Here is a 72089-nt window from a genome sequence, read left to right as displayed (position 1 = left end):
AATGATTTGAATGCTCGCTTCACTGCCATTTGCCTGTCGCTGGGCAGACACCTATTCTCATGAAAGAGTGCAACAAACTGCTGGACTCGGCTCTGGGCCATCAGAACAGGTTCAGGTCATATTAGTCTGTCTACTTTCCTGACATCTCCCTCCGCACTGCTGATTCAAATTAATGAGCAATGGCTCTTGACACTTGCTCTTAGCTGTAGCCTAATTCCTGTCAGATTCCTGTTAATTGCCAGATTTTGTATGAGAAACAAGCGGCTAGGTCTATGAAAACAAGCCCAAAAGAAGCAACTAGGCTAAGTTTTACCACTTTACATCGGCTATTTGAAAATAGCAGATCTACAAGCTCATAATGCTCGCATCGCGACACGTTGTGTTGTGACATATTTTGAATATTTTTGAAACATTTTAACAACACAAATCTTGTATGGCTGTCCCTTTCACAAAAATGGAAACCAGGGGGAGACCTGAATCTCTGCATGGGGATTAAATGGTGCTTGTTATGTGATGTGAGCTGTGTGGAGGGGGTTCTTGTAGGGTAAGTAGGCAGTAGTGATGTGCGGGTCAGGTTTTTTCATGACCCGCCCCGCCCCAACCCGCGACGGAACCCAACCCGCCTCAACCCGCGACCCCATATAAATCTATGTCTCAACCCGCCCCGCGACCCGCGGTGGGAATATGAATATATATTATATAGCGCTCTTTTAAGTACCCAAAGTCCCTTTAAATGTCTACAGTAGCACAACATTGTCATGGGCTGAATAAACAAGCATGTTGTTCAAAATATGTTTTTTTTTTTTTTTTTGCGTGTGAGAGCGGCTGACCCGCTCACCCGTAGCCCGCATAATTTCCTCTGAAATCCTGACTCGACCCACCCGCGCCGCGGGTTGACCCGCGGGTCCCGCGGGTTACGGGTCGACCCGCTCATCACTAGTAGGCAGACTAATATGACCCTTTTTGATTTCTGTCAGGTTGTGTTCCCACATTATTGTTGACTGATTTGATCCCTCAAATGAATTGAATGACTGACAACAGGAAGTGATGCCCATAATTGACACACCCCCATTTCCCCAGTAAGCTCCTTGGGACATTTGTGGTACAAAGGCCCTTCAGCTGGGTTGCTCAGGTGGAAGCAGTCTCTCAATCAGGGCCGCACAGAGAGGGGAGGGGGTGAGCAGAACAAGGGGAACAACACACTGGCCAAAGTCTCAACAGGGCCCTCTGGACAGGGAAGGGGGGTAAGGAGGTAGCTCTTATCCATAGCCTAGAAGGAGTTCTCCTTAAGGCTATGGGACTTTCGGAAAAAAAAATGTAGTTACTCCGCTGCGCCCTCTACAGTTCTTGTCAATAGAAAAATTCCATTGACCGGATCTGTAGAGGGCGCAGCGGAGTAACTAAATAATGTTTTCTTTCGGGTGAAATATTTAACATTTTGGCCCAAAAAAAATATTTTAGACGTGAGGTGGGGGGCTCAGAGTGTTCCCACTTAGTAGAGTTGGCTTTCAACTCCATAAAACCGCCTTTGTTTTGGTGAGTAGAGAAAGTGTTTTTTTTTATTTTTACTCCAGACGAGAGGCTAGGCAGCCTGTGGTGCGTGCGCAAAGACTCGAAAGTCCCATAGCCTTAAGGAGAACTCCTTCTAGGCTATGGACCAGAGCTAGGGCAGAGGCTAAGATTGTGACATAACCATTATACTACTACTATGCATTGTGTATAATGTACATACGTGCATAATATGCATATGAGTGTGTATACTGTACATGCACACAGGGAGGGAAGAGCTGTGCCAATAAATGAGTATAAAGTAAATCTTTGTATGCTGCGTCTGCAGAAATGAAATAAAAGTGACAATTGCCTCCAATTCTCGTTCAACAGGAGGCGTTTTTTTGAGGAAAATGAGATTGCTGTGAGGGTTCCCTCTGTGTTCATACTCCTAATAAAAGAGGTGGGTTTGTAAGATTGAAACAATGTCAAGTTTGAGTCCATTCAACTGGATGTGATCAAATAGCCTTCTAAAAAAGTTACCATATAACCAAATGCACAGTCAAGAATCTGACTGACTGTCTAACTATGTAGAGTCTGTACGCATGTAACCAAATAGATCAGAGTTAAAGGGATAGTTCACCCCCAAAATATTTTTTTCCTATCGATTACTCACCCCATGGAGACTTGGATTAATGGATATATTTTTTTTTTGTCGCATTCCTAAGCCAATCATTTGATGACCGGCAGCGGTTCCATATGGAGATACAAAGGAGACTCAGTGTCTCCATACGGAACCGCTGCCGGTCAACAAATTATTGGCTTAGGAATGCGACAAAAAAAAAAGAATTCAAGTCTCCATGGGGTGAGTAATTGAAAAAAAGTCATTTTGGGGGTGAACTATCCCTTTAAATTAACACTAAGGACTTTTCTGTGTAGCATTAGCAATGTTCAATATGAAAACAAGGAATCCTCAATCTTCTCTCTCTCTTTCTCTCTTTCTCTCTCACTGTCTGTCTGTCTGTCTGTCTGTCTGTCTGTCTGTCTGTCTGTCTGTCTGTCTGTCTGTCTGTCTGTCTGTCTGTCTGTCTGTCTGTCTGTCTGTCTGTCTGTCTGTACGTATCTCTCTCTCTCTTTATCTCTGTCTATCAGGTCTTGAATCCCTTCTACATCTTCCAGCTGTTCAGTGTCATACTGTGGAGTGCAGAGGATTATTACTACTATGCTACAGCCATAGTTTTCATGTCTTTCATATCAATCGCTACCTCGTTGTATACCATCAAAAAGGTGGGTGGTGATATATTTCTTCTGCTTACATCGTCTCAAAACTGGACCGAAACCATTACTTAGATATGATGAAAACACAAAAAGACATGTTTGAGCACAGCTACAGTAGGTTATTCAACTGCATGCATCATGTAATTCCTTGCTCCAGGCTTATTTATTTTTTGTTATTTGTTTGTTATTATTTTCCTTCATCATTTTTCTGATCTTTCTTTTGTTGATTAAGGTTGTCTCATGACTTTTTTCTTTTTACATTGTAACCATCTCTTCTTCATTGCAGCAATATGTAATGTTACACGACATGGTCTCTACTCACAGTGTTGTCCGTGTTTCACTTTGCAGAGGGAACAAAGGTATGCATTGGTAAAGTAACTAATATTTTAACGAATTACTTTACTTGAGTATTTCCCCTTTTATACTTTATACTTCTACTTCACTACACACCTCAGAGGCAAATATTGTACTTTGAACTGCATTACAGTTATTTGACAGCTTTAGTTATTAATACAAAAGGATGTAGATTATTAATACAAAATTAATTAATTAACTAATACATTATTATGTATTATTGTAGGTTAATCTACACAAAGTAATTAAAATTAGCACCATATTTACCAGCTGCAACATTAAAGTGATGAACACATTAATGCATTACTAATTACAGTCCAATAATATGATTTATTGGACTTATATCATGAATTAACCACTTATGCCCTATTGCTCTTTTGAGCAATTTTCTGTTACTGTTAGAAAGAAAAAATGCAGGAAAGATGCAAACAAACTTGCAAACCATAAAAACCCATGAGAAACAAAAAAACTTCTAGTTCGATACTGTAGCAGCAGAAGCGTGTGTGATGTCACTGTGAGTGACCTACTTATTTGTTGACGTCTGTTGATCACAGATATGGAGGAAGCCATGTCCACGGACCTTGTCCCCGGTGATGTCATCGTTATTCCAGCCAATGGGATGATCATGCCGTGTGACGCTGTGCTGATCCATGGAACCTGCATTGTGAACGAGAGCATGCTGACAGGTTCACTTCCTCATACATGATTACAACACTGGTTCTCAACAGGCGGTCCAGGGACCCCGACAGGTCCCTGAAGGGTCTCCAGGGGGTCCCCAGCCAAATGATTGATAGTTAGGTTCCATTTGTACACTTCTCAGAGTTAAATTGATGCTGGGGATTTGACGGTGTAGATTGAGGTCCCAGAGATAAAAAATTGCAGTCCGTGGCCTAATGCATATCAAACTGGGGGACCTTGTAATTAAAACAGTTGTGGATCACTGGACTAATTAACCACTTTTTATACTTCATACGATGCTGTCGCACGGTGACAATAGCCGGTCTATAAGCTCACAACTCTTCGCAGTGCCACACATTGTATAGCATAAAGTGACATCGCAGTGAGCTTAAAGATCGAGGAAAAAAGAATGATGATTGATTTTTGTATTTTTACGCCTCGTTTATGTTCTTTTGAACTCCAGGCGAGAGTGTGCCGGTCACTAAGACCAGCCTGCCGGGCTCGGGCCAGGACGGGACCAGAACCTACAACCTGGAGGAGCACAAGAGGCACACACTGTTCTGTGGAACCCATGTTATCCAGACACGCTTCTACACCGGAGAGCTAGTCAAGGCTGTGGTAGTCCGAACCGGTGAGAAGGACTATCCATATGAGCGATACAGTATGTTCTTTCCAGGCTCTGCAACGACACAGCTCTCCTGGCCAAGTGGTGAATGTGTCTTGGAATGAGCGGTAGAAATCTGGTCTCAAGTGGGAGTCCAGGGTTCGAATACAGGGTAGGATATAAAAGATACGGATTGCAACTTCAACTTTATTGTCACAGCACAAGTTTAGGGGTGAACAAAGAGCGGGTGAAATAATTGTTTTGTACAAGCTCCCAACATTTTGCAGTTTAAAAAATATAGAATATAGATATAGAGAAAGAAACACAGGCAAGAAAGTCAGATAAGACCCAATGCCAAATATACATGGTCAAAATAGAAAATAAAATCAAGGCTCTAGAATCATCTTTAGAATCAACTTTATTATCGGTTTACAGGTGTAAAGAAGTGGGTGAAATTTGTTTTCCAGAAAGGGAGAAAAAGAAAAAAGACAGGGAGGCAGGGAAAAAAAAAAAACACAAACATTAAATAAGAAAACATAAAAAGATCAAGATATCTACATACACATAGCATAAGACCGGCAGATACAGTACATGATGTTAAGCATTAGGTGCGAAAGTGGTAACACATTGGTAGGTCCAGGTAGCGGCAGGTGTGCATGATTAGACATAAGGTCAAAAAAAAACACAGATGGCAGAAACTGTAGGCTACAGGTAAACCACATGGGAGGTCCACAGGGAAAGTAAAGTCCTAACTAGTCTTGTTCCCTTCAGGCTTCAGTACAGAGAAAGGCCAGCTGGTTCGTTCCATTCTCTACCCGAAACCCACCGACTTCAAGCTTTACCGCGACGCCTACCTGTTCCTGCTGTGTCTGGTGGGCGTGGCGGGGATCGGCTTCATCTACACCATTGTACTCAGCGTCATGTACAAGGTACCACCACTCGTCCTATCAAAAGGAACCTGGCCATGGCGTGCTAGCCTGTGGCAGTGGTTCTCTAACTTTTTCCATGTCAAGGACCCCCAAATTAATATGTATTTGGGCCCTGGTGTTAGGTAGGACACCTACTGGTTGACAAGTAATACTACTGGCTGAAGCTCAAAAGTGGCCAAGTGAGAGATTCAGTCTTTGCTGAGCGGTAGATGTTTGGTGTCTCCGTTAATATCAATGCATTGGCTGTATTGAAATTTACAGTACAGTACCCCCCCCCCCCCGCTATTTTCACTATATTTGAAATAAGGTTAATTACTTCATAATTAATTGTTGTGAGTTTGGGTCCCAAGAGTCCCATTCTGAGAAATGGTTGAGTCAAAGGTGCAATATCGAATTGTAGCAGAGTGAAAGTCATGTGCTAAAAGAAAAAGAGAAAACTCTTAAGTACAGTACTCAAGTCAATGTACATTGTTACTGTCCACCACTGGGCAAGACATAACACGTTCAGATTGCAGCTTTAAACATCTTTATTTGTAGTTTCATTCTCTGCGTCAACCAGGTTCCAACGAAAACCATCATCATTGAATCTTTGGACATCATTACCATCACTGTGCCACCGGCGTTGCCAGCGGCCATGACAGCCGGCATTGTCTATGCCCAGAGGCGTCTGAAGCGTGTTGGCATTTTCTGCATTAGTCCCCAGAGGATTAACATGTGTGGCCAACTCAACCTGGTCTGCTTTGACAAGGTAGGTTAATCACTTCCAACCTGGTGTCCCTATTTTTAGTCTATAGTCATTATAGGTGAAAATAGCAGATCACAACGCTTAAATGTCTTCCATTTTAGTTCAAGGTTTATGGTTGTTGGTCATTGTCTTGTCTTCTGCATCAGACTGGCACACTAACAGAAGATGGCTTGGACCTGTGGGGCATTCAGAGAGTTGAAGATGGAAGGTAGGCACAAGTTCTCTCTGACACTCTGATTGTGCTATTTGTCTGTGTGTGTGTTGCTTGTTTGCTTGATTAGCTGTGATACAGTATTATCACATTTAGAGATGCATCGGAGGCATTTCCATTACTGACATTGGTATCGGTGCCAACTCTAATCTTATTTTTAGCCTTATAATTGCATGGCTACAGTTAACATGGGAATGATAGTGTTAATTTAACTCAGAGAGTGTAAAAATGGGCAACACTTTCAACCTGATTTCAACCTCGGACTGCGACAAAAGCAAAAATTCCATGAATTTGAACACGTATTTCTTTGGGTGAACTACTCCTTTTAATGAATTGTATGAAGATGAGGTTGAAAATGGGTGAAGTGCTCCTTTAAGTTGTTAAATGATCTCCAGATTTTGCTGTGTGTCGTAGCTTCTCTCCCCCAGAGGTTGACGCGGCTAAAGAGACTCTGGTTAACACAACGTTCGTGGCCTGCATGGCTACCTGCCACTCACTGACCAAGATAGAGGGAGAGCTCTCGGGAGACCCTCTGGATCTCAAGATGTTCAGTGCTACAGGCTGGGTATGGCAGTGGTTCTTTTTCATGTCAAGGACCCCCCAAATGAATATGTATTTGGCCACGGACCCCCATCTGAAAATGTTTTGTGCCAGGGACTCCCATTGAAGACTTAAGAATATTTTTCAGGATCTTTTTGAAAATAGCAGATCTACAAGCTCGCAACGTGTCTTGCGTGTAATAGATCATATATTTTTCAAATAGCCAATGTATCAAGGTTTGAAGATGCTATGCTTACTCATTTTGCTGGGGACCCCCGGCAAACCCTTCAAGGACCCCTGGGGATCCCTGGAGCCCACTTTGTTGAGAACCACTGGGCAAGGAACCTACTGTAACAAGCCTGGCTGTAAGCTGACATTCCTCTTGTCACGCTCCTGGTTACTAATCTGCTCTTGAATTTATGCTGTTCTCAAACTCACTGCCTTGGCATTGGGCTAAGCATTGCTTGACCTGGAATGGCTACAGTCAGGTACCATGGAGACCTCATAGCTCAGTGATTCTCAACCGTTTGAATTCCAAGGATCCCCCAGGTTGATTAGTGGCGTTAAGCCATTAAGACCTGAGGCCGATTATACAAAATGCCTTCTAAATCAGTAGTTCTCAAACTTTTTCGTGCCAAGGACCCCCAATGTATTTGGCCGCGGACCCACATCTGAAAATGTTGTGTGCCATTTTTCAAACACTTTCAAGATTTTTCAAAAAATTATCAAAAATAGCAGATGTACAAGCTTGTGAGCTGGTACATCTGCAAAGTTTTCTGAAAAAAACGTAAGTTCGCTATACATATAGCTAAAATCTAAAATGACACAGATGCTTTCCCGTTTTTAATGGGTTAAGCCACGGACCCCCATTTGATCACAATCTTTATCTCTGGGACCCCCAATCTACACTGTGAAATCCTCAGTGTTAATTTAACTATGAGATTTTACAAATGAAACCAAATGGTCAGATAAACATCCATTTGGTTCCTAACACTCAATTATTTATCTGGGGACCCCCCCCCCCCCCCCCCCAAGGAACCCTGGTGGTCCCTAGTTGACACGCCTTACCTTACTGAAGTAGAGAAGTTAATTTGACTGTACTGTATATGTGATATTCTACAGTAAATTACATAAAACCTTTAACTGAGTGTACAGTGCATGCCTAACATTATCCAATAATAATTAAATTTAGGTAGTGGTACTGATGTTTTTTTTGTTTGTTTTTGTATAGATCCTAGAGGAATCCACAGAGGAGGAGACTGCTCTGCATAATCCCATAATGCCTACAGTTGTGCGTCCCCCAAAGCAGGTCCTCCCTGAAGCCCACCAAAACGTCAGACAATCGCAGAACATGGTAATAGCTTTCTGTGTCACATTATTTTGTGATGGTCTTTTTTTAAATTCTTCAAGTCTGTAACAACGATTGCATTATTCATTGTGTATAAGATACTGGACCTGTGGTAGGGAACCTTTTCGGGCAAGTAGTCATTTGGTTAGCTCACTTGATCACCTCACTTGATCACCTCAATTGCCCAATCTGATCACCTGGTTGATCAAATGAGGTGGTTGCCCAAACCCTGCTGTAGACACTGCATTGAATTACAATAATATGGTCCCCTCCCTATTTCTTTTCAGGAGCTGTCTGAATTATCAGTAAGTAACATCTTTTGCTTTTTTTCTCTTCACAGAGAATGTCCCCATTGTAGTTGTGAAGGACACAGTGATACAATAATGTCTTAACTTTGTATCACAGGTAGTTGACCATGTATGTATGTAACGCCTTCTTGCTCCTCAGTTGTTTGAGATCGGTATCGTGCGTCAGTTCCCGTTCTCCTCGGCCCTCCAGAGGATGAGTGTTGTGGTCAGGAGGCTGGGGGAGAAACGCATGAACGCCTACCTCAAGGGGGCACCAGAGGTTGTGGCCAGCCTCTGCAGAGAAGACACAGGTCAGAGCTTGAATAAACAGTGTGATGTTTAGTTTGGAAAATCTCCTCCTTCATTTGGTACATTAAAATGGCCAAAAACACATACATTTTTACAAAATAAATGAAAATTAGTTTTGAATGTGGTTCATGTCAATCGTTATCTCTTCCCTTCTAGGTTGATCAGACCATATTGATAATTAACCTAGGTTTTAGTACCTTTCTACCACCCTGCAACCCTTTCTCTATCTGACTCTTTGCAGTCCCAGACAGTTTTGCCGAGACTCTGGAACACTACACAGGCCAGGGCTTCAGGGTCATTGCCCTGGCACATCGACAGCTGGAATCCAAACTCTCCTGGCACAAAGTCCAGAGCCTTAACAGGTACATTGGCCACTGATATCGCTCTGCAGTCTTTCACTGGAGAATGCACCTCTTTACCCCTCACATCAGACACTGATCAACACACTTGGAACCTGAAACCCCCTCAAGGACCTTTGGGGGTCCTTGAGGGGGTCCTTTGAGAACCAATGAATTAAATGACAAAATATAAGTTGTGTTTTGTGAATGGTAAATTGACTTCAACAGCACCTTTATCCAAAGCACTTTGGATAAATGTTACACCCACTTTCAATGGGTGGAACATTCACTCTCTCACACACACACACACACACACACACACACACACACACACACACACACACACACACACACACACAACACACACACACACACACACACACACACACACACACACACACACACACACACACACACACACACACACACACACACACACACACACACACACACACACACACACACATACACACACAGTGGTAGGAAACCATGCAATGCTGCATACTAAAGGACACTTAGACACGGTACTAGGAGGAGCCAGGGATCGAACGGAGAATCTTGCAGCTCCCAAACAGTCGCTGTGCCTCCTGAGCCACCATTACCCCATTACAAACAATGTCCAATTTAATTAGTTCCTGTATTTTACAGGGATACGTTCATATTCAAAATGTACCCTTTGTCTCTACCTTGGTTCAGATTGTGTATTTTCTTCTGTGTGTGACGTGATGCTGATGAAACCTTTGGTTTGTTCCTCGCAGAGACGTATTAGAGACCAACATGGAGTTCCTCGGCCTGATCATCATGCAAAACAAACTGAAAGAAGAGACTGCTGGGGTTTTACAGGAACTACGACAAGCTAACATCCGTACCTTGATGGTTACAGGTAGCTTGGACCTAGAGGACTCTTATCAACTGTGTATCAGGGTCTATAGAGTATACAATAACACTTTACAATTTAGACTTGCAAGATCAGAGTAAATGGTATGAACCCTAGTCAACAAACGACCAAGAAAAACAATGAAGTGCTACAAAGTTTCTAGGACACCAGGTAAACATCAAACCTATCTATCTCAACAGCATGCTATCTGATTAACATAATATGTGAACAATAACCAACATACACTGCATAGTATAACTAACATCTATCAAAGAAAATGCCAATAAGAAGGGACAAAAGGAACGAGGAGTGCTGGGGGTGAGGTAGAGTATGAAGAAGAGGTGAATGTTCAAACTGTGGTGAAAAATGGGGAGTTAAGCGCGGTCCATACTCCTTCCGAATTCCAACATTTTCTTCAGAAAGGGCAATAACTACAAATGTGTGTGTGTGTGTGCGTGTGCATGTGCATGCGTGTGTAAGCCATGCAATCCAGCAAATAACGCTTTTCCCTGTTTTGCACCCTCTTTCCTCATTTCTCCGCTAGGTGACAATATGTTGACAGCTATATCAGTAGCTAGAGATTGCGGGATGATTTGTCCACATGAGAGGGTCATCATGGCAGACGCGTTTCTCCCCAAAGACATGCAGCCTGCTGGCATCACCTGGCATTACAACGAGAACCCTGCCCACCTCCCTGATAAGAACAGTCAGGTGAGCCGGAAACAGCATGGAGGCAAATAGACCTGGTCTGCTCTTGGACATTTTAAAAGGCGGTGGATATTCAGATAAATATCCACTAACAATGATGTCATTACGAGCGGTCTGCTTCTGACCAGTTGTGATGTCATTGTAAGTTGTCTGCTTCATTAGTAGGAATATATACTGTAGAACAGGCATAGCCCTGACCTTATTTGCTAAATGTTTGTAAAAAGTTAAATGTTTGTACATTGTCAGAAACATACATTTTGTCTGTAACTTCCTGGGTTAATAAAGAATTTAATGATAATAATTTTGTTAGGCCGACCATTCAGAGACTACAGGGTTATTTCAGAACCCACACCTATGACCCAGTTTACTATTTCTCCACCTCGCATTCTTTTAACACACCGCCTCCCAAACAGTGGGTCGCAAGTCCATTTTTATGGGTCGCGAGTAAATATCAACGTACAATAATATCCGCACCAGAATGCTGCTCCCATCGTGGGTTTTTTCTTTATTGGTGGTAACGTTTCGAGCCGGGAGGCTCTTCCTAAGACCGTACCAGACCTGAGTAAGGTCTGAGGAAGAGCCTCCCGGCTTGAAACGTTACACACGATGGGAGGGAGCAGCATTCTGGTGTCCGGATTTTAGTGTTATTTTTATTTTTCATTTCTTATATTTAGTTTTTAATAATTTCAATTCTTCCCCAAAATAATCTAAAATCTTCCTGAATTAAAAACAAATTCAGACATTTTTCTAAACTAATTTCATAAATAAATACCAAAAATCTAAGAAATTTAATTTCTCTTTTGGGTCTCGAGCTAAAAGGTTTGGGAACCACTGTTTTAACACACAGATGTTGATGTGACTTTGTCTCTCCGCTCTTCCTCCAGACGGTGGAGTTGGACCTTGAGGATGGTTTCCATGGGAATGGACAAGACCAGAGTTACCACTTTGCTGTCACCGGCAAGGCCTTCGCTGTCATCACTGAGCACCTCCCACAACTGTTACAGAAGGTAGTGGTTTTGTCTGTATTTTTACGGCAACACTCCTACGACCGGGCTCTGTGTGTGTGTGTGTGTGTGTGTGTGTGTCTGCATGTGCAGCTAATCTTGCAAACCACTGCACTGATCATATTTTCATATAATGCTGTATACCTTTTGAAATATTACACTTTTTAAAACTTAAATGTTATACTGGAAGTCAAAGGAGGTCCGATTGGGCTGAAACTTTGCCCAAATATGGAGGTGACTGACATCAGAGTACTGATGTTATAAACTGGCCACTGAAGTCAAAGATCCACATGGAAGCCATGCCTTTATTATTAGAAAAACAAATAGATAGATAAATAAATAAATACATTTACTTAGCTATCTACACAGATAAATACATTTAAAGGTAATATTGATACTGTAGCTTAAGCAAGGGTTTATGTTTTGGAGATGGCCCTTGTCATGCAACATACTGTACACATTCCAACACTACCATAATGTATACAATGAATTTATTTCCTCCATAGGACATGCTGAAGTTTGGTGAGTTTGTCTTCTGATCTAGTATTCCTTACCAGGATATGGTATGTTGTTGTTGTGATTCTGTCCACATGGGGGCGGTGTAGCTGGTGCTGAGAGCCACAGTGTTTGCCCGCATGGCTCCGGACCAGAAGACTCAACTGGTGGAGATCCTGCAGAATGTGGAGTGAGTCTCTCAACATCTTGATGGTTTTGCAGATTGTATAAATCGTCCTACTAAAATGACTGAAAGCTTGTAGATAGGTTATAGCTATTTTTCAAACTTTTGACATTTTAGAAATGTATAATAGGGATGTCAGGATGAAAGTGGTTAAATAATGTTATCTGTGTGTTATTTTAAGTGTGAAAATGTCACAGATTATATAATTAAAGATTGTATATTAAATGTTTGACACACTTTCTTCACATTATAGCTACACTGTTGGAATGTGTGGTGATGGTGCTAATGACTGTGGCGTAAGTATCGATTGGCTTGTAATAATAATATAATATATATGTAAACATTATCACATCACATCCCTCATACATGTAAGTCTATCATCCTAGATGGTTGGCTTTGATATTGGCTTTGTTTAATCTCTGTCCCTGCACTGCTGTCTGTCTGTCTGTCTGTCTGTCTGTCTGTCTGTCTGTCTTGTCTCTCTGTCTGTCTCTCCCTCTCTCTCTCTCTCTCTATCTTTGTCTCGCTCTGTCTCTCTATCGCTCTACCTGTCTCTCTGTCATTCTCTGTGTCTCCCTCTCCCTCTCTCGCTCCTCTCAGGCCCTGAAGAGAGCCCACAGTGGAATTTCTCTGTCAGAGCTCGAGGCATCGGTGGCCTCACCCTTCACCTCCACCACCCCAAACATCTCCTGTGTCCCCAACCTCATCAGGTAGCTCAGTACAGTGGATTATAAATCGGATCGCTCAAATCCCCCAATGTGTTTTGTTGATAGTGGTATACTATCCATGGTAATATGGTAATACATTTCCACCATACAATAACAAACTTGTGGGTCCACAGGGAGGGTCGAGCGGCTCTCATCACGTCATTCTGCGTGTTCAAGTTCATGGCTCTCTACAGCATTATCCAGTACCTCTCAGTGACGCTGCTCTACTCTGTAAGTCCAGCACCGTTTCTGCTTATTTGTCACTGTCACTGAGACATGCCGTTTCACTCAACACATATTTGGTAGCAATGTGTTTGAGAGGGAGTTGGAGGCAGTAAGATGTTATAGTATGTGTGAGATAATATTTGTGACTACATGTGTAACTAGCAAAGGAGCATAATGTCTGTGTCACAAAGTGGGAGTGTAGATTGACACAAAGTCAGTAAAACGGCAAAAACAAACCAGAAATTGGCAAGCTGGCAGAGAAAATATGTTTTTTTTAAATTTGATCCAGCAGGCCAGGACAAAAAAGTGGTATTTGCTTTTGCAACTGGATAAAATACAACTCAAAAACCAAACCAACAACATAAATCAATGGAGAGGCAAAGTGTCAACCTCTCCCCATTCCATTTGAATCAACCAACCACAGTATAATAGCAATTAACCCAAGATGCTCCCCATGTCCTAATCAATCAGCTAACAGGATTAACAGGCATCTCTCAATCAGATCTTCAACAGTATGATGGTAGCCCAATTTCCTTAATTATTTTATTTAATTGTCACTGATAGTATAATAATAACTGTGTGTGTCCCCTTTATATGTTACAGTATATGGCGTATTTGCTACAGTACATTTGCACATACGTAGAATTTGTCCTTTCCCCATTCTAACTACCGTATTAGGAGCAGTGGCTGCCATTATAGTGGCAGTTAATGGTTAAGTCTCTTGCTCAGGGACACTTTAACACTTCAACTGGGTGGACGGGGGGGGGGGGCAAACCAGTGACCTTATGATTCCCAGACGGCCTCTCTACCCACTCAGCTATGACCACCAGATCGTAGGGACACTGGTAGGGTTTAAGTGGTTAAGGGTGTCCCTACATTGATTCACAATGCATGCACTCACTGTGTTGTTTAAATGTCTTGCTACTGCCACAGATCCTCAGCAACCTGGGAGATTTCCAGTTCCTTTTCATCGACATTGCCATCATTCTCATCATTGCCTTTACAAGTGAGTGGACACCTTCCCTGGGCCTGACAAACTGTTTTATTATCTATGGCATTTCAGTTCAGTCCTCAGAGACTTGGGGTCATTTAAGTGATTCGCAACGCAACCACTTGCAACAGAATCCTAAAACTGTGGTTTGCAAATGGACAGTCCACACCCAGGCGCCGAGCTGGGTGTGGGTTGTGAGTTGCAGTTTCCACAGCAATATTTGATAAACAACAGATGGGGCTGTCCCTAAACTGGACAGTGACAGACACATCAAGTCATCGTTCCATTTGTACACTCTTGTTAGAGTTACAGACCTGTAAGAGTTCATTGGGGTAGCTGGGGACCTCCTGGAACCCCTTCAAGGACCCCTGGGGGTACCCGGACCCCAATGTAGAGAACCACTGCTCTCTGTCCCTCAATTGTGACCTTGACCTTCTCGACCCAAACTTAATCTTCTCTTCAGGGCATCCTACTGATTCTGGAAGATTATCTGCTATTTTTTCGGAATGTTTGCCCGTTTTTGCCTTATGTTTGGCTATTGTGACATGAAATAGGGACGCTAGGGTTCATGTGGTTAAAGGTAGGGTAAGTGATATTTTTGGGTTAAAACAAAAAGTATTTTGTTAAAAGGTTAAAGCACTATATTCTGGTAGTAATCATTGCTATAGAGTGTTCGTTCAGTAACAGGAGTCTCCATGTCTCTCCAGCTCTTTAATAAACAGAACATACATTTTCCGGTAGGTGTCAAAATCTCAGCCAATCAGGAGAAAGTACCCATTTTTAAGCTTCATTTTTATAGTGTTCCAGTTCCAATTTTGCCTGCTCATTTCTTGGTGTCATCACTTCCAATTTCACTTGTTTAATCTATATCCTGATTGAGTTCTCTATCCTGATTGGATAAAATTGGAAATGAAACTGAAACTGAAACGAAAATGCATTTTCTGTTTTATAAAGAGCTGGAGAGACAAGGAGACTCCTTTTACTGAACAAACACTCTATAGCAATGAGTACTATCAGAATATAGAGCTATTTAACACTTATTGTAACCAAAGAAAATCACTTACCCTACCTTTAATATTGATTCATTTATTGATTGATTGAATACTTTATTAGTCAAAACATTTAAACAGCACAGGAGTACAGTAAAACATTTTGGCTAAAAGGATAGCACTGAGGACCACCATTGTTCCATTGTGGTCCTATGCAGGCCTGGAATTTCGTCATTTTAGGGTCAAGGCCACTTGGCCTTTGGTTTTGTCAAATTTTTTAGGGCACAAAATCCAAATACCAGGGCACTAACAGGGTCTCGTCTCTTTCTCTCTCTTTCTCTCTCTCTCACTCTCTCCCCAAAAGCAGCTTCCGCTGCATTTTATGCTGCGCGTCATTCATATCAGCCTCGAAATCAAACCTACCGCCGATTATTTCCGCAGCGACGTTTCACTTGATGTTGTCCAACAAGAATTTAAAATCTCATCCTCAACCACAGACAGTGCTGAGAAGAAAATGGTGAAATCAGGTGGGGCAGTGCAGGCAGGGCATCTATTTATTTAAGGGGCACACGGCCAAACAGAGGGACAACGAGTACCATGGCCGTCGCGGCCGCTGTGAAATTCCTGCCATGGTCCTATGTATTCAATTCATCAACAACAGAGCATAGAATATTAACACAACAATACATGTCACCAACAAATACATATAGTTATATTTACAGAGGCGAAAAGGGAAAAATGGCGACAGTGTATGATCTGACTCCACTCGTAGTTTTCTGATTGATGCTTTTTCAGGCCTGTTTTGAAAGAAACCAGTGATTCATTCCATATTCAATATAGCAACTGTTTGTCTGTGTGTTTAGTGAGTCTGAACCCGGCCTGGAAGGAGCTGGTGCGTCGTCAGCCTCCGTCCAGTCTGATCTCTGGACCGCTCCTCTTCTCAGTTCTGACCCAGATCATCACCTGTCTGGTCTTCCAGGTGCTGGCTTACCTCCTGGTCCGACGCCAGAGCTGGTATGAGATATGGACGTCCCAGTCAGAGTGAGTGATGTTTATTGTGATGTATTTTCAACTTTGAGAGAGAGAAGAATTTGGACTGAAGGAAGTGGTTTATATACAGTACAGCTACATCCATGTCCGTACGCAGTGAAAACTTGTTTCTATGTATGTGGTCATTCTAATTACATTTCTCTCCACTATTTCTCCATTTCTCTCCTCATCTATCCATCTCCCTGCCTCACTCTATCTCTTTCTCTCACCCTCCCTCTCTCTCTATCTCTTCTGTCTCCCCTCCTTCCTCCCTCCCCTCTCTCTCTCTCTCTCTCTCTCTCTCTCTCTCTCTCTCTCTCTCTCTCTCTCTCTCTCTCTCTCTCTCCCCCTTCCTCTCCCCCCTCTCTGTCTATGTCTCCCTCTTTCCCTTCCTCTCTCTCCCTCTCTCTATGTCTCCCTCTCTCTGTCTCTCTCCACTCCCCCCTCACTTTCTCTCTTTCAAACACACAGTGCTTGTAACGTCTCTCACACTAGCCTGTCCCACCACAACATCAACGTGACCTCCCCCCATGACCACAAGAACATCAGGAACTACGAGAACACCACTCTGTTCTACGTCTCCTCCTTCCAGTATCTGGCAGTGGCCATTATCTTCTCCAAGGGGAAGCCCTTCCGACAGCCAAGCTATAAGAACTGTAAGTCTTTACGAAGATAAGACTGCACATTGCTGGCTTTCTGAGCGCCCCCAGTTTGATAGGCATTAGGCCACGGACCCTGATTTTTATCCCTGGGATCCTCGTATACCCTGTGAAATCCTTTTAATTTAACTCTGTTCCATTTGAGTGTACAAATGGAACCAAATGGACCCTTACAGAACCCATATGTGTCATATTTATATATACAGCATTTGACATGCTAAGACAAAGACACAGGCCACTTTCACAGCATTTGACAAGCTGACAAAATGTTTACAGTTACTGTAGGTGTGGAGTCAGTTTCTTTTTGGCTCTATTTGCTGCTACTATACACTGACCGCCATTATATGTACTGTACAAGATGCCTGCTTCTTCTTTTGTTTTCTTTCCTGTCATGATTGTTGTTGTAATGTTACTATGCTGCTGCAATGTCCGAGGAGACGAACAAAAGCAATGTTGGCGTACCTGTACACAAGATGTAGCAATAAAGAACCTTGAACCTTGATTTGGTTCCTAACAATCATCATTAAATCATAATATAGCTGGAGATGCCCTGGAACCCCCTCATGGAGAACTGGGGAGGTCCCTGGACCCCACGTGGAGAACCAGTGATCTACTTATACAGTGGAAAGATAGCAGTAATACCAAGTTCAACTCTTTTTTTTTTTTCATTTCACAAGGGCCATTTATGCTGGCTTGTCTGTGTCTCTACGTCTTCCTCTTCCTCATCATGCTGTTTCCTGTTCCTGCTATCGACAACTTCCTGGAGGTAAACTGGCACTGCATTGCACTCATACGTTCCTTTGTGCAGTTTACTAACTGCACCCCCAGTAGCAGTATAATCTTAGTGAGAATTTGAGATATCCCCCACACTACCAGTGAATACATTGATGTCTGTGAGAAATCACATGAAGTGAACAGTGTGACATTGCTTGGTACCATCATCCCCTCAACCCACTGCTCTGCCTCCCCTCAGATCGTGTGTGTTCCCCATGACTGGCGCGTCACGCTGGTCATCATTGTCATAGTGAATGCGGTCGTGTGCTTCATGTTGGAGGTATGCTGTAAGCCTAATTTCCACACTGTAGTCTGACGGTATCGCTTGCGAAAATAGCTGATCTACAAGCTAACAACGCGTCGCAACGCAACATATTGTTAGCTCGTAGTCGATCAGTTCTTTTTGGCAAGCGACACCCTCGTGAGGCTTTACGCTGTGCTGCGTCATTGACCGCTCTCTCCTCTTCAATCAGTTCAATCATCATTCGTTCATTTACAATCAATCAATGGTCAATCTTTCATTTACAGAATGTGATCGCTCATACCTTTTCAGTGCCAATCACCTTTGAATAGCCAATCAAACCGAATTGTTGTTTTATTTTTATGTTTTCTGTTTGTTTCTGGCCGGTGGCGGTTCATGTCTGTTTGCCTGCAACTGCAATCCGATCATCTGCTGCTGTTTTATGACGGACCGCCGTCTTCTCTCTCTTGACTTCTGCTGAAATCAGACGTTGGTCCTTGACATCATCTTATGGAGGCTGGTGTTCAGCCGAGACAAGCAGGGTGCCGGGCGGGGCACTCCTGACACACCTCCTCAGGTCGGGAAGCCCCTACACTTTAACTCTATTGTTGTTTTCGTGTCACTCCCTAGACTGATCCATTTGAAATCTAATCACACTGTCCTGCAAATCATTCAGAAGAGCCATTTGTCATCTCTAGCGTCCCAATGTTTTCCTCATGCCTGTTTTCGAGGGTCTAAATGTCATATTGTTCATCAATAATAACAGTTAAACATAGTGATCCTTAGAAGTAATCTGTTATAAAGAAACTGTACTCAATGATGCTATTTAATCATGCCATCATTGAGCTTAATTTATACTCCGTAGTACGATTGCATCGCTTGCCCGAAAGAAGTAATCTTATTTGACAAGTGACACCATCGTGCTGTAGAAAATTAATGAGGCTTTAGTCATCATGTTGCAGTAGTTTTGAATACTGAACTCTGTTTTTTTTGCTACCTGAGGCCATATCCGAATTGTTTTTGGCATTGTGCTGCCATTAAAGCTATAGTTCATCTTCTCCAGGATTATTTTGATTTATGACATTACTTTTGCAGAATTAAAAGATTGCAGGGACCATCAGTTGTTAACATACTTAAACACAGCTCATCCAAGTAATATATTAAGTCACAAGTAAACATCAGTACAGTAAACAATAATGACTTCATCATCATAACATTAATTCATAATAATTGTCACACCAAAAAGTGGAAAATACTGCAGAGAACTTTGCTCTTAAGACAAAATCCAGTGTTTTGCAGACAGTAATCACATCAAATGTAATTGAATTGATATTTGATCATCTCAAATCATCTCTCATGTTCCCAGTCAGCTAATGATCGCTGGGGCTCAACCTTCTTGTCCTGGCTGTTCTGCCAGAGAAACAAAGCCCCAAGGACGCGCTACATGCACCTGGCCCTGGAGCTGCAGGACGACCCCGACTGGCCACCCAAACCTTCCACTGTCACCTATGCCAGCACACCCCACTCCAATGCCACCGTCCCCATGTGACCCCAGAGCAGACAAGGCTGCTCATAGAGCCGCAGAACTGACCACATTTAACCGAATGTAGACATTGTCTACCAACCTCATAACGCGGAGCCATCAGCACAGGGATCTTAACAAACTGTGGCCTTGGCAACTAACTTCAGATGAGACTAGTAACTTGATCTTGCGTAGATGTTCCTGGGACCATGAGCCAACCAGACCCCAAGCACCAAATAAGAACTTTGACCAAGTCAGGGCCTCAAACAAAGCTCCAGATTTATTCTACGTGGATAACTGCACAAGCTGTCTTCCGTTTTCTGAACTTCCATTTACAGAATTGCTGTACTTAATTTCCCATGATGCAATTCATGAGCAGCAGTGTTCAAGTCACAACACGATCACTCAGCGTTCGTATCAATAACTAGATCTTAAAGATACTAGCATCACACTACTGAAACTTTGACTGCTTGGCTGTGTTCACACTCGACTGGTTGAGTGTTTGTACACTTTGCTTGTATGTAAACGGTATTCGACGAATGGAAACGCTATACTTTAAACATTCACTGTATGTCAATTGTGAAAGAAAATATATGTCCTGGAGTGATTTCACTTTGTGACCACAAGAACAACATGCAGGTTTTGCTGCCTGAGCCAATTTATACTTTGTCAAACGACACTGTCACTCTACACTTTTTTTCAGTTGACTATCAGACTTTTCCATCGAGCAACAAAGCATTAATTAGACCTTGGAACAGATCCTGACATTATGATGCCATCAGACCCGGGCATAGTGATTGTAATAAGATTTTAAATGTTTGAAGTATTTGTATCATATCTTTATTATTGTTAGACTAACCTCAAAATGAACACTGTTTGTGAGGGATTGATGAACTGTTTAACCACTTAATCCCTATTTTATACTTAATGTACAGTGGTGTTGCACGGCAAACATTTTGTATTTTCACTACTTTTGGACTGATAGTCTGAACGAGTTTGACCAGGTTCAAAGTGGTCGGGCTGATAGTCTAAACAGGTTTGACCAGTATTCCACTAACAGTGTTTCACAGTGTCTTAATTACTGCTGCTAAAAATTATTCAGAGAAAGGAAAGGGAAGGTTCTCTTGTTCAGGACGATATAGGAGCAAAACAAATGTGTTTTTATCTGTGAGCAGGATGGAATTGTACCTTTTTGTATTTCTTTGTTGTTGTTGTTGTTTTTTAACATGACTGGTACTGTTTATAGTTTCCAGCAACTGCAAACGTTCCATTTTAATCTCGATTCATACGCCATTTTGCACGATGATGAAAATTATGCTTGAATCAAAGAACTGCTTGATTCAGGCTCTGTTGTCAACAAGCGACGCCATCGTGCAATGGTGTATAAATAAGGCATTATTCTTGTACTTGTCTATTAGAACTGGCCTAGCATTCTGATGACTGAGCTTCTTCCCATGGAAGAGAAAATGATGAATTTCCGCAATTACCTTTTGTAATCTCAAAACTGGTGTGTGCGTGTGTGTGTGTGTGTGTGTGTGTGTGTGTGTGTGTGTGTGTGTGTGTGTGATCGCATGAGTGTGAATAAGAAAGAATGTTCCAACAAACCATATTCCCAGTGAAAATAATATTTAAAGAAAACGGCAAAATGTTCTTTCTTTGCATAAAAATGTGAATCAGTATCAACTAAACATGTGTATTGATTGCTAAACTGAAATCATGCCAATTAACACCATTAAACTATTGCACATGACCTGTAATGCTGCTTTGATTAAAGGCAATCATTTTCAAAAGATTTATCTTATACTGTGTCTTTATAACAGTTGATTGAACAGAATTTTATGTTCGGTTTCAACTTCATCTCATTATTATAATGTGTATTTTTCCTCGGAAATCTTACAGACAGAAGCAACTGTAATAATATGCAGTGGAATGTTAGTGCAAAAACATTACAGAACTTTGTTTCATGAGGGTACTTTGTAATACGGTATCTCTTTCAAGTTTCCTTACCATCCAACAGACTCAAATCCACCACTATTTCAACAAACTTCCCTGTGTTTGCTCTGTACAACTTCCATTACATTTCTCAATAAATCAGTGTAATTTCCATTACATTTCTCAATAAATCTGTAATAAGCCACTCTTGCGTTCTTCGTGGGGGGCTGACCCTGGTCACACTTTTTCAGTCTACACTCACTGATCAATTATGGGCTCTCCCAGCCTCCTCGCTGCCTGGCATATGGGCGCTTAAAGGCACGAGAGTGGAGGAGAAAGAGGGGTATCATTTCATGTGGAGATCAGGGCCTACAGGCAGTGAATGGGTGGATTTAGCGTGGACTGTGAATAAGAGAAAGGGGGTCCTTGGCTGTGCCAGTGAAAGGAATCTCCCACAGATGAGGGAAGAGCCTGTTTCAGGAATATTCATGATGAGGATGACGAGGTGTCATGAATTGATGGTGCGTTCGTATTCTGCTCGTGCGGATCATCTTATCGGTAAACAGTGATGTGTTTGGAGGCAGGAAGTGTTGCCTTCGGTCTGTGTTTGCGATGTAGTTTTCGGGATAGTGTTGCCTCTCCACAAAGCAATATGGGTTCTTGTGTTCTTGCCGCTGTATTCCTTTTGTATTGATGGAGCAGCAGATGGAAGAGGGCAGAACAACATAAAGAACCCAAAACACAGCTTTCTTTCTCACAGCCAGCTACCCTGCGAGAAAGCCTTTCTCAAGCTTGCGCTCAGACTTTGTGCTATTTCAAACACTTTGGACTCGGCTGCTTTCTCTTTGACCCATACGTTTTATTGTCCGAGTCCTGTACTTTTGAGATGTGTGCCTATAGAATACACACACGCCCTTTGTTTTTGGATTCTTTACTTCCAATGGTTTCCACAAAGCCTTCGGGCCGGCTCAGACTTCAGGCCTGCAGAATTACCGGCAGACAGTGGTGTTTTTTTTGCCACTGTAACTCTCGTTGGTTAGTACCAGACTCTGTTGGAAACATTTGGGCACTAGCTCCACATCTTTTGTCCCACAAAGACTGAATGCGACCTCAACATCTCCAAACACACACACACACACACACACACACACACACACAATTTCTCAGCGTAAGGTCTGGGGACCACTAGAGGTCCAAATGGACCCTTTACGGGTCTATTGGGGGTCGTATATTGGGGTCCCATATTTACAAATATTGTGTCAAATGGCGGTCAGTAGGCCATTAATGCATGTCAAACTGGGGGTCCTTGAAATAAAACATTTAAGTTTGAGAACCACTGCTTGCACACACATACTTGCACACTCACAGCTTCTCCTTCACTGAGTTTGCATGCAAGTCTGTCTCCTCCAACACTGTTTGGAGTTATTGGACACTCATAAGGCCATTGCTCTGATTGATAGTCCGGCCACAAGGCCGACCTGCTGCTCACTTACGGTTGGCTTCATTGTATGGATGACACAAAGGCCTCCATGTCTGGTAAAAGGCCTGCTGAGGTCTGTGGGCAAGCAGACGGACACAAAGCCTCGCTCCTCCTTCCTGTCCCCTTAGCATGAGCGTCGTCCATGCTCCTTTATGGCATCCCTGTCCCCTCCTGTTATCAGGGCCTTCCCGTCCTGAATGGCCTCCGTGGTTGGTCAATAAATTCAGTGATTCAGGGGGTGGACAGTTGCAGCCGTGTTAGCGTTTGTTCACAGGCTTGTTGGAGGGACGGGCCCCGCCCAGGAGCTCTTTGTGTCCCCCGGTCCCTCGACAGGTTAGAAGTCAATGGAGGGCCTTGTGCTGAGGTGGCAGGGGCAGGGATGGAGCCGCCTCTCACATGCCGTTCACACAGGGGGAGGACCAGCTCATATCGCAGTGACACTTGTTAGTCTGGGGCCACACAGTGCTGTGGCGTTGCCTCTCTCTCTCCCAGAGGGCCCGCACAGGATCCGTCTCTTTAAGCATACTAATGGTTATGGCTGCAGGGTTGCGCTGGGGTAACGTGATCTGTGCTCAGAGGCCTGCAGTGACCACACACTGAATAGAAGTTTGCCAGTGTGTCTTACAATCTCATTTTACATGTCGGACTCACAATGAAATGAGGTCAGGCCTTCATTGGCCATACCATTTAAACACTCTGCAGCAATGGTAGATATAATCTTGTAGTTTAGACTGAAAGTAGCGCTGATGTCGTTCTGTGTCGTTCTCTGAGGAAGATGGCATAGTATGGCGCACAGCTGATTGAGTATTTACCAGTTTCTCAGGCTCGGCTTTGGCAAAGTATGGGAACAGCCAACCAGAGATCTTTGAGGGAGAATAGGAGAGAGAGAGAGAGAGAGAGAGAGAGAGAGATTGATCCATAGATACAGAAACAGACAAATAGAGGAGGGCTTTAGGAGACAGAAAAAAGACGGCCAGAGACTGAAGGGGGACTTAGAGCCACAACTGAGGGCTAACTGTCATGAGAAGATGAGAGTTGCCATGGACACCCAGGAGCCACCCAGCAAGCATGTGAGCAGTGGAGGCTCAGGGGGGCCAAAGGGCCAGAGGCCTGGGCTAGTGGATCACATGCACTAACCAGGGATTATGTGCATAAGTGATGAGCACTAAGCCGGCAGGTGAAGAAGAGAGGCCCGCGGGAACAAGAAGCGCGCCTTCCCTCAGGACAGCTCGCCATCCCCTGAAAAAAAAAATCCCCCATGTGAGGCTGATCTCCAGCGTGAAGGGGACTCAGCCAGAGGTCCTCAAGCACTGAAAGGGCATTCCCCAGAATCCCCACAGGCCGCTTTCACTGCGTAAGTGGCCAAAACGGGGGTCTTGTGAGTCATCTTGAGTGGCAAGAATGGGACATCTTCACATTCATAAATCCCAACGCAAACACACTCATGAATATGGACTCGGACAAGCACTGCATGCTTTTTGGGTTTGTTCCGGGTAGAATCAGAAATCAGAAAGACTTTATTGTCACACTACATAAAACGTTGCAGTAAAAAGAAGGGGCGAAACACGTTTCCCCCGGCTTTTCGGACTTGTGGTCCAATAAATAAAAACAGAATAAAACAAACACAATCAATAGATAACAATTCATAGCACATTAATAAAAGCGAAGAGAGTAATACAAACTGTGATCTGTTTTAGCTTAAAACCCTATATACTAAATAAGAAAAAGAGGTTGCGCATCAACAATGGGTTTTCTCAGTGCAGTGCTAGACCCAAAATCCAGTATACATCAAAAACAGGAATAAATCATCCCAAATTTCAAATCAATGGAGGACAAAGTATTCACATTTCCACAAACTAATCGTAATTCCTGTTTTTGAGACCTATCTGCATACTATCTGCTGTAGCCTACTCATTCTTTTTCAACTTATAAGTAACATGAACATAGTGTAGACATCACATTTAGATAAGAACTAAATCTTGCCTCTACAAGTTAGTGAAGTCTGACAAAGACCAAACTTCAAGATTCAGGCTTAGTTGAATATATACATCACCCTATGTATATGTTCACTTTTAAGCAGCCATAATCAACATGTTAAGAAGTTGTTTCACGTTGTAAAGCGATGCTCATAATATCCATAGCCTTACAGGAATGCGTTTGAACATTGATGGCACAAAGAAATCACATTCCCATGGTCTACTGAGTGAAACATCATGGTTAACCAACCCCTCCCAACACCTTTTCAAGGCAATGGTATCCTTGGACATATTAACATGTAAATACACGTCGATACTTTGACAATACACTGAAATGCATATAATCTACATGTTAACTAGCGCTTTAAAGCATTAGCGCTGCTGAATGTGGTTTAGAAACACTTTCATGTCTGGGTTTTAAAAATTAAATGTGAGGCCTCTCTTAGAGTCTATAAAAGCGTTTTTCAATTTGATGAGGGATAAGGCGATGGCCAGGCGATTCCCTTTCAAAGACGAGACCTGGAGTTCAATAAGACTTCAATCTCATTGCTTTTGCCTCGAAGTTGAATATCTAAATGGTGGCTTTTTAAGAAAGAGCCCACGTTAGGTGACAGATGGCAAGTTGTTATGGTCCTATTGAGAAACTACCAGTTGCTACAGTTCCCTTTTTTGCGCCTCAGCTTCATGATAAAGGCACATTTTTACTTCGCTTTGAACAGTTGAAAATACATTGTTTTTGTCGTTCCGACAAAGCGAATTATCCTTATAAGGCAATGCCATTGTCTAGGTTTACTGACTTGGAATAAACCGACGCAAAGACTGGTGCAGGTTGTTGACAAACATGAGCTGAGATGAGTCTCCTAATCTCCCGGCTCTTTTTTCCATGTCTTCATTGCCGTATAAACACTGTTGAATAAGCTGAAATAAACACAAGCCTCAGTCTGCAGCCTCTTATCTTGCACAAGGTTTAATCTTATGCCCTCTACCCTTTTACATCTATGCCTCCAGTAAATTCAACCATATTTTCGTTTCAATGCGTTGTCACGACAACCAGTTATTTCCCATCCTTCAGCCTGCCTCTCCCCTCCTCCTCAATTCCATTGATACCACTACCCCCCCCCATTTTTTTGTCCAAATAAAACAAAGCACAGAGTGAATGTGCTCTGAGGTAGGTAAATGTATTCAGTGACATCAGCCAGGACAAATCTATTCTGCCGGATTCCTGTACCACTTGTTTCCAGCCTTGTCTGGGGGACGGACCCTCTGTTGGGTCCATTGTGCGACGTGTATTCCACACAGGCCCGCAATTAATGGAGGCCTTGTCTAAGGCTTCTGGAGCAGAAACTGCTGTTGGGGAGGGGGACAAAAGAGCGGGCTGGGCTCCGGCGCTGGGAGTTGCTATGGGAGGCTCCCCCCCTTCCCTCTTTAAAGGGGAATTCAAAGGCAAGAGAGAGGCGCAGGGAGTGAGCGGATCCCTGGGTGAGATGTTTAAGTGATCCCCTCCCCATCTGGCCATGGATGTTTTCATACTGGCGCTTGAAAGGGAACGTATTTGATGATGAGGTTGGTCATTTCGCTGCCCCGCTTGCTTTGGCGATGTGACAGTGCTGTCCGACGAGGTGACGACCTGGTTGGACAGGCCCAACTGGTCCATTTGGGTAATGGACCCATAATGGACCCTTATGGGTCCATTATGGGTGAGATGACCCTTATGGGTCCATTTGGGTTAGGGTTAGTCTTTGCAAGTTAAATTAACATTGAGGATTTTCTTTGGGGTGTCGAGCGACCCCGTATGTGCAGCCTACAGTATCCATTGTACAGTTGTTATCTGGACTTTGCAGGATTGTTTGTGGACAATTCGTCAGGGTTATATTTATCATCTATTCGAACACCCTCCTCAAGGGAGTTGATTTGACTCCTGCGATCACATGAGTTAAAGTGAGCACTGCAGTATATTTTAGTCAACATATTCCCAGGGGTAATGGTCATTCTAATCCACAACAACACATAAATTCCCTCCTCCTCGGAATGCTGCCAGTTAGTGGCTACCAGACATGTGCTAGCCTTTGATAGCATCCTAGCCCTTCCACTGACAATATAGCTGTTATCTCATCTTTCCCTGGGTTCCCACACTGATAACCGACCAGGAGTGTGCCGTAAAAAACATAGCCCTACATCACTGTCCACAATAAATGGTCCTCTGTTCGAGAACAGCAAATAATTGATACGGCATGTTACTATGTGTTGTTGATGTTGGGTCTCCATGTTAACGTTATATTTGTCCTACTGGATTTAGCCAATATACAGTATGTATCAAATCAATCCAATGTTGCAGGCTGCCCCAAAATCTCTAATATTAACTTCAATGACATGTTAAGGGGGAGACGATGGCGTTGTATTCTACGTATGAAACCCACGTCTTGTGATATGCATCCATGTTTAACAGCTAACACTGCAAGTGTACACGTTTAGAAATATATATTTATGACATCCCTGACGAAGTCAGCATGGACTGCTGAGAGCTGAGACGTGGGGTGTGTGTGGTGTCTCAATCTATGAATCAGAAAATACTCTTCTTTACTGAAGTATAGGGCCAGCAAAAATGTATAAACAATACAAGGTTAAAAACACATGTCGGTACAAATGCAAGCAGTTTGTCATAGATTTTCTTTAATCGTCTAATCTATCACCAGTGACTTACTTTTGTTCATCTTATGAGAGTGGTTAATATTTGCAAATGAGGGATGCGTGTCATTCATTTGGGACTAAAACGCCAGTTCTGTTTTTTGGTTGACCAACCAGGGAGTCACTTGTGCTTGACACTCTCCTCTGTCAAGAAACCAAGAGGAAACTCTAATGGAGGCAAAACCTTGACCTGGCTTCTGGGGTCATTTCACCTCTGAGGCCGGGTGAGCTTTAGGGACGGCGTCTGAAGTCTATCAAGGAGGATAGATAGAGTCGTTGCTCTGGTGATAAACCTGTACCACAGGGAGATGGAAGCTCTCTGGAGAGCAATGAGACACAGATGTCAGTCAGACATCAATGAAACGGCAAGAACCACACAGAATGCTTCAACATGAAAGAAGGCCACTGAATGATGTTTAAAAATGTATGCTGAGATCTACTAAAATATACACTTTCTACAAAATATTTCAATATGCCTCAAGGAACCATACAGTAGGCGCAAAACAATGACTTTTGATAGTCCATGTATAATTTAGGTTGCGGTTCAGATAACAGACAGAGAGATGGCAGGCTGGAGGGACAGACCGGCAGTGTCGGGGTTGATGTAGGGACAGACGTCAAGGTGCAAGGGGAATTTCAGTTTCAGCTTCACCCAGCTGATAGCTGCTCAGATGGTGATGATAAGCACTGGGGCGGGGGCTGTTGGTGGTTAAGTGTCTTGCTTGACATACTGTATAACTGCAATTATACAGACTCCTGCGAAAAGGCTGGGGGCGAACCTTTGACCTTCTGATTACCAGACGGTTTGTATGTGTGCGTGCATGCATGCATGCATGCATGCGTGTCCTTGTCTAACACAACGGACAACTGTAAGCAAGAAAGTAACCCAGATCTGCAGTGCAAAGACGTCTCCAGCAGGCGAGGTGGATCAGACCTGGGTTACTTTAACTCTCCTTTTGTACAGCTTGACATTAGACCTCACATAAATCTGGCCTGGCTCTGCTCCACCATGCCAGGCTAGAGAAGGCTTTATATTAAATAGATTGATGGATGGATAGCAAAATCAATCTGTCTTGACAGATTAGACCTTTACTGATGCCGGGGGAAATTCAGTTGTCATAGCCGCACCCATGAAACAGATACAGGTAAGAGTAGAGAGATACAAAAGAATAAGTAAGGCACTGTAACAAACATTTTCTATATAAATTTGTTCAATAATTGTTTGTCACTGTGTGTGTATTGTGTCTGTATTATTCCTTTTTAACTGTACTTTAACCTGCCGTCTCACGATTTGTAAAGCTGGCGAACCCAAAGCAGAACACAAACACAGGTCCAAGGGTGTTTATTAAAAAAGGGGTAGTAGGTGGCGTGGTTGGAGAAGGCTGAGACAGGTGGGAAGCAGAATGGTGAGGTAAATGAGGCACAGGAAAAATGTATTAAAACACAAAGAACAAAAACTAAGTTTGCAAAGTCTGATAACTGAAGAACTAGAATTCTCTAGGAACAAATACACCAGGAGTAGATGGCTGGACACGCAACTACAATGTGAGGCTGTGAAACAATCTGGCAGTAGGTGGGATGAGGAGAAGAACAGGGTTTATATACTGTGGAGGTTGATGAGCTAATGGCAGGCAGGTGAGAGAGATGAAGGAACTGCAGGCAGATGTGCCAAGCTGGAAGCTGGAGCCATGCCTATGCCCACACACAAAGCCCACTCACAAAGACACAGTCACAAAGACAAATAGACAAACACAAGGACATTGACAAAGACTGCGACACATTCTTAATTGATGTCCCTGTATGGACTCGGACACTGTAACTGTAAAATACTCTGATTATGTGATTTGTGGTGGAGGGTCGGAGATTATCTAAGGCCTTGGTTCTCAAAGTGGGGTCCGGGGACCCCCAGGGGTCCTTGAGGGAGTTCCAGGGGGTCCCCAGCTAAATGATTTTATGAACCAAATGGACCCTTATGGGTCTGTAACTCTGAGAGTGTACAAATATGGTTCCATTTGTACACTCTCAGAGCATTGATTTTCCAACTTAAATCGGGGTCCCAGAGATAGAAATGCCATTAAATGGGGGTCCGTAGCCTAATGCATGTCAAACTGGGGGTCCTTCAAATTAAAATGGTTGAGAATCACTGCTAGAGCCGTAAAAATCTTCTCTTATGGCCGTCCCTGGCATATTTTTTCAAATGGGGGTCTGCGGGCTAATAAGTGTAAATTTGGGGGTCCTTGACATGAAAAAGTTTGAGAATCACTGATCTAAGGCAGTGATTCTCAATGTGGATACTGCAAGTGCCCCCCCCCCCCAAATAATTGGCAAAACATTAAGATTTGAATGATAATGTAACATTCATATTTTAACATTGTATGTGGAAGAAATGTCATGGTATTTTTCTTTAAAACCTAAAAAAAAAAAGTATTTTCATTATTATGCCAATAACTTGGAACTTATATAGTACATACTGTATAGTATGTTGCTCCAGTGATCCAAGGTGGAGAATGCTCTGAAAATGCATGCGGGTGATGCGGCCCACCTAGCTGACCACTTAACACAGCAGCCGAATGGCTACCGTCTTCAGTGGTTTATGGGTGGGCCACGGACGCTTTCGAGATTTTCATCCAGAGAGAGATCCAGAGAATGCAGAGAACCACTGATCTAAGGTAGAACAGTAGACTTCTGACTGAAACGGTCACAGTTCAAATAGCAGCGCATTGAAACATGACGTAAAACATTTTTAAATCACCTTCCACCTGGAGCGGAAAGGTGGGCAAGGAGAGAAAATGAGAGAGAGGATAAGTTTGGCTGTTGTCATGTTTTCAATCGAGATTTTAATTAATTTATGTATTTTTAAGTTTATTTGATCAATTTAACTTAAAAGGAAAACTGTTGTTTCATAATTCAACACACACACACACACACACACACACACACACACACACACACACACACACACACACACACACACACACACACACACACACACACACACACACACCAGAAGAACCAGAAGAACCAGAAGTAATGCCCACTACCTAACACACTCCTATCCACACACAGAACCAGAAAATCATGTAATCTCGGAGGATATAAAACCAAACCGAACTCAGTCTGTTAATCAGACAGTCAGCTGCAAAATGCCACAGCAGGGAGTTCAACGGCACTGGGAGCAGATGTGTTGTTCTATATGTCTGGATCTACTGAAGGATCCAATGACTGTTAACTGTGGACACAGCTATTGCAGCAGGTGTATTGAGGTATACTGGAATCAAGATGATCAAGGCTGGAGATCCAGCTGTCCTCGAGGATGGAGATTCAGCTGTCCTCAAGGATGGAGATTCAGCTGTCCACAGTGCAGAGGGCAATTCATCCTAAGCCAGGTCTGAAGACGACAACATATTGGCTCAGGTGGTGGAGAGTCTTAAGACAAGACTCCATGCTGTTCCTCCTGATCACACAGGTTGGATCACAGCTATGCTGGACCTAGAGATGTGGCCTGTGATTTCTGCACTGAAACAAAAAAAAAGATAGATAGATACCTTATCCCGCAGGGGAAATTCAGTAAAATAGCACAGAAAAGCTGTGAAGAGTTGTCATCAGGGTCTTTCAAGCTTCAGGAGAACATCAGCTGCTCTCATCACGACAAGGTGAGGAAGGTTTTCTGCTGTACTGATCTATCTGTTATCTGTGCTCCATGGAAAAACAGAAAGGTCACAAAACGATCTCAGCTGCGGCAGAAAGGACCAAGAGACAGGAAGAGCTTATATGAGTCGGCAGAACACCCAGCAGAGAATCCAGGAGAGAGAGAAAGACGTGAAGGTGCTTCACCGGGAAGTGGAGGCCATCAATCACTGTGTTGATAGATAAGTGGAGGACAGTGTTGCCATCTTTACTGAGCTTATCTCTTCCATTGTGAGAAGACGATTTGAGGTGAGGGAACTGATCAGAGACCAGCAGAAACGTGATGTGAGTCGTGCTGAAGAACTGGAGGAGAGGAGGTTACTGAACTGAAGAGGAGACATGCTGAGCTGGAGCAGCTCACACACACAAAGGATCACATCTATTTTCTATCTCCCTCTCAACGATCGCCGAATCTACACACCTAGTCTAGTCAGCAGCAATGTTTGTCCTCTGAGCTACTTTGAAGATGTGACATGTGGCTGAGTCAAAGATGAGGGACAAAGTTTATTCTTAAAGAGGAAGGGACAAACATCTCGATGTTTTAGTGTCGACACCACCAGAACCCAAGACCAGAGCTGAGTTCTTACAATATTCATGTCCAATCACACTGGATCCAAACACAGCACATCAATGCCTGTCTAAAGGGACCAGAAAAGTAACAAGAATGAACAGACAACAATCATATACTCATCACCCAAAGAGATTCATTAAATTGTCTCAGGTTCTGAGTAGAGAGACTGCAGTGGCTGGGAGGTAGAGTGGAGTTTATGGTGACACTGTTGGGTTGTTATGTGTTATTAAATAGATCCCAGAATAATATACATATTTTTAAATCGCTCTAGATGTCAGCCTCCAAAAAGTAAATCGGTTAATGTAAAAAGCTTTAATGATATATTCATTGTATTTGTCTAGTGCAGTGGTTCTCAAACTTTTCAATGTCAAGGACCCCCAGATTAATATATATTTGGCCACGGACCCCCATTTGAAAAAGTTTTGTGCCAGGGACCCCTGTACAAGATTTGTGTTGTACAGTTGTATTTTTTTATAGCCAATCTACAATCTCACAACATGTCACATTGCACGCGCTGTGAGCTTGTAGATTGACTATTTTCAAATAGCCAATGTACAGTAGGGTTAAAGTCGTTAAACAGATTTTGATGCTACTGTCTATTAATTCATTTAGCTGGGGACCCCCTGGAACCCCCTCAAGGACCCCTGGGGATCCCCGGACCCCACTTTGAGAACCACTGATCGATCTATCATTTGTTAATAATCTGTTTTACTATTTTGTTATCTTGCATTTTGTTAATGGAAGAATTTGTCTTATATCTCGTTTTGTCGTTATGTCATTATTTTGTGCTTGGGTTTGATAATTCAGTAGGACTAAATAACACTCAATTATATTGATTTATTTTGTTCATATGTATATTCTCTGAATAAACATCACAAAAAACAAAGGCCCGTTGGAATTTCATTATTCTATTTTATTTAGTGATGTAAACCAACATGATACTATTTGTGTATGACTGTATTCAATTGTGTTTGCATTATTATCCTCCTATGTTATTGTCTTTAGCTTCTATTTTCCCTGACAGTGTGTAGTGCAAAGTGGTGGTGGAAAGTAACTAAGTACATTTACTCAAGTAGGCCTACTGTATTAAGTTCAATTTTGAGGTACTTTTACTTTACTGGGGTGTTTCCAATTTTCAATACTTGTACTTCTATTTCACTCACTACATCTCAGAGGCAAATATTGTACTTTTTACTCCACTACAATTATTTCAAAACTTTAGTTACTAGTTACTTTGCTGTAGATTTGAATTACTATTACAAAATATTCATTTCAGCCCTATTTAAACTTTGGCTATTTGAAAATACACGATCTACAAGCACACAACGCGTTGAGAGCTTGTAGATCTGCTACTTTTTCAAAATTGTATACACTTGGAAACTTGTGAAATGGGACCTTCTGCATAATGAGTAGCCTACTTTTACTTTTGCTTCTTTAAGTAGCCTATATTTTGATGACAAAACTTGTTTACTCAAGTAGCCTATAGATTTTAAATACCGAACTTGTACTTTAACAGACTAATTATACAATAAGGTATTGATACTTTGACTTGAGTAAAAAATGTGAGCACTTCTTCCATCACTGCCCCCCGCCACCAACAGCAGCAGCAGCAGCACCAGCAGCAGCAGCAGTAGCGCACTGAGCGCAGTGCCTCCGCCCCATTGGTAGAAAGTTACACAGACAGTGTTCACACGAGCCATTCGCGTGTGGGGCGCAGCCTCTATAAATAAGACCAGAGGAGGGTTGCGCGTCTGGCTACTTACTGACAGACAGCCTACTATAAACTTTGAAAGGAGTATCATGCGCATAGGTGCTGCTGGGTGTCTGTTTTTCTTCTTTTTTTGAGGGGTTCACACTTTACAGGAGATAAACTGTCATCTTAAATTCTAAAGGCTTTTTTTTTTTGTCACGCACCAAAAGATCCGTTATTTTTTTCGGTGTGGGTTATATTATAGCCTTTAAACTTGGAAGATGCCGGCCGGTACTTTTGAAAGGACGTCCCCATCTTCCGTCGCTGCCACTCCGGCCAGCCTCCACTCAACACCCGAGAAAGCCAGGACTCCTTCTGAGAATAGAAAGGTAGGCTATAACTCTAATCAGTGGTGGAAAGTACCCAAGTATATTTACTCAAGTACTGTAGCCTATTTAAGGACAATTTTGAGGTATTTTTTTACTTTCTTCAGTATTTACAAATTTCAATACAATTAACTTCTACTCCACTACATCCCATAGAGGCAAATATTGTAGGCTACTTTTACTCCACTACAATTATTTGAAAACGTACTTTACTAGTTACTTTGGAGATTTTGATTATTATTACAAAACATACATTAACCAATCAGCCCTATAAATTTCGGCCATTTGAAAATAGCCGATCTACAAGCTCACAATGCCTCTTGATGTGATGGCATATTGTGAGCTTGTAGATCTGATATTTTCAAAAGATTTGTATACATTTGAAAATGTTGACTTCTATACTTTTATGTACTTTACATTGCAGTATTGATACTTTTACTTATTAAACTAAAACATTTCAGAAGCCTACTTTTTTCACCATTGATTTCTAATAGTCTAGCTAGCCTATAGCATAATAACATACAAACAGTTTATTCTATTTACACAGCCGGCTTTCCGTCGTTATTTAAATCAAAATGTGAAAACTTTCAATCTTAACGGACTAATTGTTTCTCTCTCTTTAAAGTCATCCAAACCAATTATGGAGAAAAGGAGACGTGCACGCATCAATGAGAGCCTGGGCCAGCTGAAGACTCTCATCCTGGATGCACTCAAGAAAGACGTGAGTAGTTCATAACCCCAAAGGGTTCACATTTAATCCTATTATCCTAAAACAGATCATATCATATTATCCTACAACAGGTTCATATTTAATCCTGAAACTCCATTGAATTCATGGAAATAGAGACCCCCTCATATCCGTTTTGTGAAGAAAAAAATTGAGAAAAATTGACAAGGAGAATGACATATTTTACTACTCTTATGGGTAAATGCCAGGACAAATTTGTAGCCTAATACAGTACATGTGCAAATACAGTGACAAATACCCCAACAACAACTAAAATTAAGGCACCATTACCATTATTATTATTATTATTATTATTATTATTATTATTATTATTATTATTATTATTATTTATTATTTATTATTATTAATATTATTATTATTACATTTATTAATGTTATTATTATTAGTATTAGTATTAGTATTAGTATTAGTATTAGTATTAGTAATTAGTATTAGTATTAGTATTAGTATTAGTATTAGTATTATAAAGGAAACTTTTAAAGGTCCCTAACACATGGGACCTTATCAAAATGTCTCATGTTATCGTGTTATTGCTGATCTTATGAGAGTATAATGTGATGTGTTTATCAGTGGGTCATCTCATTCAGGAACTAAATCATATTTTCTTAACGTAGAGCTCAAGACATTCAAAACTGGAGAAAGCAGACATCCTGGAGATGACAGTCAAGCACCTCAGGAACCTGCAGCGACTCCAAATGACTGGTATGTATAACTAACTGATGTATGCACACAGTGCATGAAATCATTTTTGGATGACTAAAGCCTAACTTAAAGGAGAATTTTGGACTAAAGTTTTCTTACCTTTTCTATGACGTTATGATATCTTAGGATGAATGGTACAGTAGAAAAAATTCATAACTCCACCCCTGAGCCGCCACAGCTTAAAAGGTGCGCGGATAGGCCTTAGGTTAGATCACATATTTTAATAGCTTTTTTTTTTTTTTTAATTGGTGAGATCTGACGTTCATAGTGACTGAACACTATGCAACCAAAAAAAAAAACAGAAGTCTCGCTAGACGAGATTTCAATCTCGAGATTTCAATCTCGTCTAGTGAGACTTCTGTTTTTTTTTTTTTGGGGGACAGTGTTCTTTCACTATGAACATCAGATCTAAAAAATAAAATAAAAAAAAAAGCTATTAAAATATGTGATCTAACCTAAGGCCTATCCGCGCACCTTTTAAGCTGTGGCGGCTCAGGGGTGGAGTTATGAAAATGTTCTACTGTACCATTCATCCTAAGATATCATAACGTCATAGAAAAGGTAAGAAAACTTTAGTCCAAAATTCTCCTTTAAGCATGATTTATACTTTGTGGTATGATGGTGTCACAGGTCAAAAATAGCCACGTGTGTACAATGTGTGTGGACACATCATACAACAATGTATGTAGGCTATTCCTTTTGGCAAGCAACACCGGCTTTGCGGAGAAATAAATTAAGCTTAAAGGGGAATTTTGGACTAAGTTTTTCTTATACCTTTTCTATGATGTTATGATATCTTAGGATGAATGGTACTGTAGAAAAAATTCATAACTCCATCCCGGGTCCGCCACAGCTTAAAACGTGCGCGGATAGGCCTTGCGCTAGATCGCATAATTTAATAGCTTTTTTTTTTTTTTGCTTTTTTTTTAGATCTGACGTTCATAGTGACAGAACACTATGCAACCAAAAAAATAGTCTAAGTCTCGCTAGACGAGATTGAAATCTCGAGATTTCAATCTCGTCTAGTTTTTCTTTTTGTTTTTGACAGTGTTCTGTCACTATGAACGTCAGATCAAAAAAAAAAAGAAAAAAAAAGAAGCTATTAAAATATGTGATCTAACGCAAGGCCTATCCGCGCACGTTTTAAGCTGTGGCGGACCCAGGATGGAGTTATGAAAATGTTCTACTGTAGGCCTACCATTCATCCTAAGATATCATAACATCATAGAAAAGGTAAGAAAAACTTAGTCCAAAATTCTCCTTTAAGTTACGTTATGTTACAGCTTCAACTTTAGCACTATATGTCCTCTAATATGTGTTACCTAGACGTGGTTCTCAAACATTTTCATGTCAAGGACCCCCAAATTGAATTTGGCCACAGATCCCCATATGAAAATATTTTGTGCCAGGAAACCCCCACCCCCCCTGCCCCTTTGGGACAAGCTCACAATGCATAGCGCTGCGAGGAGTTGTGAGTTTGTGGATTGGATCATTGAATAGCTTAAAAATCAAATGGGCTTGCTTAAACTACTCCTAATGTTGCTGATGATGACCCCCTGGAGCCCCCTCAAGGACCCTTGGGGGCCTCTGGACCCCACTTTGAGAACCAGTGACCTAGACTATGTTGCCCCTCAAAATTGATTACACAGACCTCCTAAACAACTATTCTGAATGGATGTATTAGTCATCATCATGACACGCAATACCATTATATAATATGGAATCTGTTCCGGTTTTGTCAACAGCTGTAAACACAAATCCAGGCGCCATGGGCAAATACAGAGCAGGGTTCAGCGAGTGTGTTGGAGAAGTCACCCGTTTTCTGTCAACGTGTGAGGGGGTGAACGCAGAGATAAGAACCCGGCTCCTTGGCCACCTGGCCACCTGCGTGTCGCAAATCAACGTTGTGAACTTCACCGCTCAGCGGCAGGTGCCCATATACACGTCACATCCGTCACCACCCGGACCCGGACAGGCGAGTGTGCAACAGGTCAACGGGATTCCTTGTAAAAGTGGTCCAGTAATGAACATCTTTCCAGAAGCTGTCAAGCTGTATGGTGGACTCCAGGTTGTACCAACCACCGAAGGACAATTCGCATTCCTCATTGCCAGCACGGCACTTGCACCCATGAGCTTGCAAAACTGTCATCCTGCATTGGTGTCGGCCATGTCACCTGTTGTGCCTCCTCCAGTCATCTCAGATTCAGTGTGGAGACCGTGGTAGGGAATCAACAGGTTTAGGGGGGAAAAGGGACACTTAGACAAAAAGAGTATAATTTTTGTATATTTTCTGTAGGCCTCTGGTTTCGAAATACTTGACAGCGATGTTTACATGCAATTGCTTTTGTTTTTTAAGTATACCAGTGACATGGTCTCCGTGTCTTTGACAAACTGTAATTATTGTGGTGTATAGAATTATTGAAAAGCTCTTAAATATCTTCATTTTGTTGTTAATAAAATCTTTCTGATATGTTTGATACTACTTTGGACCTAGTGTCACTTTTGTCAACCCAAAACACAAGTGCATCCCCCTGGTGTCGTCGCACTTGTGTAAAAGTGCTGCGAATGCACCACAATGTCTCTCATAGGATGTGATGGCAACAGGGAAAGCTGTTTTCTGACTGGTATTAAATAACTCTTATATGAGGTAAGGAACATGAGAGGTTGTGAGAACACTTCTGAGCCCAACATGCAGCCAGTCCAGCGAGGAAGGTGGGCCAGCAGGTCTGTCCCACACGTGCAAACCTGTTTGCTTTCCTTGATGGGAAATTCTGCTGATATAATGAGCACACCACAATGGAAATCAGCTCTCAAGCTTTTCTTGTGTTTTATCCCTTTGACAAATATGTACACATATATGTTGCACGTATATGCATTTTTGTCAATAAAAACGTTAAATGTCACAGGGTGTGATAGTGAACTTAAGGAAAGGGCAATAGCAAGATTGGAACTTAATACGACACCTCCAATCTACCTTTGTCTGTGATAGATCGGTCTACGTGCAGTCTGCAAAGTAACTTTTTTTCCTTGCATGGATTTCCCCAGCCTTAAGTACGCATTTTAAATTTGATCTAATCCTTTCCTCAAGCGTTGCAAAGCTAACTGGAAATCTAATTAAAAGGGATTTGCATCCGCTTATTATTTTCACATAGGAAGTGTGTGTTTGCACATGGGATCTCATAGGCTTAACAGCAGCAGTCGGCTGGGAGTGTAGTGTAGTCGCACCCCAAGCCACACCGCTGTCCACTTAGCGGACAGTTAAAGGCCTTAGAGCCCCAGCGTGTGTCCAAGACATGGTGCTCACACAGCAGGCCACAGGGAAAGCTGGATCAGAGGTCACAGGTGCCCTCTTATTCAGACTCACAGGACAGAGCATCTCCAACAGCATGGAGCCCTAAATCTGGCAAACCATCAACAAACCTCGCAACCCATCACCACATAGCAAGCATGGGGCCTCCCTTTGACACCATCAAATACCGATGCCTCCACAGGCAAACACCACAATCCATGACAAGTTATTGCTGATTTGTTATTCATGGAATTTTAGGGATTCATTCATAGGATTAGAAACCGCAGTGTGTTTCAAATCTTGTTACTAAAAGAACTGAACAAAACATCACCACTAGCATCAACCTATGGAAACGTTGCATTAATCTCCCAAATGTTTTCCTTTTTCAAATTAATCTTTGACACATACTCAGTAACAAACAGTGTTAATGAGTACTCCTTGTCGTGTGCAAACGATACAGTCAATTAACTTTGCATCTCTGTTTTTGGCCAAAAAGAGAGCAGACTGCCAGCGAGGGAGCGCCAGAAAGACAAAATAGAAGCACCGCTATCAGGGAAGCTTTTGAGAAGGGCCCCCGAAACACAAAAACAAAGACTGGCCCCTCAGTGGCTCAATGGCTCCTCTCTTTGTGGCCCTCTCCATCTCCATAAAGAACCTACCCCTTGTTTATCCAGGAAGAGCTTTAATGGGCAGGAGGGGGAGGACCATGCTGTCAGTTTCACCACGCCATAGAAGGCTTATTGTTGAGGACTCCCAAAGGTCTTGGTCTGGAGGCTTCAGGAGAACTCTTCAGACCAGGCCATGGTCTTTGGTGATGAGGAGAGTAGTTGCTTCTGTCCATCGCTGTGGGATAATCTATAGCTGCGATGCACAATGGGGAACTTGAAGTGGTTTTGGATGGGGCAGCTTGAGCAGATGAGCCTCATTCGTGAGGAAATAATATGTTCTGTTTACCAGCGTTTGCACCTCCCACCCTCTTTGGTCTCATTCTTTCCCATCCCCCTAATCACAGCATCCAGTATTTTCTCAAACCTTTTAAAAGGGAGGATGGCGAACATGGAACGTGCTGAGGGCCAAGAGAATAGAGAGCAGACTGGATAACCCCCCCATGTCACTGTGCTCCATGATTGATGGTCAGTCCTCACAAAGACAGTGACAACACTGACAGCATCCCTGTTATGGGCTTCATCTCCTTGTGACACACACCGGAAACCTCAGCCGCCAGCATCTCTGCAGTGAATCCGGCCAGTATTGTTCTTAGGGTTGTTATGATGTTTAATGGGGGTCGGACTCGTCGGCAGTAGTTCACATCAAGGCTAATGCATGGATTATGCGTTGAATGAGGGGCATTCACTGTTTGTCGGCTCCAATTCATTGGTTTTTGATTTAGCAGGTTGTTTTCGCAACGAGGGACACAAAATGCTGGAGCGCACACAGTTGTCGGGGTGAGCGCCGTGTCAGCATGGCGTGATAACACTGAAGTCGCAGGATTTACGACCGCAGACCCGCGCCGCTGCGACGATGGCGGTATCTGTTAAACCAAATAACTGTGGTACTACATCACCACTTCAAAGGAGACGTTGGGTTGGATGTCAGAGGGGTGCGCAGGGGGAATCCTGTTCCTCCTGCCTTCCTCGTTTCTACAACATTTGGCCATCTGCCCATGAGGCCTTCTGAACAGGACCATGTTATTAACACGTCAAAAACAAAAACACAGGATACAGTCTGATGATGTTTAGTGTGAATACATTTGATATATGTTTGTGTTCTGTTTCTGCCAGTGGGAGGCTGCTCTGCAGGTTTGAAAGCTTTTATACAATTTAAACAGTGCCATATCATTCCCCAGCATCTATGAGGAATGGATGTTGATAGTTTCTTTACTATTATTATTATTATTATTATTACACAGCCCCCCCTTATGGAGAAAACAAGCCATTTTTGGGTGGGTTGCCATAAAAAATTACAGTATTTTACTGTAGCACATTGTTTAACAGGAATCATTAGGGCCTCCTTAGCAAGGACGAAAGTGTGACGTCACACTTGGGAACATATCACATGACTTTTACTTATGGAATTGATAGCAGCAAGTGCCATTTTTAAGCTTTCATTATTTTCCCATCTCTTAGATAAAATGCTACTGCGCTTACTTATTATTACAATATGACTCCTTTAATGTTAGCGTGTATAATATACAGTAGTTGCCTCTGAAAGCATGAAAGGAGATGAATGGAGGGTTATTATACCCAAACATGTCATCGTCACAAACCGAGTGATGTATGTGACATACAAGGTACACAAGAGTATACACATAAGTAAAATGCAAAAAAAATAAATTACTTGAAATTAAATGCAATAAAGTAAATAGACATTAACAGAAACAACAATGATGTGTGAATAAATGGTAAGTATCAGTAGTGTCTGCAATGTATGGATGAATGTGGATGAATGTGGCGTGTGCGTGTGGGAGTGAATAAGGAAACCAAACAAACATTTGCTCACTGGAGGAGAAGAGAGAGTGAGATGTCTGAGCACTATAACTTTTCTTTAACCTTAAACATATAATATAGTTCTAATTCAAGTGGATGGCAGACTTCACACCGACAATAATTTAAAAAATATATAATGGTGAACAATATAGTTATTGTTATAGTTAAGTGTGAACGGCCCTTTATACAGGGTTCCCCTAATCACCCCCAGGTGAGGCCCAGTGGCTGACGGCCACTCTGCCAATCACTTCCCCTACTGGGAAAGTGCCAGCCCCAGACAGGTAGAGTGGGGAAGCCGTCACAGTCATAAATACTCCCTGTCTTGTTAACTGTAGACTTTGTGCTTGAATGATGCTCTCTGTGTAAGTTTACAATTACATGACTCATTCACACTCAACACTTCAGTGCTCTAGCCTGTTTTGTACCCCCCCAGAGGGAAGATGTGGGGTGGAGTTGGATGTTGGGCTTGAGCAGTGATTCTCAACCCTTTTAATTTCAAGGACCCCCAGTTTGATATCCTATATTAAAATTGGCTAATGGGAGAACCGGCTGGCCGGGGGGCAGGCGGACCACGTCATCACGCTCATGTCACTATGACTCTGCCATAACTATATAAGGATTTCCCAATGCAGCTACCAATGCCCAAATATGGAGTGTGTAGCCTAACCATTTGTCTCTCACTCCTCATGGCCTCAGGCGCAAATAAATAAGTCAGCTCCGTATATGGGCACAAAAGGGGGCATGCCCATATATGGGCATATACTAATGACATCAGGGATCTCCATATATGGCCATAAAAGGGACAAGGGACTGACAGATAGATGTCTATATATGGGTGTGACGTATATGTGAGGGCCGTGTAGCAGCCCGAAGCTACGGACGCCCATTTGAGTTCTTATCTCTGGGACCCTCGTGTTAATATAACTCTGAGAGTGTACACATGTGTTCATGTGTACACTCTCGGAGTTACAGACCCATAAAGGATCCATTTGGCTCCTAACTATCATTTATCTGGGGTCCCCCTGAAACCCCCACAAGGACCTCTGGGGGTCTCTGGACTCCACGTTGAGAACCAATGGGCTTGAGGAAGGCTGGTCAGTTGTTGTTTTTTATTGTTCTGGAATAACCAAGTAAATTTCCCAACAACCTTTCACCGTAATGCTTGGTGATATACAATGAGCACCATATTAAGACCTCTCCATCTGGAGGGTTGCAAACAAAACCCGGATCACTGTTTTAAGAACAGGGTCCCTGGGGCCATAGTTGCTGATTCATCCCCAATAATTGTAGTTTGATGATAAGGAGCTTATAGCCTCTTATTATTCTCCAATGGGGAATGGCCAGACAAAGGGAAGTGCAGCAGTGTGATAAAAGATTACCATTTTACTGACGTCTCGCTATCCACTTAACACCAACATCAGGTCAGCTGTTCTTAATTTGGTCATCAGCACTCATTTAGCCTACCCTTGGGGGTTTGAGTGCAACGAGGGATAAATATTGACCCTTGTGTATGAGCATGCCTTGTCAGGAGTGCAAAAAGGCCCATTTGTATCCTTCAGATAATGGGTCATCGTGTTGATGAGCATGTGTGTGTGTGTGTGTGTGTGTGTGTGTGTGTGTGTGTGTGTGTGTGTGTGTGTGTGTGCGTGTGTGTGTGTGTGTGTGTGTGTGTGTGTGTGTGTGTGTGTGTGTGTGTGTGTGTGTGTGTGTGTGTGTGTGTGTGTGTGTGTGTGTGTGTGTCACCTCGCTCTCATTTGCAGCAAGGGATCTAGTAGACACCTGTGACACAATAGGGATCTGTATTGATGATTGTTTTCACGATTGACTGAACCTGTTTGAGGCTAGCTGAAAAAGAAAAGAGGAATTATATTAGGCATAACATTTATTTTCCTTGAGTTTATTTTTCCCTGCAAGCTCGCAGAACTCCAATTTATCTTTATGGCGTGACTCTGTAGTTATAAGGCCATGTATAAGAGGGTCTGTGAGTGTGTGTGTGTGTGTGTGTGTGTGTGTGTGTGTGTGTGTGTGTGTGTGTGTGTGTGTGTGTGTGTGTGTGTGTGTGTGTGTGCGTGCGTGCGTGCGTGCGTGCGTGCGTGCGTGCGTGCGTGCGTGCGTGCGTGCGTGCGTGCGTGCGTGCGTGCGTGCGTGTTTGTTTGGACATTTTTGTTCAGATTACACATCTTTTCTGAGTTCCTCCTCTACTCCCTGCTGGGCTGTGAATCTCAGATGACCCTGTCCCCTTTGTCCCTTGAACCCTGCCCTCACAGCCTCTCTCCTCTCGCTGGCTGTCCTAAACTCTGTGGGAAACATCCCTGTGCTTTTGTGTCATCTGGACATTGTGTGCGCGCCGATAATGTCTCCCCACCTCCATGCCTTCCCAAAATGAAGAAGGGCTGTGTGGAGCACGGTGACTTGGCGCTAACGGCCCTGACTGAAGTGGAACAGAGAGATGGGGTCTCGACAGGGGGTTAAGAGGTGCTTCACAGGACAACACTCACACCCTGCTGCTGTAAATTTGCCAGTCTCTAATAGTAATTGGTGATGATGGATATCGGCTCAGTGATTTGGCGCTGATGTTAAAGCTGCAATCTGGAGCTTATTTTAATCGATGAAATGTTACTTTAAACAGTTTGTAGTACTAAATATTAATATAATATAATCTAGTACATCTGCAGTAGTTGGAGGTGGTCTCTCTACTCTTCAATTGAGATTTTTTTAGGCAAGTAGCCCTGCCTGATAAAGCTCATAAGCACAGATCTTCCCTAACCAAGTTGGGGTATACGTTCCCTTTTGAGCGGTAGATATTTGGTCTTCCACAAATTCCAGGTATAGGACATAGAGTAAAACTTACAGATTGCGGCTTTACAGTCTATCAATATCGAGGTGCTAAACGTGGTCAGTGATTATTGGTGAGCATAATTAATGTTTGTCAATGTTTTAATATTTACAACAAAAATAGCTAATTATGAAAATGTGTTCTTGAGGCAAAGTAACTGGCCAATATAGGGATTGAGTTAAGTATATACAATTCCTCTGCATAACATACATCACTTTACAAAATGCCATTGCTACCCATCAGTTGCTAAGACAATATTACGGTAATTAATTTTACAAAATGAGACAACTTCTTCTCAAGGTTTTAATTGTGGGATTTCATTATTTACATTTTATGAAGATGGAAGCTATCCTGAGGAACCCCTCCCACTCTCTCTATGATGAGGTAGCGGAGTTGAGGAGCACCTTAAGCCAAAGACTCATCGTCCCTCGGCACACAAGACTGAGTGACTCGGTCATTCCTTTGTGCTGGAAGCCATCATTAAGCTACATAACGAAGACTCAATTATGTTCTGTTCTGTTCTGTTCTGTCCTTGGATTAATGACTCCCGCTCACTCACTCTGGCTCATGGACTACTGGGATATACACAATAATCAGAGGCCTGCTTAGAGTAATTGCTGTAAATGTTTCACTGTTGATAGATAGAGAAGTATATTGCTTATTATATTCACTCTAGATTGACTGTAGTGTATACAGTATTTATCCATATTGCCACTGTGTAGCCATGGCCAACACTGTACTGTATATACTGTACATCAGCCTCACATCATATCTGTCCTGTATTTCATGCTATAGCTGCAGTGCTGCTACATGTATGACACTTGAATTTCCCCCTCAGGAATGTCTGTCTGTCTGTCTGTCTGTCTGTCTGTCTGTCTGTCTGTCTGTCTGTCTGTCTGTCTGTCTGTCTGTCTGTCTGTCTGTCTGTCTGTCTGTCTGTCTGTCTGTCTGTCTGTCAATCTAAAAGGCTGTGCAATTACTAGCCTCCACATGTTAATATTCCTATATTGGATACCATGCAATTGTACGGTAACATCACTCCATCCACTTGAGATGTTCTGTTTGTCCCATAGTTTTGGTCAAGTGAGGATTACCCCACTTTAAATCCATCTCTCCAGACTCCAAACTTTGGCAGGCTATACTTTTTTGTCATGTGAGCTGTGATGTGTCATTCAGCTCGGACCAAGCACCCAATCGACCCGCTGGCCTTTGACCTTTACAGAGTGCGGGGTCAGAGTGCTGTATTCAAGGTGTTGCCATCTGTGTGTGTGTCCCCCCCCATCCTTCTGTCTTTATCACCCAGTGTTCAGGAGCAGTGGGGTGTGAAGACAAGTCTCATTGGACAACTTGTTTGCAGTGGTGGAAGTAGTACTCTGATTTAGTTTTTACTTTTGTAAAAGTAGCAATACCACAATACTCTGTTTCAAGTAAAATGTCCTGTATTTGAAATGTTACTTCAGTAAAAGTATTGGCATCAAAATATACTTGCAGCACCAAAAGTAGAAGTATTCATTATGCGGAATAAGCATGTTAAGAATTTCGAAAATAGCAGAACTACAAGCTCATAAATAGCTGGAGTATAAAATAGGGCTTGTATGTTAAATGTATGTTTTGTAGTAATAATATAAATCTGCAAAGTAACTACTAACTGCATTTTTCACATACTTGTAAAGTAGGCAAAAGTATTTGCCTCTAAGATGGAATGGAGTAAAAGTATTGAAATTTTTAAATATTCCAGTAAAGTAAAAGTACTTTGAAATTGTACTTAAGTACAGTACTTGAGTAAATGTACTTTGTTATTTTCCACCATTGCTTTTTGTCTTAAACATCTTGAAAACCCTTGGATGAAAGAGGGGATGTTTAAAATCATATTTGTAATAATAATAATAATAATAATAATCATCATCATCATCATCATCATCATCATACTACAGATTTAGAATTTCTAAGTACTCAAATTCACTTTACATGGGTAAAAAGAAAAGGAAATAAAAACTTTATTACATAAAAGAATACAATTGCGTTTAAAACAAAAAACAAGTCGGGTAAAGCAAGTCTCTAGAGGTGAGTTTTGAGCAGGGCGGAGGCCTCATGAGGGCTATTTGTATTTCCTTCTTTTTTTTTTTGTTATAGCTTTTATGTATTTTAACATTGAACTGAACATTTGAATAAAAGAAAAGCATAATGGTCATTATACCAAGACATCCATAAGTATGTTGGAGCTTTATACCTATGTCCATTGACATACATTGCTGATTACTCACAGAAGGGAACCAGAGTCGTCTACCGGTAATTAAACACACTGCAGCCAGTCAATCTTTTATGTAAATTATTAACAAACTAGCCGTAGTTCCATTTAATGATGTTGTGTCTTTAAAACTATCAGGTCGAGCTTTGATCCTTAGGAAAAAGAGGAGTTCATCCACCCTCATTATCTTTGACCTGCATGCAGGATATACAGTTCGTCTCCTCGTTATCAGCTGCTCAGCTAAAGCTCTGTTTGTAGTATTGACTGTGACTAGAGAACATACAATATGATAGAACTGGGTTTTCCCAGAACAAGCACCAAATGTACGTAAAAACAAAGGGAAAGTCTTTCTTACAGTAAAGCATATTGGCACACAGAGCAAAGTCTGTGGCACTGAGAAATTCAGACTTACAGGATTACAGGATTGGAATCGAGTATTAATAACTTGTCTCATTATTACACTGCAAATGCTCTGGCCACACATTATCCACAACATTCTCAGACACACTTCCATCATCTTTTTGAAACTGTACCTTCACTTTCAATTGGGAACACGTATCCACTTTGCATTTGATAATCACAGTGTCGTCGGCCGCTTGTAGAGTACAACTGTTAATGCTTGGTATCCCATCCTGCGATATATGACACGTCAGCTGGTCCTTGTCAATGGAGGTTACTGCCTGCCCTCTCAATGTCCCAGGGCCTTTGCATGTCACACTGTCAGGCTCTTCCATGTTGTCCATACCATTTTTCTGCAGCCAGTCGTGCATGTACCACATGTGACAGTCACAATTCCAGGGGTTTCCGCGCAGTCTCACTATGTGCTGGAAGATGAAGGGGTCAAACAAGCCGTGGGGTAGTGTCTGGAGCTGGTTGTCTGACAGGTAAAGCTGCTGCAGTAAGAGCTGGTCCTCAAACATCTTGGCGTGCACCTCGCTCAGGTTGTTCCGTTGCAGGTGGATCGCCTTGACATTGTGGAGCTGGTAGAAGATCTTGTCCGGCAGTGAGGTCAGCTGGTTCTCAGACAGGTCAAGGCCCTCCAAAGCTGTGAGGTTTTTGAAAACGTCCACGGGAAGCTCGGAGAGCTGGTTAGATGACAGAGTAAGCTGAGTGAGAGAGGTTAGACTGCCGAGGGAGTGAGAGGATAGCTCCCTCAGCCTATTGCCTGTTAGTGTCAGCTCCTTTAAGCTCGAGGGAACGATCCCAAAGACTTCAGCGTTGAAGCTAGAGAGCAGGTTGCCGCGGAGATTCAGCACCTCTAACCGTGTTAGTGCCGAGAAGATGCCAGAGGGGAAGTCTGATATCTTGTTCCCCTCCAAACTAAGCTCCCTCAGTTGGGAAACATTGTGGAAAGTGTCATCTGAAAGGAGGCTGATCATATTGTAGTTAAGTCGGAAGGTCTCCAGCTTGTCCATGCCAGAGAGACTCTCCCTCCCCACTTCCTGGAGCACATTGTTGGACAGGTCCAGAACGCGGAGGTTCTGGAGGTGGTGGAAGAGAAGCGTAGGCAGGGAAGAGATGCTGTTACTCTTCATCTGCAGGATCTCCAGCTTGCTGAGGGAGTCGAACATGCCCGGAAGCACCGTCTTGAAGCGGTTGAAGTTGAGCACCAGTTTAGTGAGGTTGCCCTGCTTGGCAAAGGTTCCCTGCAACAGCTTCTCCAACCAGGGGTTCCCACTGACCTCCAGCTCCTTTAGGTCAGTGAGAAGCACAAAGGCGCTGGCGTGGATGTCCCGCAGGGCATTATTAAAGAAAACAAGCCTGGAAAGTTGGGGGGCCTCCTCTAAGGTGTTTACAAATAGGTAGGACAGAGACGTTGTCATGACAATGAAGTCCTTGACCTGCCCAGAGATGTCCTTGGGTAAAGATGTCATGCGATCGTCAGAGCATAACACCTTGGCAGGCGTGAAACACTGGCACCTGCTCGGGCAGGGTGTTTGTGATGCTGTGTTGCTTTGGAAACAGACAAGTAGCATCAGACAAAGTGTGACCCTGATTTCTCTGTCCATTCTCACTGTGAAAATAATGGAAACCTTTGTAGATTAGGAAACATTACACATAATCGTCATTCAATTAATATTCTTATTTGATATATATACTGATATAGGGAGGATTTTTTGAAGTTCATAAACATTCACAATTGCGTTTTCTACTAAATACAATGTAAATTCAACATACCTCTGTGTTCCAGGAATCAAGCAACACAGCTCCTTGGTGGATTTAAACGCAAATGACACTGCATGCAACAACAAGTCTGAATTTGCACAAGAGAAAACCTTTGGTCATTGGACAGATACTATCTGAATGACTGAAATCATTCCCACGCAACAGAGAGTGCTCTCCAAAATCAGTTGACACTGGTATCAGTCAACATTCCAATCAGCATTCTATACATGGTAGCCTATATTTTGATGTCACAATGCCTCTTATTTACTTTCAATGAAAGTTCAAACTTTATCATTCACTATTTGTTAAACAAAATAAATGTGGGTGGAGGGGTGTACTTTGGAGTCAGCCGAGACTGAAATGACTGGCAAATTATAGAGAATACGCTGTGCCGTATATACATGGAAACGTGCAAAGTAGTTAATAATAGCTGATACTAATACAAATGACAATTTGCAGTTTAGTTATTTAGCAGACGTTCTTATCCAGGGTGACTTGCGAGATTGGAATAAGCAGAGTAAGCATGAACTCTTGTCAATAAACACCAATAATAAGAGTGCAGACAACAGTGTAGTGCCTCAAAGAAAGTAGTATATGAGGTAAACAATGAACCTACAGTAGCATCTATTCCTAAATAACATCTAAATCACATTCTTAACATTATTACCCAATGCCACAGAAATAAATATATATTTGAGAGACATTACCATAATATATAGCCTACATAATAGTAACTCTGGGAGTGTTGAAATCGTCATAAGTACATTCTCGAGTTAAATTAACTGTGAGAATTTTACTTTGTCAGTGGTTCTCAAAGGGGGGTCCGGGGACCCCCAGGTTTTTCAGTGGGTTCCAGGAGGTCCCCAGCAAAATGTGTTAATTAATATAGCATCAAAATCAGTTTAACCACTTTAAAACTATTTTATACATATCTCACAAGTAAGCTTGTAGATTGGCTATTTTTGAAAAGTTTTGAAAAATGTTGAACAATTGTGAACAATTTGGAATAATTTCTAAATGTTCTTTTATTCTTCTCTTATGGGGCTATACAAAACCTTTTCCGACGTCCGCAGCCAAATGCATATCATTTTAGGGGTCCTATACCACTGGTATAGACTGTATATAGTGGGTGTATTAAAATAAAATGCCAATCCTCCACTAGATGTCATACTCGTCCTCCTAACCTCCACCAGAAGTTATGGAGTTTCAGGGACCTCCTTTGTGCCTCAGGTGGTCACTGGTTCCCTCCCTGAAGATGTACAGCTAGACAAGACCTTCACAGGAGCACCAGACCTGCTACCCAAAGCCTCCTAAAGCCACACCAAGGCCTTTCTTTCTTTCATCATCTATATTTATATATCTCTATATAGTTGCTGAAGTTTATTTAATTTGCATTTGTTTCTTTTTTTTAGCATTTGTATTAATTTGTATTCAGATTTTATTTTATTTCATTTCATTTTGCTGCGGAGAACAATGGCCAACGCAGGAATGCAGCTGCTTGGCTTTGCGCTGGGCTTCCTGGGCTTCGTCGGGGCCATCACTTCGACAATCATGGCTGAGTGGAAGGCATCATCATACGCAGGAGACAACATTATAACGGCTCAGGCCATGTACGAGGGTCTGTGGAAGTCCTGCGTGTCACAGAGCACAGGTCAAATCCAATGCAAAGTCTACGATTCTCTGCTGCAGCTGCCAGGTAATGCTCCACACTTCACTCAATGCTTTCTGTCACACCTTCAATGTGCTCACTGACTTTCAAAGTAAAAGTGAGTGTATTTTATTATCTAAACGGGCTAGAAATGGCCATACAGCTTCTTTATCTTCAGAAATGGGTCAAGAATCAAAGTTTGGTCACAGGTTTGCCTGTATTGTCTGGTTTTCTTAAACTGTGCTCATGGGTGGAACCAAACAAAATAGAATTTGGCCCCCAGACTGAAAAAGTTGAAGAATCGCTTAATTGTCTTAAAAGTCTTAATTGTAAAAACTGGGAATATGCAATGTGTTACGTATGTAGTTTAGTTTAGTTTATTCATTCCAAACTTTCAAACGGTTAAAGAATGTACCCCCTGCCTCTCAGAAGACCTCGGGTGCGTGTAGAGACAAGTCAGGTGAATGCCTGGGACAGGCCTAACTAAGGTGAAAACACATTCAGCAACAATACAGGCAGTAGCAGCTAGAACATCTCATCAGTGTGTGTATAGCCTATAATATGGTTGTGGTGTAGACAACACATTTCCTTAACTAACAGCAAATAATACATCTACATCAGCTGTCTGTACACTCTCAAGAGTTACATATAGATAAATTAACACTGAGGATTTTACTGTGTATTAATGGATGACTCCTGTAAAGTTTTACTGACCCTTGACAGGAATGACATTCATTGTGGCTTCTGTATTCCTGTCCTGTTTTAAAGAAGAACTTTGACAGTGAATCTTTTATTTTGCCATTAAGTTGAAATACAACACTGACATAAGTCAGTATTGTAATTCAATGTAGTGGCAATATATGCAGCACAGCACAGTTCCTAGACAAAGATACCACAGTAAGATGAGTTCAGATATTGTATTGACCTAAAGGGAATTTGTCTAGGCCACATACAGTATCTGCTGTTAAAAATACACAATGACATAGGTGCATACATAAAGTCCACACACACACACACACACACACACGCACACACGCGCACACACACACACACACACACACACACACACACACACACACACACACACACACACACACACACACACACACACACACACACACACACACACACACACACACACACACACACACACACACACACACACACACACACACACACAAACCCGTAGTCATCATAAAAGTGTGCCTAATATGAGCAGTAAGAGTAAGGTAGCCACATCAACATAGAATCATAAGATAAAGACCAGCGTTAGCTTGTCATTTAGGGCTTTGATGGACAGGGGGACAAAGGAGTTCTTAAAGCAGTTCAGCTGCACTGAGTGGCTCTGAAGCTTCTGCCTGAGGGAAGAATCTGGTCCTCAGGCCAGGGTGGGGGACATGGGTACATGGGTGGGGTCTGAAATAATCAGATCATAATCTCATCATTACTGCCTGTTCTCAGATAGCACTACTATCCATTTGTCCTTACTGTTTAAATGATAAATAATGAGAAAAAAATGTAAAAATGCTGATCTACAAGCTCACATCGTGGCATGTTGTGCTTGTAGATCTATTTTGGAAAATAGCGATCCTTTAACCAATCAATTAAATCAACTCAAAACAAGTCAAAATGAGGAATTGTCTAACTTGTCCGTGTTTCCAGGGATTGTGCAAGGCACACGAGGTCTGATGGTCGGCTCTGTCATGCTGTGTGGGATCTCCATCATGGTGGCAGCGGTGGGCATGAAGTGCACCACCTGCCTGGCAGAGGACGAGGAGCTGAAGAACAAGGTGGCTCTGACTGGAGGCATCCTCTTCCTGATCTCAGGTCAGTGTCATCTCACCTTTGGTCCAGCTTTTGGTGTTCTTGTTTCCTAGACCACCGATTACCGATGTGTTGAATGGTATTTTGTTTTGTATTGGGGGTGGTTGTATTTTGTCTCCCATGCTCTTGAGACATTTAGATTGTGTCAAAGGTCATGTCTCACCTAGACACAGGATCTGAAACTAATTCCGACCTGATGGTCAAGATTCAACTTATCCCCTGAGCAAGCAGGCAGGCTCTATTAGCTCAATGGTAAAAAAATGTCAGCACTTGTGCAGGAAACCGGGTTCAAATCCGGGGTAGAAGAAGAAAGTTACATAGTGCAGCTTAGCCTTTAACCACAACCTAACCCCAACCCTATCCTTAACCACAACCACACCTAAAGCAAACTCTAATTTTAACCCTAGCTGTAACCTCTGAATCTCTTATCCCTACCCCTAAAATTAACTCTAAACTTTAACCACCTCACCCTAACCCCAGCATAATCCCCAAATAATCTTTTACTAATTAGCCTACCCTTAACTTTAAAAACAATTCCCAATACACACACACACACGCACACGCGCGCGCACGCACGCACGCACGCACACACACACACACACACCCTTGCTCCATAAACAATTATTTTAAACCGCTTTGAAGACGTCAAATGCTGGATGGCAAGGAATTTTCTTCAATTAAACAGTAATAAAATAGAGGTAATAAAACTCCATCACCTCCCTGACCACGGCACTTGGCCCACTGTCTGATCATGTGCATGATACGGTCAAGAACCTCTTTTTGGACTCCTATTTCAATTTTAATAAACAGCTATGTAGTGTTGTGAAGAGTAGCTTTTATCAACGCAAAACCATAACAAACCTAAAGTTGATTTTACCATATAAGGACCTTGAGACAGTTATCCATGCTTCTATCACCACTATAGGATAACCTTAACTCTTAACTTTATATTTGGAATTGGATGGTTCAAAATGCAGCTGCCAGAATGTTAACTGATTCAAAGTGCATGGGGAAAATACAACACATGACTCTGGTTTTGGCCCAGTTGCATTTCAAAATGTTACTTTTTGTTACAAAGCTCTACATTGATTAGCTCCATGTTTGTTTGTTTTTTGCAGAATCTGTCTTGAGAGATTAGCTCCACAGTAGCCTACATCACTGATCTGCTAACTCAATATTCTGCCCCCAGGGCTCTCAGGTCATCATCTCAACAGCTCCTTTCAGTCCCTCTAACTAAACTAAAAACCAAAGATTGGGCTTTTTCTGTCACTGCCCCTAAACTTTGGAATAGTCTCCAGTCCCACAATAAGTCCTGCCTCACTATAGATGGGTTTAAATCAAATTTAAAGACCCATCTCTCTTGCTTTTAGTTCTGTTTGAGGATGCCCCTTGGATTATGTCCTTCTGTCTAGTCAACTGTATTCACAATAATAATAATAATAATAATTACTATTATTATTATTTTAATGTTTTAATCTCCTTAATTTTTATTGTGACTTGACTTGACTTGACAAAGGCCTGTCACAATTATTACATAATGACCTAATTGCAATATTTTTTTTGCACGCACGCACGCACGCACGCACGCACGCACGCACGCACGCACGCACGCACGCACGCACGCACGCACGCGCACGCGCACGCGCACGCGCACGCACACACACACACACACACACACACACACACACACACACACACACACACACACACACATGCTCACACACACATTCTATTCCAGTCTAGCTGTTTTGTAATGCAAACTACATCGCTCCACAGTACATCAATATTACCCTGTGTATGCTAAAAACTGTTTTCCGTGCAGGTCTGTGTGCTCTGGTGGGGACATGTTGGTACGGTCACAGAATAGCACAGCAATTCTATGACCCCTTCACTCCTACAAACGCCAGGTGAGGTCATCACTCTGTTCCCTGTAATCACTGTGCAGGAGCTGTGTGTGCAATTGAACATATTCACACAGAATTTTGCACTTACGTCATAGCCGGGCAGTGGAAAACGTATGAGCAAAATGGCTGCCGTATTTTTGGTGAATGTTTCCCTCAGAATAGGGATGCTGGGTTTCAAGTGATTAATGAACAGTTTATTACTAGCAATTTGCTACTTGTACATACAGTACAGTACTGTACTGTATGGACTGTAGTTGGTACAATATTGGCCTATAAATATACATTGTAAATATCTAGCATTCAAAACCAGCTGTATTTGTGGTGTTCTGGAATACTTTCTAGTACTGTTGAATACAACATTAAATGTATATTGAAGATAGTTAGTCTAGTGGTGCGGTCAAGCAGCAAAGTAATAGGCTTCTATTTCCAAGTTCCACTCATGACATCACAGCCTTGAGTATGGGAATTGTGGGGGGTGGGGTGTATTTAGCTGTTCAAACTATCTATCTAACTAACTATAGCTAATGCCCTAATTAACCCCTGTCAGCACAGGTTATTTAAATGCTGAATGTTAAAATGCTATTTATTGTTGTTTACAGATATGAATTTGGAGCAGCTCTCTTTGTAGGATGGGCTTCCGCTATCTTAATCATCATAGGAGGAGCCTTCCTTTGCTGCAATTGCTCCAAGGGTGCAGGGAAGTCTCCACATTATCCTACGACCCGCTCCTCAGGCCACACTGGGAAAGACTACGTTTAAGCCAATTGTTTAAGACAGATTTTCTGTATATTTTGTTGTACAACGGACCGTAAATTAGGCATTATACTTTGTTGTACGGCCTTCTCACTCGCCCCCCAAAAAGTCAGTTATTTTCTATGAGCAATGCGGTCGTACATTGAAGTATAAATTTGCCACGAGAGGGGCTTCCAAATTGATTCCATCCACAGTTTATGGAACAGCACTGCTTGCACAAGGTCCAAAACTGGACATTTGCTTACATATAAGATATTTTCAATGTGTTGTTTTGCAGTGTGTATATTTTCGGTGATTATTAAAATGTTTAAATACTTTTTCGTTTGTTTGTTCTGAAATACACTCCCTTCTTTGGCAGTGGTACTAGTGTAATGGCATGCAGGCAAGATACATGTGTAGGCCAAACATTATATTAAATCCAATATGAGGGACCACATTTAAAAAAAAAAAACATGGTCACGGGAAAATAGAATTTAGAGTAAGCTATGGATGTAACCATGAGGGGAGGCTAGAAACTCATACAAAGTCAGTTGAAACAATACTGCCTGATGTGAACTGAAACAGAGAGATGAAGGCGGTGAAAACAGAATGTGATTGGATGACTACAAGGAGATACAATTAGGGACAGGTGAGAGGAATTTGGAGTGGTAGGGTCTCAGGCTGAGGGGAAAGTGAGGCGAGTAGGACTGATTAACAACCAAGGACAGGTGTAGTTAATACACTGATATAACACCTGAAGACAGTAGCTAGTTAATACAGTACACTAATTAACAACTTGAGTATTTGCAATTTTTGATAATCATACTTCTTACTCCACTACAATCATTTGAAATCTTTAGTTAATTAGCAGATTTTGATTATTAATAGGAAACGTATCTAGACCCCTTAACAGACAACATCACACTGATAAGAACCAGTATGCGCGCGCAGGTCGGCTCCAAATGAAACCCATTCTGTCAGGTCTCGCTAGGACGCGCCTCACTAGCCAACACACAAGAGGAGGTTGAATGTACTGAAACCAGCGCACCCCAAAACAATATGTTGGGAATTGATTGCATGAAACAATCACCTGTGCGTCCAGTCTTAAAATGTTGGTAAACAAATAATTGGTCTATTAACTGATCAATCATGACGTATTATTAAAGGTTTAGTTTAACTTACCCAGCAGCCCCTCCTTTACCTGCTGCAACAGAATAAGATTAACATGAATGCATTATCAAATGCAATCCAATTATATGATTGTGTGACATGGGCCATTCTGCATAATGAGTACTTTTACATTTGGTACTGTAAGTATTTTTGATGCCAAATTTTTTTTTAACTTGTATTTGTATTTCTACACTGTGGTTTTGCTACTTTTACTGAAGTTAAAAATAAGAGTACATATATCCACCACTGTTACCACTACAGTAATGTTCTGTACCGAACTGTGTCAGTCAATAATTAGTAATAGAGCCTAAAGGTGTTAAGCTTTAAAGCACAAAGAACACTTTTTGACACTCTTACTTTGATAGGATTCAATTTTTATCTGCCTTAAGCTTAATGGACCTAAATTATGAGAGCTAAGTGAGAACACTGATATCAGATTATTATAATTTTTCTTTCTCTTTTTTTTTTTACGGTTTTGAGGAATGAAATCCTATCAAAGTATAAAGAGTAACATATGGTATGCTCCTTTAAGTCAGGCTAAGTGAGTATATGCACTTGCCGTGATGGGCTGTCAATAGGATATACTGTTTTTTGTAATCCTCCTGATTTGGGCTGGTACACAGTAAAATCCTTTGTGTTCATTTAACCACTATAACCCTATATAATTTGTTGACCCTCTTATTGTCTATATGTGGTACCCTCCTTTTCCCCTCTACACCAAATCTCTTTGCCAAAAATAGACAATCTACAAGCTCACAAACATGAGGCATTGTGAGCCTATTTTTGCCAAATCTCCAGGGTTTAAGTCTCTTAGGAGTTACAAGTGGATAAATGAATACTGAAGATTTCACTGAGTAGGAACCAGTTGACAGACACCAGCATCATCAAAAAATGCATCTTTATCCAGGATAGGGTCAGCAGCTCAGGAGGAAAATCTTGTATTGCATTTACTCTTGTACAGTTGCTTATTGTTTTTGTTATTATGTTTTCACGTTTTTAGTGTTACTACAAAACAATCGTTTCATAAGACATAATGCAAATAAAAGGTGTATTATTGTGACACTGTCCACAATACTGACCAGTCTGCTACTTTTAGTTAGTGTTAGTTTAACATTTTATTTTATTTTATTATATCTTTTGAATTATTCTTTGTGAGAGTATTTAATCATTTATTTTGAAACTGCCTCTGATGTTGATGTTTTAAGACCACGAGGTCTCCCATGTAAAAGATATTTGTACCTCAATAAAATAACAGTAAAAAAAAGTCCAATGTTTGTAGGTTGGTTAGCTACGTTAGATACGATGTCAATAGATAGCCTACATTATATAGTACTAATGGTAACCCTACCTCAAAAAAATCTTTCTCAACAATTAAAAGGACCCTTTATCCATTTATCAGGTGCTTTTATCAAGAGCGACTTTACAAAGTATGAGATCAGAGTAAAATGGTGTGAACCCCAGTCAACAAACAGCAGGGTAAATGATCACATAGAATGGTCTACAGCTTGTAAAGAAGCCCAAACTCAGACGGGGAATACACGTCTAAAACTTATATAATTGGATTATTATGAGAGTATAAATCACACCAGCAATACATTTAATGAAAATATTCCAGATTTATGCACTAGATGCGGTGAAGATAGAGGTACATTGTTCTATTGTTTGTGGTCATGTCCAGGAGTGGAGGAGTTTTGGAGGGAGGTTGGGCGGGAGATACAGGATTTTGCTAATTAATATCAAGCGAGAATCAATGTTTTTTTCTGCTTGGCCTTTATCCAGATGGGCATAAAAGAAGAGAATTTTTTTACAAGCTAAAAGAGTATTTTGCCTTTAAGGAGTAGTTCACTCAAAAATGACTTATTTCCTATCAATTATACACCCCATGAAGCATTGAATATCCTGGAGATTCTTTTGTTTTTGTCACATTCCTAATTCAATAATTTGATGACCGGCGGTCTCTCCGGTAGGAGACACAAAGAGTCTCCTTTGTGTCTCCTACCGGATACATAAGCATCTTTATTATTATCATCAAATTGTTGGCTTAAAATCTCCATGAATGCAATGCTTCATGGGGTGTGTAACTGATAGAAAATAAGTAATTTTTTGGGTGAACTACTCCTTTAACCTGGAAGAGGCCGGGCAAACCAAGCAATGCACTGTGGTTCAAGGAACTGTCTTTATGTTTAGCTCTGGAAAAAAGTACATACGTCCTTAAAGGACAAACAAGATATGTTTTAGAAGGTGTGGGGTCATTTTATGCAATATATCAAAAATAATAATCTGTCACATTTAATGGAAGAACCTGGAGAGGAGTAATGCCTTTGTTGTCATTGTTATGGTTATTGCTTATGGTCTTTATTGTTGTAATTATTATTTTTGTGATTGTCATGTAACGTTTGTGTAAATGTATATAGTTTTCTTTATGTTAACAAAGTCAATAAATATATTTTTTAAGAAAGAAAAAAAGGGAGCAAAGAAAATAATTAAGTGCTTCAGTACAAATAACTAAGATACCAGGTAAACATGTAAAACTGTCTAAACAACATCTAAATTCTTAGCATTTGTGTTCAAGCAACCGGTATATGTCTTATTATTTAAATAACATAACATGTGAACAAGTAACCAACATACATCTGCTTAGTAGCCTGGCTATAAGTAGTATCTATCAAAAATAGGTGACAAGACGTGATATATGGAAAGAGAAATGCTAGGGGTGTCGGTGATGTAGAGCCTGGAGAGGTGAGGTTTCAGAGTGTGGTGGAAATTGGGGAGTGAGTCTGCAGTCCTGACTGGGGGAGGGGAGGGTTGGAGGGTCAGTCTACAGCTTGGGAGCCCGGAGGGAGACGAGGATTTGTGGAGCGTTGGCCATGGTGTCATATAGGGAAGGGAGGGACAGACGTTCTGTGTTAACTGATCTACGTGTGTGGGAAGAGGCGAGGATGAATCATGTCCTGAAGTTAAGGGGGGTACCATGCCCTGGATTACTGGTCATCACTGAATATTCAACACATTCTACAAAAAAAACGAATGGTCCTTTCCCTCATATCATGTATGATGTCAATAATATGTACACAGTTTGTAGCCTAGTAGGCTATATAATTACGTAAACAGTACATTATTTGTTGCACACTACATAAATAGTAGATAAAGCATAAAACATCCTCCTAATTTAGATTATTTTGAAGAGAAAATTAGCTGAAGCTCTGATTTTTATTTAATTGTAAGCTTAACTAAATAATGTATTAAGGCACAGACCCCGAATTGGTACAGATTATGGGACCCCACTGTATAATATATAAGTACAAATACAATAACATTTGTATTATTAGAAATGATTTGATACCGGCTCGATATGATCTTTCATATTTGGTCCAGAATGACTAAAATAACAGTGAACCCTTCTCTAGTTGTGTTCACTTGAACATGTAAAAAGGTGAATATAACTACTAAAAAGAATAATTTAGCTGGGGACCGCCTGGAACCCCCTCAAGGGCCCCTGGGGGGCCCGTACCCCACATTGAGATCCACTGAATTATCATGTATACCTGCAGGCCATAAATAGTAGGTGTGGTTGACCACAATCAGCATACCTGATCCTGCCTCTACTTGTCCCTTACATGCCTGTGCCTGACCAGAGATGAGTGCTGCTCACCTCATATTCATTCATGCCTGTGGTGGAAAAATAACTCACATTTTTTACTTAAGTAAAAGTCTCAATACTGCAATGTAGAAATACTCTGTTCTCTGTTTTACTCAAGTAAAAATTGACTTGAATAAAAGTACAAAATTATTGGTATCAAAATGTGCTTAAAGTAGCAAAAGTAGAAAATAGAAAGTACTCATTATATAGAACGTAAAATGTATAAAAATCTTTTGAAAATAGCAGATCTACAAGTACAAGCTTGTAGATGGCTATTTTCAAATGGCCGAAATGTATAGGGCTGAAGTGGTTGTATGTGTTTTGTAATAATAATCAAAATCTACATATAATTGTAGTGGAGTAAAAGTACAATATTTGCCTCTGAGATGTAGTGGAGTAGAAGTAAAAGTAGGCTACTGAAAACTGGAAATACTCCAGTAAAGTAAAAAATACCTCAAAAATTAGTACAGTACTCAGTAAATGTAGGGGAGATCGGAGACAAAAGTAACAGGGGACAAAAGTAACACACTCAATTGCGAACGCAGCGGAAGGAGGCGCGCCGAAGGCGCGCCTCCGCGCAAGTGGAGCATACTATGAAACCGTGCTCGGCTTGTGTGTGTCTCTGGGTCTCTGTGTGCACTGCCTGTGTGCACTGCCTGTGTGCAGCTCCTCTGAGATAAGTAAATGTCCAATTTAGACGTACCATACATCAAATGAAAGGTCTTTGAAAACTGAACACACATGTCAAGGTTGCGTTTAAGCCCGCCCCTTCCCCCGGAAGCCACACCCCGGAGAAGGCTCCTAAAAACTCCCCATTGAAACCCCATGTTAAATGAAAAGTGCCCGAATCGCTCCCAAACTTTTTCTACCCCCCCTAAGTGGGGGTCTACGAACAAATACATCGGGCTCGGATTTTGGCTCCGCCCCCCGGAAGTGGGTGAAACAGGCACTTCAAACACTTTGTTGAATTGTTCAAAAACATTCCAATTTTTTTTTTTGTGAATTTGTATTTTTCTAAGATGCTCCTTTTAACGCAGATTTTTTTTTTAAAAAAAATAATTTTTTTTATTGGTTACTTTTTTTTAAATATTTTTTTTCATTCTTTTTTTTCTTTTTTTGCGTTCGCTTACCGCGTTCGCGCGTCTTACTTGTTAGAAATAAGCTAGAGGGGTGAGACTTCTTGTGCACATGCTCACTAGGGTCCTCTCTCTGCCTATGGAAGGATAGAATGATCATTTCATCTCAGCAGAAGTTTTCAACAAAAAACTGATTTTGAGGTGTAAACGTACATTTTTGAGTGTACGTTATTTTCCTTCTGCTGTCTAAAGATAAGATGTCAGCTGATTTAAACTTAGATGAATTGTATCTCTATGTTATTGGTCACAAATTAATGTCAGCAGCCTATGCTAGTATAGGTGTTTCTAGCTAGAATATGGGATTTTATCATGGTTGCCCCATCGGGGGCAATTGTAACACAGTGACCGGGGTCAATTGTAACAATGTGTTTTCAATGCAAGCAGATTTTTTGTCTGGGATTACATACTTTTATGTTAGTAAATGAACATATTTCACTAAATGTCACTACATTTCAAAGTAAAATACATTTAAATACAAAATACAGACATACATTTGAAAAAACTAAATTGAAAAATAAAATAATTTGAATAAAAATACAAAATAATTGTAATTATGTATATAAAACATTCGTAAGTATAAATGTTAAATTATAAAAAATACGTATTACTTAGTGATGTGCTTTTATTTGAGATAAAGTGTGTTAACATGACTTATTTTTACAGTGTTACAATTGCCCCCAACCACTGTTACAACTGCCCCCGTCACGGGGGCAATTGTAACACAGTGACTCATTGCATTTGCATTCAAATTAATATTTTAGTCTTGTCCTGTCCAATGAAAGCTTAACAATGGTATTGTTAATTAGGGCACATATATATGTTTCTTATAGCAAAAGATGACTAGGATATTTCAAGTAGTCTGTGAATTATGAAGGCAAATACAAAAAGTGTTACTTTTGTCTTGGTCTCCCCTACTTAGTTACTTTACAGTACACCACTGGATAACTGTACAGGAGCTGTCCATGCAGGCACACAGTAACACCAATCAAGCTAAGCACACCCACAATTAACGTTATTATTACCTTCTTCAGCTGTGCTTAGCCATCAAAATGGCTGCTGTGAAAAGGGCCTATTCTAAGACTCATAATGAGACGTTTGCAACTGACAGTCACAGAAATGTGTCATTGGAGTGAGTGTTCAGCTGTGTTGTAGCTTCAGGCTATACATTCTCTGCACTCGTTTGACTTGATCCTGACCGGCAGTCGAGAGCTCCACCTTCTGGCAAATCTTGAGAATTACACATCATCAATAACTCAGCCTGGGCCAAATTGTACACGGTTAATTAAAAATGACATGATGGAAGTAATAGGCAAGATAAGGTGTAACCATATTGGCCTGCACTGAAAAATCATGAGGGTCAATATAATTGTGAGAGGAATGGTACATTTTTACACACACAATAGTTACATTAACACTCATGGATTTTACATTGTAATGACACTGTGAAAAATTAAATACAAACATGTCACTTCACTTTGTTTCAGTAGTCTTAAAGGTGTTGCGTGAGGCCATGACATCACTCATTCACTCACTCACTCACTCACTCACTCACTCACTCACTCACTCACTCACTAAACTGTTTCTCTTCTCATCAGGCTGGCACACCTGCAGCAGATTCCCCAATCCCCACTTGCTGCAGCCCTACATCCTTTAAAACCCAGCCTGGCCATTGTGTTGAGTTGATAGACACAGACCCAGCAACAACCTCAACCCCACTGTTAGGATTATCTAGGCGGGCCTAGAAAGCCTTTTCTTTTCAGTTACTGTACCTTATTTTAGTTAGTTTGGTCTGGAGATGGCCGGTAGTCCTACTTTTTCGGTTAGATTTTACTTAGAGCTTGGTTTTTCAGTTAGTTGTCTTTCATGTGTCCTTTAGTCTGCCAGTGTCCTTCAGTGACCTTTTGTAGAAAACTGAAAATACTCTGTTGCGTTTATATTATGTTTACTACTACAGCAGGTGAATTGTTCAGCCTTAAGACAGAGATAATCTCAAAGGTTTGACCATCTGTATAAAATGTTATGCTTTTATGAGATGACTGTAAAAACTGCTGAATACAAACTGCATTGTAATCACAGGGACCTGCTTTCTATTTTATAGACAGCTGATTCAGGTGTATGTTATGGCATAGGAATCTTGCATTTTATTCCTTTCTGTTATTGTTTTTTTTTAATTATTATTATAATTCACCCCCCAAAATGCCTATACATGATCTTGTTGTAAAGGGTTTCTAGAATGAGGTTATATTCAGAGATTCAATCCAAAGTACAGGCGAATCAAAGAGTTTATGGCCATCATGTTCTTAAGTCTGGAATACAACATTAAAACATAGTTTTACCTGCTGCCCGGAAGACTTCTTATCAAGTGAATCATCCAGTCACATGTTGTAACATCTTTTGACCATCTTTACAACACACCTACTTTGCTTAAAGGTGAATCACTGTCTTTTTTCGACAAAGCTTCTCAAATCAACACTCAACATGGCTGATTTTGGAGAGATCCTTGAGGCCATTGGACACTTTGGACCATTCCAGAAAATTGTTCTTTTTGCTCTTTCCTTTCCCAATATGTTTGTACCATTTATATTTTCCAGCGTGATTTTTATACAGTCAGACCCAGTCCGACACTGTAACACAGACTGGATACTTAAAGCTGATGCCAACTTAACCACAGAAGAACAGGCTAATTTAACCCTTCCACGGGAGAATGATGGGAGCTTCAGCAGGTGTAAGATGTTTGTCCCTGTGGACTGGGACATTGACACCATCAGGGAGATTGGACTGAATAAGACCACAGAGTGCCAGAATGGATGGGTGTACGACAAGTCTACGTATGAAGCCACCATAGTCACAGATGTGGGTTAAGTATTGTACATTTGTGGGGCCTACAATGGTATTAAATGTCTAATATGACAATAGAAAGCAGGATTGTGATTCACAATGATACTTTAATATTTTATTTAATCATTCTGAAAATATATTTCCTAACCAAATGGTTTGATTTCAGAATTCTGTTTTATAGTTTGATCTAGTCTGTGACAAACACACATTTGTGGCAGCAGCACAAACCATGTTGATGGCTGGTATCCTTGTTGGCTCTCTCCTCTTTGGACCTTTTGCTGAATCGTAAGTGTATTTCAAATAGTACTATACACTGTAACGTCCCTCTCAGTGACGATACATTGTCAAAGGACATGAGACAAGTCATTTAATTCCTATTCTTACCAAAATGGTTACATGTCTTTCAGATTTGGCCGCAAACGGGCAACTCAACTTCCAGTGGTGATCCTTTTCATATTTACAATAACATCAGGGTTAAGCCCCAACTACTATGTATATATAGCAAGTCAATTCATGGTGGCAATTGGGGCCGGGGGGCTTCGCATCAACAGCTCTGTACTAGGTAATCACCTAACAGCACATTATCAGTCAATTACTGCTTCACCAGGTCTCTGTTAAAATACTGAGTCATTTGCAACAATGCAAAATGCTCCACATTATGTGATGAGTAACCTTCTTGAAACATCTGGTAATGGAATGGTTTTACAGGCACAAAACAATAATTGTTTTATGTTTTAAAATTGTATTATTTGCTTCACTCATGGTGTTCATTGAACAATCAGTTATCACTTAGTTAGATATAATATATATATATATATATATATATATATATATATATATATATATATATATATATATATATATATATATATTAATAGTTAATATGGCTTTGTCTAAAATTGGAGTGGCAGATCAAAGTGAGCTGTTATAGTATGGAACTGTGTTTGTTTTCGAGATACTTTTTACATTTTTATTTAATCTATTTTCCCAGGAAGGTAATAACATTAAGGTAATACCATTAATTGTGGGTGTGTTTCATTTAGGTATTTCTGTGTGCCAGCGTGAATTGAAAGACACACTGAAATAAAATATGTATGTTCGGGCCACTACGCGGCCCTCATATCTAGAGTTCGGGCCGCTATGCGGCCCTCACACCTACGTCGCACCGCCGATCTGACTGATATGCCCACATATCTGTATCTGTCAGTCCTTGTCCCTTTTATGCCCATACATGGAGACCTCTGTATTTGTCAGTTCTTGTCCCCTTTATGCCCATACAGTATATGGAGATCCCTGATGTCACCAGTATATGCCCATATATGGGTATGCTGATAAGCCCATATATGGAGATATTTGTATCTGTCAGTCCTTGTCCCTTTTATGCCCATATATGGAGATCTCTGATGTCATCAGTATATGTCCATATATTGGTATGCCCCCTTTTGTGCCCATATACTGTATGGAGCTGACTGATTTGTTTGCCATGATGACACATTGAGGTTAGACAACACACTTCATATTTGGGCGTAGCTGCAATGGGAACTCCTTATGGCTTACGTCAGAGGTTCGCCCGTGACATGAGCGTGATGTCAGAGGTCCATCCGCCCGCAGGCTTGCCCGCCGGTCCTCTTGTAAGCCAATTTGAATGTAGGATTAACAATAGCTATGCCAAAAAGAATTAAGAAAAAAAGTCCAATCTTGTTTTCGTCCTGTTAAACAATAGCACCATGCATGTTAAACATCAGCAGGTATACCAATCAAATGTTATCAATAATATCATGACATCCACCTGCTACAAGTTGAATGTGAACAAACAGTACACTAAAATGTGAATCTGAAAACATTTGAGGTAGAAAACAAGCAATGCAGTAGCAGAAACCTGATTCAGCACTGCCTTGGATGATATATTTTGTATTTGTAGTCCAAGCAAGGTGACCTCCAGCTGTGCCATGGTACTTGCCCAGGATGAGTGCTCATAGCTGGGTAGAAGACTTGCATCTGCGCGTTTTCTAAAAATAACATTTTAATTGAAGCTTTGATCAAACTGTACAGTTTAAGGGTTTTCCCCAGTATGAGTCCTCATGGACCTCTTTAAAGTAGTCTGTTCACAAAGTGTACAACAAAAGGGTTTCTCCCCTTTTTGAGTCAGCATGCATGTTTTCAGATTGTCACTTTTGGAACGAAATTCCCGGGTTACTGTTGAAGTGGCCTTGAGCAAGACACTTTTAACCACTAACTGATCCTGCTGAGCAGGTTGGTGCCTTGTGTAGCAGAGTGGTCCAGAGCCTCTGCCTGAATATGATAAAGGCGCTATATAATAACACCATTTAACATTTACTATTCACACTAGAAGGGTGTAAAATTTGTAGCAAAGTAGTAGTCTGGAGGTTGCAAAGCTCCATGCGTTTCAACCCCCATCCCCGTTGCTGTAATTGGCTAAGATGTGGACAGCTCCTGTTTCACTAGAAATAAGCTTGAATAGCTATGCTGGAGCTGCCCATGCTTGCACAGTAACACTTAAATGAAACACAATATAACACTATTAATGTTATTACACACATTAAAAGGCACATAACACATTTTGACACGCTGATGTCACTATCACATGCAGCCCTTGAAAATGTCTGGAAAATGTCTATTTCAACTGCAATAATTTCAGAAGCTTATATGTTTTGGAACAGGGCCATATTATGATTAAAAATGATATTTTTGCATTAACAATGTTCGAAACTAAATCCTTCAACTATTCTTCTGTGTAGCCACTGAATGGATTGGGAAGTCAAAACGATCTCTTGGTGTTTGTGTGGGTCAGATCATGGGTACAATCGGGCACTGTTTCGTTGCTGGTATAGCCTACTTCATACGTAACTGGAGAGTTGCTCAGTGGGTCTTCGCAGCACCAAATCTAGTGGTTGTCATTTACATATGGTACGTACACATTCACCGCTCTGCTTTTCTGATGATTACTCTCTTACTGTGGAGTGGAATTTGTGACTCAGTTGTATTCTAAAAGGTTCATTCCAGAGTCAGCCAGATGGTTGCTGGGCAGAGGAAGAACAGTGGAGGTAAAACAGTTGATTCTCAGGGCAGCAGCGATCAACAAACGCACAGTTCCAGAATCTCTACTTGAAAAGGTACTCCAAAAGGACATCAGTACTATCATATTGATGACATCAGGGATGTCCATATATGGAGATTTGTGGAATAGATATCTTTAAAGAACCTGACTTCATCCCAGGCACAGCAGCCCCTCAGGTCCTCTGTGATATAAACTAAATATTGTACAAATATTTAAGAACTTGCTAGATTTATACAAAACATTAAGCAGAATTGTGACCATAATATGTGTGTATTTGTTTGTGAACACTAGTATTTTGCATTACCTCTGTTACAGATTGTTGAGAAACGAACAGTGGCGAAAGGTGGCCTACAGGTTCTTATCAAATCAACTGTTCTTATGAAGTATTTCTTTATCATAACATTGGCATGGTAAGTTGATACAGACTGCTCCACCTACATAATGATGGGAAAACTAATAGAGAGCATGCCACGGTGTTCTCAACAGCTACAGTACAGTGTATCTGACATGAATAATGGTTTCATTGGATATTCATGTACTGTAAGACTAGTGCTGCAGTCCAACCTGCAGTACAAAAATACCGTAAATAAATCCATGAATTAATTGACTGCCATGTAGCTATGGTATTAGCAAGCTGTTGTTCAGGTATTGTCATCTATCCTATTCAGGTATTTTCTCCTTTCCCTATTGTAACTGTGTGATGTGATAATAAAGTTTGATCGATCTATTGATTGATTGAATGATATTCCAGAGTATAGGACAAGAGTATACACCACATATGACTGATATGTGTATTGTTTTCTGTCAAACATCTGAAGGATGATGGTGACCCTTGCCTACTTCTGCCTTTTATTTAATATCGAAACCCTTGGAATGGACATGTTCTTAACACAACTGATGTTTGGTCTCACTGCGCTGCCTGTTCAACCACTTTGCGTCTGGATGTTAGAGGTTTTGGGGAGGAAAAGATCTCTAATGTGTACCCTTCTGATTGGTGGACTCTTCTGCATCCTTATCCTTGCTGTTCCTCACAGTAAGATACTTGAAAAAAAATGTGTTGTCAGAACGGGAAAATGTGGTGCTTTTGCCCAATTTATCACAATATTATTCTCTTCCAACTTCCAGGTAATGGTGTTGCAGTTGGTGCATTAGCTATCACAGGACGCTTTTTTATGATTTGGGCAGGCTCCATATGTAGTGTCTATGTGCAGGAGCTGTTTCCAACATCTGTGCGGTAGGTCTTCTCAATTAATTGAAAAATCTTTCTTTATCCTCATCATTATAGATCTATTATGACAGGATCATAATAGGGACTAATAGTTCATGTGGTTAAAAACTTTACACCATTTGCAAGCATTATTTTGACTGGAGCTTTCAGTGTAATCTTGCTTCCCTTCATTACTGTTCCAGACAAACAGCTACAGGGTTAGCATCAGTGCTTATGAGATCAGCTGGGATGCTGTCTCCATTGCTCAATATGCTGGCAGTGTTCTACTGGGGCATACCCATCATTGTGTTCAGTAGCCTTGCAATACTTAGCGGAGTTCTGACCTTCATGCTTCCCGAGACCAGGGGAAGAGAACTGCCTGAATCCACTGATGAAGCTGTCGGCGGAAGGTAATAATTATATTCTAAATTTGTAATCAACATATTTATAGCATTGCCTGTATCTTTATTTCATCTGCTCTGTTTCCTTTTCAGAAAAGTGATCATGTGCAAAGCGAATGACAACGAAACAGACCAGAATAATTGTTCAACCAAATTGTAGAACTTGCATACAAGGGTTTATTCTTTCAAATGTATTTTAAAATGTCTATTTTCTTTAATTTAACAATGTTTATATGTTGTTTCAAATTGAGTAATGCGTTTCTGAAGCTCATATTTTATTCAGATCATATTTTACACAACACAGCCTGTAAAAGTTTAAAATACATAACACTGTAATAAAGTATTTTATATAAACCAGAAAACGCTGACTGTAATTAACATAACATAAATCCTATTTCAGTGTAAGTGCATTACCGCTTTGAAGTCTAAATGGACAGTTATACCCGTTTAAGAACACTCAAAATATAATGTTGTGTATTGTGACATAAATGATGATTCCATTCATTGCTGAAAAATAATATAAAGTTTTGAATAATTAGAAAATATTTTCTAAATAAAATGCAAAGCAAAGTGAGTCTGCACTGTCTTTGAGATGTCACTAATCCCCAGGACATCATCAGGACATTCCTACTCGGGGACCACACATGTTGGGAACGACGTAAGAACACACATGTTTGGAATGATGCAAGTTGGGAAGGGATGTCCCACCCGTTGATGCAATACCGATCTCATTGTACCCGTTGTCAGAGTATCCAGTGCTGTACCTTTTACCACACAGGCACGGCAAAAAGTTACATTAACTGTAAATGGATTATAAGCTTGTATTTGTTTACAGTGTTGCACTTCTTCCACTCCTGATCATAAAAGTATAGTTTTTCACATTTTATAAATATATAGCATTTAAAAGGATCATTTGCCCTTCCTTTAAGAGGGTGAAACATTACAATTTCCCCCCAGACGACTGGACAAGGCCCTCCACTGGTGCTTTAGCACAAGTTGTAGTTGATGACGATGTCATGGTATGTTAGGTCGGTTGCCACGGTATGTTCCTCATGGTCACATGAAGGACGCCATGGGGGGTCTCAAAGTCATCATGCTCTTAGCGGCAATCAAAGTCTTGGAAGTTATGTGAATTCTTGTGGTTCAGCAGGGGCTTGATCCTGCAATTCATCCATCAACCGTCCGCCGGCTCACTTGACACTACTGACAGTGGTGTATATAGCCTTGAAAATGTTTTATGTTAAATGATAGTGATGAATGTCACCCTTTTACGTCTTGGGTTTGAGAACTGCACTTCTGCACACCTTTCCTTCCGAATTCCTGTAGTGCGGTAGTGCCGGGAAGGCACCGTTTGACTGGGAGGGTACCCCCTTCCAGTCACTGTTTGACTTCTTGGGATGTCCGTCCCAAGAAGTCACAATATGCATGAGACAGTGTTGCATGCATGAGTGAGACAGTGTTGCATGCTCATGTCCTACTTCCTCCCTCAAAACTAGATCAATCTCTTGACCAATGTCTTTTTCATGTCATTAGATTTCTTAAAATGTTCCTGTGTTTTTATCTTTTGGATGGCCAGTACCTGGCGAGGTGTTCCCAGTTGTAGAGAGCGTAGGCACCAGACATGGTCAAACCTACCAGACCTCCACGTGCAACACCACGCAGGCCACCTGTTGATTTGAACAGCATCCCAGTGAGTGTTCCAGCAGCCACTTTGTTAGTGTCATGCTCTGCACCCCTGGCCTTCTCTATCGCCACAACAAATACACTGTAAAAGAACGCAACAGAGCCCAGCGTGGCAGCCCATGACGCACCCTGCCTCGTCACCATGTTTAGAATCTGTACGTTACGAGGTTTGGACCATGCCATGTCTCTAGTCTCTTTCAGACCCACCCGGAGACCGTTTAATGTTCCAAACATGCCTCCAGTGATGTAGCCGCCTCCAATATTGTATGTGGCCAGATCAAATGTCCGTCTGGGTTTAGTGGGTTCTGTTGGCCTCCATGTAGGTAGCAGGATATACTCATCATCTGTGTTCTGTAGCTGGTAACGAGGATCAAGATAAGGATTAGGATAAGGTGGGAGAGGACTCGGCTCAGTCAGTGGTACAGTGTTGGAATATTCAGGCACAACACTACTCCCTCCAAAGAGATTCCTCAGAACTGCCTTGAACCCTCCTGGTGATGCTGATCCTGGTCTGGGTGTGTTTTCCATCACTGAAGAGAACTGATAAAATACCAATATTTTACACTTTTCTCCCACAAAAACCAATCCAGTAGTTGGTTAATCCAATCGATGTTCGCAATGATCTTTTATTATATTGGTATATAGGTGAAGTTTATCAGCCTTCAGAGGATAAAACTCTTTCCATTATGACTTTACCTCTGCCATCCTGCAACAAGTTCTGACTATATACATTAATAGAATGCAGTCCTATTTTGCAAACAGCATGCTAACCAATATTCCACATGGTTGTGATGATGACGTTGTGATGTCATTGTGTGATCTGTGATGACATCATTAAGTCATCTTCTACTATCCACACATCTCAGTCTGTCAGTTTGTGGAGACGTACACATCTCTCGATAATTATGTCCAAATATGGAGATGACTGACATCATATTACTGACATCATAGATGACTGAAGTCATAGATTGCCGCTCCATAAATTTCTCCCTGTGAGTGTGTGTCTGTCCAAGTTTTTGATCAAAATATGGAGATGACTGATGTCATCGTACTGACGTCATATGACTGACGTCATCTGGCACTGCGGGAAAAAAAAAGACCTGAACATTCTTATACAGTATATAAAGATAGGTGGGAGCTTGTGTCAAAGACAGTCACAAGATGTACTCATAACAACTAATACCTGCAGGCCAGCATGAAGTGGTGTCTTTATTCTATAATATTCAGAAATTTTAATCCAGGCCAGCATTAAGTGGTGTCTTAATTTTGTAAGAAAATTAATACCAGGCCAGCATGAAGTGACATATCTTGATTCTATAATATTCAGATTGTCGGAACATACTGTAGGCCTGACTACAGTAGGTCAAGAATGAATGACACCCTCACGTCACATACACACTTTGCTTTTAAACATTAAACATGAATAGTTTTTTTTCTTCACAACTCATTTGTGATAATGCCAAAAAACACATAAAATCATAATCTTTCATATTTTCAGGACTGTATTGTGGCCTCAAAATGTAATTGACATTATATGGAAAAATGAAAAACTAATGGTGCAACATTCATCATTATAAGTTGTGCTATTTAGAAATAAAAAGATATCCAAGTTGAAAGTTTAATGTTTTTTTTTTCATATAGGTAACCATATAGGTAACCATGTCGGAATGTCTATATTGTATAAATTCAATCACAGACATTAAAATTAGAGCAAGGATTTATTTTGCTTTTCAGCTTTCCACATAATATAGCTATAACCCTGTCCACATTTTTTGGCAGTCTTTTTTAACCATATTTACTGAAAAATGATATGTTACAAATACTAAAACCATAATTCTCAATCTTAGATCTTAACTTTGGCATATAATTCATTAAAGTATGTCATACAATCCCTTCCATGGCAGGAGCATCATGAAAGACATTGAAATGCCCTATAGCTACACTCTGGTATAGTTACCACTGCATATAAAATTATCCAGGCAAGACCACCCAAACATCAATCACAATAGTGCTGTCAGTATCACATCTGCTGAATGAACCTAATCCCATTACAAAACATTAATTTAGGCTATAGTTATCTTATTCGTGTATATTTATTTTCAATATTTTTCAATTATTTGAAAATGTTACTTTGTCATAGTTCCTTTTTACCTTACAGTACTATTTACCTTTTTTTTATTTTAGTATGTGTTGCCAGTAACCAATTTTATTATGTTATTGACAATATTTGATCATTATTTATCATTAACATAAAACTGAAAAAGTTTCAGATGGAATAATATCCATTACACTTCTTAAGAGTCTGATCATCTCTAACATCAGACCGGTCTGTTCTATTTGTATCTAAGATCAGACCAGCAGTGTTCGAAGCGCTTTGCTACTCCTCAGATATTGATTGATACATCATTTGTGCAATGGCAGACACCCCATC

At 41.3% G+C, this 72089-nt stretch overlaps 6 protein-coding genes across 7 annotated transcripts in view; 4 read left to right on the top strand and 2 right to left on the bottom strand.

The window, feature by feature from the left end:
• LOC308094271 (polyamine-transporting ATPase 13A3-like) overlaps positions 1–21306 on the top strand; it is a 29222-nt gene extending 7916 nt beyond the window's left edge. The window contains exons 7-33 of one of the 2 annotated variants that reach the window (XM_080440817.1): positions 1882–1951; positions 2641–2775; positions 3053–3125; positions 3675–3806; positions 4262–4429; positions 5174–5331; positions 5891–6079; positions 6223–6284; positions 6702–6852; positions 8059–8181; positions 8463–8480; positions 8623–8773; positions 9013–9133; positions 9868–9992; positions 10531–10697; positions 11579–11701; positions 12304–12383; positions 12631–12673; positions 12978–13087; positions 13219–13315; positions 14243–14315; positions 16153–16330; positions 16790–16974; positions 17655–17743; positions 17951–18031; positions 18480–18569; positions 19359–21306. In XM_080440817.1, coding sequence (XP_080296943.1) covers positions 1882–1951; positions 2641–2775; positions 3053–3125; positions 3675–3806; positions 4262–4429; positions 5174–5331; positions 5891–6079; positions 6223–6284; positions 6702–6852; positions 8059–8181; positions 8463–8480; positions 8623–8773; positions 9013–9133; positions 9868–9992; positions 10531–10697; positions 11579–11701; positions 12304–12383; positions 12631–12673; positions 12978–13087; positions 13219–13315; positions 14243–14315; positions 16153–16330; positions 16790–16974; positions 17655–17743; positions 17951–18031; positions 18480–18569; positions 19359–19541 — 3175 coding nt within the window. In that variant the 3' untranslated portion in view covers positions 19542–21306. The remainder of the gene's footprint in view (positions 1–1881; positions 1952–2640; positions 2776–3052; positions 3126–3674; positions 3807–4261; positions 4430–5173; positions 5332–5890; positions 6080–6222; positions 6285–6701; positions 6853–8058; positions 8182–8462; positions 8481–8622; positions 8774–9012; positions 9134–9867; positions 9993–10530; positions 10698–11578; positions 11702–12303; positions 12384–12630; positions 12674–12977; positions 13088–13218; positions 13316–14242; positions 14316–16152; positions 16331–16789; positions 16975–17654; positions 17744–17950; positions 18032–18479; positions 18570–19358) is intronic. The other variant, XM_080440818.1, reaches the window with a different exon arrangement.
• Positions 21307–33816: 12510 nt separating this feature from the next.
• On the top strand, positions 33817–37595 carry LOC308093452 (transcription factor HES-1-B-like; the record flags this gene model as incomplete). Its single annotated transcript, XM_080439790.1, has 4 exons — positions 33817–33924; positions 34547–34642; positions 35284–35371; positions 37117–37595. The coding sequence occupies 4 exons, from the start codon at positions 33817–33819 to the stop codon at positions 37593–37595; spliced, it is 771 nt and encodes a 256-aa protein (XP_080295916.1).
• Positions 37596–43318: 5723 nt separating this feature from the next.
• LOC308093451 (uncharacterized protein) lies at positions 43319–48239 on the bottom strand (the record flags this gene model as incomplete). The annotated part of the gene is made up of 2 exons (XM_080439789.1): positions 43319–43443; positions 46739–48239. The coding sequence occupies 2 exons, from the start codon at positions 48237–48239 to the stop codon at positions 43319–43321; spliced, it is 1626 nt and encodes a 541-aa protein (XP_080295915.1).
• A 1430-nt stretch (positions 48240–49669) lies between these two features.
• On the top strand, positions 49670–54842 carry cldn1 (claudin 1). The gene is made up of 4 exons (XM_080440865.1): positions 49670–50092; positions 51707–51871; positions 53691–53775; positions 54372–54842. The coding sequence occupies exons 1-4, from the start codon at positions 49870–49872 to the stop codon at positions 54529–54531; spliced, it is 633 nt and encodes a 210-aa protein (XP_080296991.1). The 5' UTR covers positions 49670–49869; the 3' UTR covers positions 54532–54842.
• Positions 54843–62928: 8086 nt separating this feature from the next.
• On the top strand, positions 62929–68690 carry LOC308093450 (solute carrier family 22 member 14-like; the record flags this gene model as incomplete). Its single annotated transcript, XM_080439788.1, has 8 exons — positions 62929–63303; positions 63470–63573; positions 63696–63843; positions 66101–66216; positions 66302–66422; positions 67493–67506; positions 67778–67984; positions 68585–68690. 8 exons carry the CDS (start codon positions 62929–62931, stop codon positions 68688–68690), a joined length of 1191 nt encoding a protein of 396 aa, XP_080295914.1.
• Positions 68691–69532: 842 nt separating this feature from the next.
• Positions 69533–70186, bottom strand: LOC308093449 (mitochondrial import inner membrane translocase subunit Tim23-like; the record flags this gene model as incomplete). The annotated part of the gene is made up of 1 exon (XM_080439787.1): positions 69533–70186. The coding sequence occupies one exon, from the start codon at positions 70184–70186 to the stop codon at positions 69533–69535; it is 654 nt and encodes a 217-aa protein (XP_080295913.1).
• Positions 70187–72089: the final 1903 nt, after the last annotated feature.

This window comes from Gymnoscopelus braueri, assembly GCF_963280865.1.
Source record: "Gymnoscopelus braueri genome assembly, chromosome: 10".
Classification (NCBI taxonomy): Eukaryota; Metazoa; Chordata; class Actinopteri; order Myctophiformes; family Myctophidae; genus Gymnoscopelus; species Gymnoscopelus braueri.
The sequence above is the reverse complement of the archived record's forward strand: the minus strand, read 5'-3'. Positions and strand labels throughout refer to the sequence as shown.

Coding starts and splice junctions, on each gene's coding strand:
- cldn1 (XM_080440865.1), top strand. CDS start 49,870: ATGGCCAACGCAGGAATGCAGCTGCTTGGCTTTGCGCTGGGCTTCCTG. Junction 50,093..51,706: donor TTCTCTGCTGCAGCTGCCAG/GTAATGCTCCAC, acceptor CCGTGTTTCCAG/GGATTGTGCAAGGCACACGA. Junction 53,776..54,371: donor TTCACTCCTACAAACGCCAG/GTGAGGTCATCA, acceptor TGTTGTTTACAG/ATATGAATTTGGAGCAGCTC.